The following is a 72,089-nucleotide window of genomic DNA, read 5'->3' as shown; positions in this document are numbered from 1 at the left end:
AGGATAAGCATTAAAATCCACACTCAAGTTTATATTACAGGATTTAGTCAATTTTTTCTGCAAATTATCACTGTCTCTTTCTAAAGGAGCCAACACCGCTGCTTGATTGCTTCCAAAATTATTGTTATAGAAATTGATAAGGATCCAGTATTGGTCCACATAGTACTCTAATAAAATAGTATGATAATATGGTGATGTATTTAAAAAAGACTTCACTTTTAAAGGGAATGTATTAGGAAGCAGGGTCAGTAAACCACCCTTAGCACGACCAGCTGATGAGGGTATAGCAGGAGTTTTAAATAGGTATGGGCGAATTTTGCAAATCAGCGGTTCGCGAATTCGCGCGAAATCGTTAAAAAATCTGTCAATTTGCGGATTTCCAGGCGAAATTGCAGATTTGTTTGTGATTTTGCACCGCCGCTAGTGTGTGTGGGGGGGGGAAATGGGGGGGTGGCTTCTATGTGAGTTCACATGCCTCTTGTGTGTATAAAAGGACAGGCACCGATCAGAGCAGCAGATGAGGAGAAAGAAGCTTGTGGTCACAGGAACTGCACGGGGATAGAGCTTGTGAAAGTCAAGGATGCGAAGGCCTCCATCAAGCATTATAGCTAATTTTCGACAGTAGATATGGAGAGAACACACACCTGCCCACCCTGGACTAAATGCGAATTTTCTTGGGGCTGATTAACTTTACCATCGCGCGGAAGGGTGCCGGGGTCCCTCGAGTGAGCTGTCCATCATAGTGGCTAAAGGGCTGGAAGACGGTGCACACCACTAGTGTGTGTGGGGGGGCAAACGGGCGGGCTTCTATGTGAGTTCACATGCCTCTTCTGTGTATAAAAGGACAGGCACCGATCAGAGCACCAAATGGGGAGAAAGAAGCTCGTGGTCACATGAACTGCACGTGGATAGAGCTCGTGAAAGTCAAGGATGCAAAGGCCTCCATCAAGCATCATAGCTAATTTGCAACAGTAGATATGGGGAAAACACACATCTGCCCAGCCTCGACAAAGCGTACATTTGTTTTGGGCTGATTAACTTTGCCATTACGCTGAAGGGCGCCAGGGTCCCTTGAGTGAGCTGTCCATCATAGTGGCTAAAGGGCGTGAAGACGGTGCACACCACTAGTGTGTGTGGAGGGGGGGCAAACGGGCGGGCTTCTATGCGAGTTCACATGCCTGTTCTGTGTATAAAAGGACAGGCACCGATCAGAGCAGCAGATCCGGGGAGAAAGAAGGTCGTTGTCAGAGGAACTGCACGGGGATAGAGCTCATGAAAGTCAAGGATGCAAAGGCCTCCATCAAGCATCATAGCTAATTTTCGACGGTAGATATGGAGAGAACACACATCTGCCCAGCCTGGACTAAATGCAAATTTTCTTGGGGCTGATTAACTTTACCATTGCGCCGAAGGGTGCCGGGGTCCCTCGAGTGAGCTGTCCATCATAGTGGCTAAAGGGCTGGAAGACGGTGCACACCACTAGTGTGTGTGGGGGGACAAACGGGCGGGCTTCTATGTGAGTTCGCATGCCTCTTGTGTGTATAAAAGGACAGGCACCGATCAGAGCAGCAGATGAGGAGAAAGAAGCTTGTGGTCACAGGAACTGCACGGGGATAGAGCTTGTGAAAGTCAAGTATGCAAAGGCCTCCATCAAGCATTATAGCTAATTTTCAACGGTAGATATGGAGAGAACACACACCTGCCCAGCCTGGACTTTCTTGGGGCTGATTAACTTTACCATCGCGCCGAGGGGGGCCGGGGTCCCTCGAGTGAGCTGTCCATCATAGTGGCTAAAGGGCGTGAAGACGGTGTACACCACTAGTGTGTGTGGAGGAGGGGCAAACGGGCGGGCTTCTATGCGAGTTCACATGCCTCTTCTGTGTATAAAAGGACAGGCACCGATCAGAGCAGCAGATCCGGGGAGAAAGAAGGTCGTTGTCAGAGGAACTGCATGGGGATAGAGCTTGTGAAAGTCAAGGATGCAAAGGCCTCCATCAAGCATCATAGCTAATTTCCGACTGTAGATATGGAGAGAACACACACCTGCCCAGCCTAGACTAAATGCAAATTTTCTTGGGGCTGATTAACTTTACCATCGCGCCGAAGGGTGCCGGGGTCCCTCGAGTGAGCTGTCCATCATAGTGGCTAAAGGGCTGGAAGACGGTGCACACCACTAGTGTGTGTGGGGGGGGCAAACGGGCGGGCTTCTATGTGAGTTCACATGCCTCTTGTGTGTATAAAAGGACAGGCACCGATCAGAGCAGCAGATGAGGAGAAAGAAGCTTGTGGTCACAGGAACTGCACGGGGATAGAGCTTGTGAAAGTCAAGGATGCAAAGGCCTCCATCAAGCATTATAGCTAATTTTCAACGGTAGATATGGAGAGAACACACACCTGCCCAGCCTGGACTAAATGCAAATTTTCTTGGGGCTGATTAACTTTACCATTGCACCGAGGGGGGCCGGGGTCCCTCGAGTGAGCTGTCCATCATAGTGGCTAAAGGGCTGGAAGACGGTGCACACCACTAGTGTGTGTGGAGGGGCAAACAGGCGGGCTTCTATGTGAGTTCACATGCCTCTTCTGTGTGTAAAAGGACAGGCACAGATCAGAGCACCAGATGGGGAGAAAGAAGCTCGTGGTCAAAGGAACTGCACGTGGATAGAGCTCGTGAAAGTCAGGGATGCAAAGGCCTATAGCTAATTTTCGCCGGTAGATATGGGGAAAACACACATCTGCCCTGCCTCGACCAAGCGCACATTTGTTTTGGGCTGATTAACTTTGCCATTACGCTGAAGGGCGTCGGGGTCCCTCGAGTGAGCTGTCCATCATAGTGGCTAAAGGGCGTGAAGACGGTGCACACCACTAGTGTGTGTGGAGGGGGGTCAAACGGGCGGACTTCTATGCGAGTTCACATGCCTCTTCTGTGTATAAAAGGACAGGCACCGATCAGAGCAGCAGATCCGGGGAGAAAGAAGGTCGTTGTCAGAGGAACTGCACTGGGATAGAGCTCGTGAATGTAAAGGATGAAAAGGCCTCTATCAAGCATCATAGCTAATTTTCGACGGTAGATATGGAGAGAACGCACACCTGCACAGCCTGGACTAAATGCAAATTTTCTTGGGGCTGATTAACTTTATCATCGCGCCGAAGGGCGGCGAGGTCCCTCGAGTGAGCTGTCCATCATAGTGGCTAAAGGGCTGGAAGACGGTGCACACCACTAGTGTGTGTGGGGGGGCAAACGGGCGGGTTTCTATGTGAGTTCACATGCCTCTTCTGTGTATAAAAGGACAGGCACCGATCAGAGCACCAGATGGGGAGAAAGAAGCTCGTGGTCACAGGAACTGCACGTGGATAGAGCTCGTGAAAGTCAAGGATGTAAAGGCCTCCATCAAGCATCATAGCTAATTTTCGGCCGTAGATATGGGGAAAACACACATCTGCCCAGCTTCGACAAAGCGCCCATTTGTTTTGGGCTGATTAACTTTGCCATTACGCTAAAGGGCGCCGGGGTCCCTCGAGTGAGCTGTCCATCATAGTGGCTAAAGGGCGTGAAGAAGGTGCACACCACTAGTGTGTGTGGAGGGGGGGCAAACGGGCGGGCTTCCATGCGAGTTCACATGCCTCTTCTGTGTATAAAAGGACAGGCACCGATCAGAGCAGCAGATCCGGGGAGAAAGAAGGTCGTTGTCAGAGGAACTGCACGGGGATAGAGCTCGTGAAAGTCAAGGATGCAAAGGCCTCCATCAAGCATCATAGCTAATTTTCGACGGTAGATATGGAGAGAACACACACCTGCCCAGCATGGACTAAATGCAAATTTTCTTGGGGCTGATTAACTTTACCATCGCGCCGAAGGGTGCCGGGGTCCCTCGAGTGAGCTGTCCATCATAGTGGCTAAAGGGCTGGAAGACGGTGCACACCACTAGTGTGTGTGGGGGGCAAACGGGCGGGCTTCTATGCGAGTTCACATGCCTCTTCTGTGTATAAAAGGACAGGCACCGATCAGAGCAGCAGACCAGGGGAGAAAGAAGGTCGTTGTCAGAGGAACTGGAGGGGGATAGAGCTCGTGAAAGTCAAGGATGCAAAGGCCTTCATCAAGCATCATAGCTAATTTTTGACAGTAGATATGGGGAGAACACACACCTGCCCAGCCTCGACAAAACGCACATTTGTTTTGGGATGATTAAGGAGGTACTGAATTTGACCTTCAACTCAGGCACCTGCTTTATCTATATCTGTAAGTGCTTCCTGCAGGAGCCTCATTGTCTACTTGTAACTATTCTCTGACCCTGCTTCGAGGGTCAGAGCAGGGTCAGAGAATAGTTGCAAGTAGGCAAGGATGCGCCGCTCAGGAAGCACTTACAGGGTTACAGCTATAACCCTGTAACTGCTTCCTGAGCAAAATTTGTCCCGCTCGCGAATTCGCAGATTCTGCTGCGATTTCGCGCGATTCGCAAAATCGTGGAAAATCCGCAAATTCGCGAGTGGAACTAATTTTTCGCCCATACTTAGTTTTAAATGAACTGTGCCCATTCAGGTGTATTGAGTCAATTTCCCAAGTCTCTTGTAAGCACACTATATCTTTGTATGTTAACAAAGATAACCCTTACATATTAAACTTTTTTTGTTTGTACCCAGCGATGTTCCAAAAAATTGCAGCAACAGACCCTAAAGTGTTCTCTAGATGTGTCGATGTCTGGGACAAATTCGGACTGTCTACCTGCGTAGTTAGTTGTGGTTGAGACATTTCCGAAGGAACAGTGAGCAGCTTGGGGGTCAATTATCAATGATCGTACATTGGATGCACTGATAGTGAGATAACCTCAAGGACTAGACTCATATCAAGAATGATGTCCATGTAGAGATACTATCCCACTACAAAGTCCTTTTAGTACACTCCCACCTGGTTTCTAGTAAAAGGTTTTAGTCATGGCCCAATCGCACATCTTTAGGATCTCAGTCATTTCCAGTTTTTTTTGTTTTATTTGCCCTCTTCTACTTTTTTGTTATGTTATCTCTCTGGTGCAGAAACTGTCTTGTGTCACCTTTTAGGTATTTGGGGCCCAGTCATTCAAACATCTGTTTCCACTTCCCTGTTACCTCTGAAGCTCTAGACTTTGCTGTTTCCTGCATCAAATACCACTGCTAACATTGCTTTTCTGGAATCGCATTACAATAAGTGACCTGGGGGGCGCAACAGGTGCTACAGGCATTTGCGCCCACTTTGCAAGTCCCCGGGGCACTTTGGTATTATAGGAGGGGGCGCAGACCCTTGTGCGTTTCCTTCTATAATACCGATAGCACTGGCACACCAGCGCTACCTTCAGAGGTTGTTACCTCATTTGCATGGGGCATGCCCTATGTAAATGAGGAAATTCCTCAGACCTTGCAACCGCGCCATATTACAGAGTCAAATTAGCCCTCAGAAGGCACACTTACTGTGCAAACTTTAAAAGGTGACTCACTGTCAGCGCGCCTCCTGACAGCGGCCCTCTGCCGGGGGTAAAGGGGTTCTCATGGAGCCCCCAGGCATCCCCTTCCAGGTGAGTGCAGTCGCTGGCTGAACCTGCCTGCAAGGGGATCCCTAAACCCTTTTGAACTGTGAAAACACGGAGTGGCTCCCTCCTGTTTTCACATGAATTCCCTGCCCTGGGGGCAGCACAAACACCATAATGGGACGCATTATCACAATTTGCGCCCGTTGCACCTTTTGAAAGGTGCCATGACTGTAAAGAATGATAATCTGTAACACGGTCTTTGATGTCTAATTGCTTGTCTGCAACTCCATCTCAATCTATTCACACTAAAGTTCCTGTTTAGAGTATGGGATACTCCATCACAATCATGGAGGATATCCTATCTACCATATCATAAGCAGCCTTGGCTGGTCCATTGGGGCTGAGGGGCCATGTCACCTCACCTTTTACCCCTGAGAACATTGTATTCCAGGCTGAGAAAAGGTCAACCTGACAGGCACTGTTCATTTTCAGGTCAAGCAGCCAGGAGCTAGACATGCGCTAAATGTGCAGGCTCTTGGCTGCCTGAGATTAACTTTTTTTGGCTGATTAAATCACAGCTCCTGTGGGTCCTCCCCCTCACTGACGAGCAGTAGCGTCACTCATCATTGCCTCGTACCTGGGTGGGGATAGCAGTTTTACTGACCCCCATCGCACTATGTGAAGATGTTAGGACTGCTGCCTTACCTCATGGATTACCTGAGGGAAGGCAGCAGTCACAAACCTCATGGGACCTCTGAGGCGGAGCTGCAGGTAAGTGTGTTTTTTTTATTAAAGGTTGGTGCGTTCGTGCATGTACGTATGAATATTTGGTAATGAGTGTTGTGAATGCATGGCTGTGAATGCGTGTGTGTCCCGTTGGCACCCTACCTCCTAAAATTACTGGCTGCCACTGATTACAAGTGCAATATAGTCTATGGCACTTGCAAAATGCCAGACAAGTATCCTGTTTGCAACCTCTAGATAAGGCTCTGAGGGCCAGATGTACTACCAGTTTTATCATACGCAAATGGGTTAGCGACCCGTTTGTGCATGCTAAAATTGGAAAGGCAATGTACCAAATATTTTTTAGAGTCACAAATGAATTGCTTAGAGTTGGAAAAAAGTGCTTAGAGACTCGCTATTTGGAAAGGGCGTTCCCTTCCAAATAGAGACTCCGTAACCCATGTACGAATGTTTTGCGACCACATTTGTGGTCGCAAAACACACACAAATTGCCACCCTCTTCAAGAGGGTGGTAATGAAGTCGCAAATGGGAAGAGGTCCCCAGGGGATACCTTCCCCTTTGTGACAGGCTCTGAAATTATTTTTTTAGGGCAGGCAGTGGTACTAGGGGACACTACCTGCCCTTAAAAAATAAAAAGAAAACATTTGCTTTCTTTTTTTTAAATGCACCCCTTTTTCCATTAAGGAAAGCGAGCTGAATTAAAAAACTGCTTTATTTAAAATCAGTCTCAGACATGGTGGTCTGTTGAGCCCAGCAGTTCATCGTATCTGAGAGGGTCTGCCATTCCCAATGGGCTAGCAAATATTCAGAGGCTCATTAATATTCATGACCTCACAATTTGCGACCCCAGTGGGACACCTGCACCAGCAGCCATGGGCATCTGAAACCGGCACCGGTCCTATCTGGCCATTCCCAATCCCGGGGGGGACTGAAAAAGAACGCACCGGCCCCCGCGCACACAGGGAACTACATCCCCCAGCGGCCGCAGCTGTCGCGGACCCCCGCGTCATCGCGGCAGCACCAGGAGGCGCCTTAAGCCACGCCAGGGCTCCCGCTGCGCGGGACACCTGCACCAGCAGCCTTGGGCATCTGAAACCGGCACCGGTCCTTTGTGGCCATTCCCAGTCCCGGAGGGGACTGCAACAAGCACGCCTGCCACCGCGCATACAGGGAACTACATCCCCCAGCGGCCAGAGTTGTCGCGGGCCCTCGGGTCATTGCGGCAGCGCCAGGAGGCACCTTAAGACCGCACCAGGGCTCCTGCAGCGCGGGACACCTGCACCAGCAGTCTTGTGCATCAGAAACCGGCACTGGTCCTATCTGGCCATTCTCAGAGGGGACTGCAACGAACGCGCCTGCCACCGCGCACACAAGGAACTACATCCCCCAGCGGCCGCAGCTGTTGCAGGCCCACGCGTCATCACGGCAGCACCAGGAGGCGCCTTAAGACCATGCCAGAGCTCCCGCGGCGCGGGACGTGCGCGGTCCAAGGGCGGGCCTGTCCCGCGCCCGTCCGTGACAGAAGGAGGCAGGGCAGGGCCTCCCCTTCAACATCTGGAACTCGGGAACACAATATATAAGGACAAAGGTACTGTGGGGATTCTGAAGGGGTTTGTGGCCTGTAAAATAATTAACATTGACCCCTTGTTTGAATCATTCTTATACGGGTGTGTGGCTTTGGGCCCTAAGCTGTGCAAGATTGGTTGAAACGATAAGTTTAGTGTAAAAATGGGAAAAAGGAAGTCCATGGAGGGGGAAGTACCAACCTTACTTGCCAAAAAAAGGAAAAAGGCAAACAAGGTATCACATGCCGCTACCAACTGCGTCCTCACAAGAATTGAAGCCATTGCCAATGAGTGTGAGGATGTTCTAGTTGGGAACACTAGTAGTAACATAATGGAAAATATTGATACCCTTACCGAGGTTCTAAAGCAGCCTAGGAAAAAAGTGATCCCCGATATTTTTTGTAAAAAAACATCATTCATTCCCCCCATCTGTGAAGTGCATATCCCTTTAGAAGGTTCCACGGAGATATTTGATTTGACGGAATCCCCTAATAAGCCACTAGAGCACCCCAATCAAAGGGTTTTACAGGAGGCACTGGTCGAGAAAGGTATTACTTGCTCAAACAGATTTGCTGTATTAGAAGGGGATCCAGGAGTTTTAATAGATGATATAGTGCATGAAAACAAGGAATTAGTGCACCTTAATGATGGCCCTTTAGCGTGCGCCAAATGCCTACATTTTAATAAGGCATTACTGCTGAAACTGGAAAATCTTGAAAGGGACTTGGCCTCCGTAAGAAAACGATGGAGGAGTTAATACGGAAAACGGTTGTGCCTAGGGCCACAGATCTCCAGCCCTTAACACCCACCCAAGTGGCTATAGTAACCAGGGGACCTTCACTCACTAAATCAATGGCAGGTGCGGGGTCATCCTTGAGAGGGTCTATAGCTCAAAGCCACTGGGAAAGACTATTCCTTCAGGGCATACTAGCTTTAGCTCATATGCAGAAATTATGAAATCACGTGAGGGGGAAAGAGTCAAGAGCACGGTTCCTCACCCTAGCAATATGGCAATAACAGCACACCCCTGTGAGAGAAAGACAGAGTGTGAGAGATGACCCGGGCATTTAATCGAATAGCACCCTCATTAGAATTTCAGCAACAATTGTCTACATGACCAAGGTCCCCAAGCTTAGTAGCAACATTGGCCATGAAAGTAACAAATCTATACATAATAAAGCAATCCACTGGCTGCGACATGTGAGGGCCTGTAGATCAATCATCAGGGAATATATGATCAGTGTAAAAAGGATATCCTTGCTTAGCTCCTATACAGACTGCATTGAATTGCAGTTAAGCAACCCAGTAATTGCAGAGAATCTAGTAGCCCTTGAGTATCGTGCCTCCCCCCCAAGCATTCGGATATCCAAATTAGAAGCTTGCCACTTTGGTCCATAGATAGGGATTGGGATGAATCTGACCTTAATAGAATAGATTGACTAACTAAGGACAGTCACTCGAATCACCCACCTGAAACACAAGATATGGGAGAGCATGGATGCAATCCCTTAGCATGGAAGGGAAGGGTCGGGCCACTCATGGTTTAGCAGGAAGAGAGGATGATAACCCAAGGGTGATTCAGCTCCTCTCCTGGAACATAGCAGGTCTACAAAAAAAACTGGCCATCCTGGAATGGAACAAAATCATTGATAAGCACGAAGTCTGCCTGTTCCAGGAGACCTGGAGTACGACTCCCCTACATAAGTCAGGTTATACCACCTTCTTTATCCCCGCCATAAGTACAGGGAAGGGTCGGCCATCGGTGGGTCTCCACATATGGGTCAATATTGCTCTGAACTGGGTCATGACCATGCATAACTTACCTTCGGAGGACATTTTACACCTGACAATTAAAGGTCCCCACAATGGTAATAATGTGGAGTTGTTTAATGTGTATGCAAGAGGATCTGCAGGGGCCCAAACCTCAACCACTATAGACAGAACTTGCTGGCATTTCCCCCCTTGCCAACATTATTGTGGGAGGAGATTTAAACTGCACATATGAACCCCTAAGCGGGGAAGACTTCCTGGGAATTAATGAAGAGGATGCTAAACAGTCTATTCCCACCCTGACTTTGGCTCCAATCAGGAATTGGCACCCAGGGCGACCCAAATTAATGCTTTAACGCTAGAATATAATCTATGAGCACTAAAGGGCAGGACACGTTCCAATCTAAAAGGGGCCAATACCTATAACAGACTTAGTTGTCCTTCGCGCATAGACTATATATTGCTCGATATTCACTTCTGGTGTGACCTAGTGGACATGGAGGTAAAGCAGTTCCAGGACAGCGATCACAACCCTCTATGTATGAAAATTAGATGGGGAATTACTGAAAAGCTGTCTAATGCCCCATTAGATGAGATAGTCCCATCCAATTGTAACCGTAGACTGAAATGCCATAATGTTGCATGTCAGGAGGATAAATTATCCAGTATTAGGAAACTCGTAGAACAGAAGAGCACAGAACTGGCATCCCTCAATACAGTCCAGGGCAAATTGCAGGATTTCTATTTGAATTAATTTTACAAAAATACAATAGTGAAGCTTGGATTTTTTTTTACTATCAAGGAGTCCATATTTATAAAAAATATAAATCATTTGTATTATTATTTTCTTCATATTTTTAAAGTACATATGAATATAATCACTTATTAGAACAATTCAAAATCACAAGATAAAAGACAAACACCCCATCAACCTTCCAGCATTCAAACAAAAACACATTCAAATATCACAAGCAGTCATTCTCATACAGGATTCATTCATTCATTCAGCTCAGATAAGATTTAAAAGAAGTTGCTCTGAGAACATCCTGAACAGTCCTCGCAGCCATGGGCCGGGGGTTGATGATTATAGGTTCAGGGCAGGTTGTTTCAACGCCGACGCGCGTTTCAGTGCCAGGCCTGTGGACTGGCCGCACCTTCGTCAGGGCAAGGGAAGGAGAGGGGGTGAGGGTTTGTACTTGACAATATGGAAAATGCTTCTGGTATCCAGGCACTCTGTAGAAAAAACACATCTGTTAGAATTGTGTTTAGCCCCCATTCCAAAAAAACATTGTAAGAAAAACACTCATTCGTTATCCTCATATTCTTTTCTCTTAAACAATTTTCCTTTAAGTCTAAATACAATTTTGCTGATCACATTGTACTTAATCATAGTGACTTAATCACATATTGGGGGTATTGGTGAGCTCAGAAAATGGGTGACATATTAGATGACGTTTAGAAACAGACAGTTAACACCAAAGGTACATTTAAGACCCATACATTGGACCCTCACATACATACTCATTCTCTTATCATTATACTCGTATGCATAGAGCATAGATCACTCCATTCGTCTTTTAGTGTATATAAATATACACACATTTAAATAATCCATCACGCAGGTCAAGTTTTTTTTAAAAAGAAAGATGCTTCAAATTCCCATGGTAGGTTATGTTCTGTGCGGGTATTACCATTTTTTATAAATATGTTTCTGTTTGAATCTAATCTGGCACTGATTCTTTGGTGAGCGCTTAAATGGGTGACTACTGAAAGAAATTGGACTCTATAAGAGCCTATCTTTGATCAGAAAAGGGGCAGATCTATCTCTTTCTCTATTTTGACTATTTCCCCTACAGATCTGCCTCTCATCCTTCTTGGGGGGCCCCTCACTTTGTGACTTATTGGATATCAAGGAGTCCAGAAGGCACAAAAGCAAATTAGCAAAATCTGGTAATCCATGGTATATGGCTTTGTGCAGAGAAAAGAAAAAGGCATTAACCATAGCCCTGCGCAACAAAGATGTTACATTAGTAAGAGTGGCTAGAAAGCAGTACACCAAAACTATAGAATTAGCAAAGCATGACTGGGAGGAACAACATTGGCAGGAGCTTAAAACCGCGGGCCCAGATAAAAGATTGAACTCTATTCTGGGAACTAATTAATAAATCCAACAGAAGGGGAGCTGACTCCATCCCAAACCACATTACAGAACATCAATGGTACAGTCATTTTTTCAATCTGTACTGTAGTGAGGCAGAACCAGAGATACCGCAAAGTGTCCCTGCAGGACCTTGTTTGGAGAACCCCGTTCTAGCAGAACCCTTTTCAATCCAAGAGGTACACCTGGGTATTATGAAAATAGCCCGGGAAAGGCCGCGGGCCGGATGGTTTGCCGGGGGATTTACTTTTATATGACCCTATGCTTTGGGCCAACTTCATCTCCCTATCATTGAACTTGATTGCACAGGGGAAATCTATTCCAGATTCGTTGACGGGAGCTGAGGTTGTAACAATATTTAAGAATGGTGCTAGTGAGGACCCTGCCAACTACAGGCCGATTAGTTTAATCGATGTAGCCCAGAAAGTAGTTGACAGGGTCATCGTCTCTAGAATAGGGTCATGGCTGGATGAAGGAAACATTCTTACACATTTTCAGGTGGGATTCAGGCAGAAGGTGGGCACGATGGACCAGGTTTTCAGATTCTTTGCGGTCTATTGGAAGACCGTGTCCATCGGGAAAGGTAGCCTATATTTGGCCTTTATAGACTTAAAGTCCCCCTTCGACCTGGTGCCCCGCGGTAAACTCTGGCAGGTGCTCCAAGACCTGGGCCTTCCCATCTATCTCCTTGAGCTCATCAAGAGACTCCACGAGGGTAATTAAGCTAAGATTAGATTGGGGAATCAGGGCCAGTTGACAGAGAGGGTGGCTGTGAACAGGGGGGTTCGCCAGGGCTGTGTGATGGCCCCGACTTTGTTCTCTCTCTTTGTTAATGGGGTGGTAGACCATTCGAGAGAGGACCCAGCCGACGCCCCAGTCCTGGTGGGGGAGAAAACACACACCCTGCTTTTCACCGATGACACCCTTCTGATGTCCAATACCCCCATGGGCCTCCAGAAACTGTTTGACAGGTTTAGCTTGTTCTGTGAAGAAAGGGGATTAACCATCAATACCTCCAAAACCAAGCTAATGCCTGGCAGATGCGTATAAAGCTGATAAAGAACAATACGTCCCAGACGACTGCAGGCTACGCAGGTTACTGTTCTTGATTACATCGCTGTAGCACTTTAGGTCTCTTGCTTTTTATTGTACATATGCCTTTTTATTGTATTTATTGCCGTGTAATTTGGCTTCATGTATTTTATGGATTGTTTTTAAGACCAGGAAATGTATACACTTTTATGATAATTTTTATCGAATAAAGTACATACTTGACTTGACCCCATTGGGAATTGCAAACAGTGTTAAACACACTGTTGTACATGCAATATAGCGCCTTGCAAATTGCGAAATGCAAAAAACTCGCAATTTGTGAGGCTCTATTTTGCGCATCGTACATCTGGCCCTAAATATTTTTCTACCTCCTACTGACCTGTGTACATCAATTTGTTATATTTATGTAGGTGTGCATGACTAGTGAATGAGTACATCATGAATGTACTTTGGAGCATGTCGCACTTGTCTGTTGAAATTCATGCATGGCTTGCCCAAGGCTTTCAAAGAAAAATAAAATACCAGAGCCTACATAGGCCAGCATGCTTCAAAACAGTTACATTATAAGGAGGCACATTTTTTTATGTGGGAAATGTTTTTTTTTAATATTACAACAATAACAAAGCCATTACGGGCGATGCCAGTAGTGTGCTTTCCGTTCATTTGAAAGATGGAAGACATGTGTATGGCGTGGATAAATGTACAGAAAGAGCAAACGGTTTAATGTTATTGTGGATCGTCATTTATTGCATGTCCTTCCTCATTATTCCCTGGTCATGCTAGCCTCAGTATGGTTTAGTATTATCTTCAGATACCTTCTAAGGTGGTAGTGAAACTGAAAGAGCTGGGGTGAAGGCCCATTAGGCCCAGTTCAAGAAGTGGTCAAACCTCATACTGCATCTTGCTGTATTTGCATGCCTAAAGGAGTATTAGATAATGAAGAAATGCATTTTTGTTATGATTGACAGGTTGTCCCTCTAATATTTGTCCATTAAGATCAGTATGGATTATACTATATATTATATTTTAAGCCTGTTTGCCAAGCTCTTGACATATAGCATCAATCTAGAATTAAGGAGTGGAATCAGGCCAGTAAACTCCATAATCTGGTTAGTTACTGTAAATGTTGTTTTCGCATTAGTAGTCAGTCCAGAATAGATTTGCAAAAGTGCAGTTTGTAGTAACCTAGCTCAAAGTGAAAGGTGCAGGGAACATGAGAACTCGATGTAGAGACATATGTAAATATGGTTTGCCAGAAACGTGACCCCAAAACATCTCCTTAAGGAAAGACTTCCGTCAATGATATCATAAATTAAAGCTATAGAGAAGATAGGTTCACTAAACTCTTGGAAGCATTCAATAATTGTCCCTATTTATAACAAGCATCAGCATAGCCAATAGGTCTCGCTTTCGGGACCTTATAAGTATTTAGTTATGCAGCACAATATCCTTGGTGCAACAACACCATGGCTAAACACTTATAAGGTCCCAAAAGCGAGACCTATTGGCCATGCCAAAGACTGTTTCCTTTAGAGGCTAATAACAGGACAACCACTGCGATGGATAAAGCCCAATGAGCACCCTCTATGAAATAGTGAAATGATTTCAGCCAATAGGAATGCTGGCACTGTTTGCATCCTAGGTTCAGTGGTAGGGACATGAATTTGTCTTAAACAAGTGCCTTTTTTTTGCTGTGTTATGCCAGATTAAGATGAGCAAGAGCCATCTGCTTTATGAAGCACTTACTACTGGGCATTAATAGCTGATAATTGTTCTTATTACGCTTCCTCTCCAGTCCCTGATTATTAGTCCACAATTAACAGTGGTTAATGTTCTCTGCAGATGGCAAAAGCATGTAATGTGTAAAGTGCTTTGAGACAATGCAATATGGGCTTTGTATGCTATATAAACCTTATATTGAGGATTATCATCATCATTTTTCACAGTCATAGCCACAGTATGGTGCAGTAATGCATTAACTCGGACAAGTAACGAATGACACAAAGTAACAGATGCATAAAAAAAACAACTCTGGTCTTCTGGAGCCGCCCATTAGAAGATCTTTTCACAATTTCATATTTTGGAGGAATTAATTCAGATGATGGCATACCTGCAGAGGCCCTAATTTCATCAGGATGACAATATGTGCAACAATAACACACTTTTGCCCTTATACAGATTTAACAAGGTATATAGAATCTGTGACAGTAAAATACTGTTAAAATCCCTGTTTTTCAGCGCAGAACGAGGAAAAATGTGTGGTATTTTCATGTTAGTCCCACTGTCATTTTTAGAATTTTTGGGGCTCTGGGCAATACTTCTGCTTATTTGCACAATGCATATTTTTGCACTAAGAATTGTATTTTTGCACATGTTTAAATTGTATGTGGATATGTGTTCGGATATGTGGGACAGAATCTGTGTTTTATATTACTGATGAATTTTATGTTGTACTTTTATGGATGTTTTTACAATCCGAATAAAGATCATTTGACTTTGACTTTGAAAATACCTTTTTGGGGGTTTCCTGTTCGCAACTACGGTATGTTAACATTTACAAAATGTGTCTGTCAATTCAAGGACTCAAGATGTCAAAAAATAATGAATCATACCATAAATATTCTTTAAAAGCTATCTAAAAACACACCTTGAAAGTTTCTAGACAGGGACCAGAACATCCTTAAAATGACACTGGGTCAAGAGAGAGAGTCTGAGGGAGGAGTCTGAGGGAGGAGGGAGAAATAAGCAGAGAGAGGAACAGCGTTTGAGATCGATGAATATAGGGGAGGTGGTAACGTAGAAAAAAATAATTCCCTTACCATGAGGACCCTAGAAATATGGGGTCCTTGACAATTACCCACTTTGCCAAGGTTTTAATACGTCTTAGGTTATTCCTCATTTGGAGGTCTGAAACTCAGAGGTGGAAGTAAAAAAACCCTCCTGGTGATTGTGGTATTTACCAGGTGTGGCATTACCTATGTAAAACTGAAAACTCATAATGAGGCTCTCAGGCTTTTCAACCGATGTTTAATGTTGATCCGACCATGAATACTTCTCGCCTACTCCGATCAGCCAATCAAAAATGGCATTCAGATTCTGACCCCTCCCCTGCCTTTACAATTATGAACACGGTTCCAAGCCACTCTATGTGTGAAACAAATCTGCTTCAGTGCAGAAGCTTCATACAGGCAGAATCGCTGGCCATTTTTCTAGCCAAGTAAAATCAAAATCTGCTGATAGGTGTGCACTTTAAGTCGAACAGCAGACAACAGCGAATGCCTCGTTTGCACAAATACTAAAATAGATATGTCATTTGCGACATATGACTCGTGACAATATGCAGCAGAAGATAAAGGGAAGCATCAAGCTTTGATGAATCAAACCCACAATGCAGCTTAAAGCCAAGAGAAACCACACAACTGTGAAACAGCAAAGCAACGAAGACACAGTCTGCAGGAAGTTACAGGCTAACTTAAACTAGCGCGTTCCTCGTGCTAAAAGGGGGCAGCAGGGGGAGGGGCAGGAGGAGGGGGCGAGTGCGTTTCACTTGCGAGAACAAGCAGCCCCAGGAGCGATAATTGCTTCCATATGGCTTCCGCAAGTAAATCGCCACACGTGCTCGCGTTACCATTGAAGGCAATGGAAAGCATGCACGTTTTAGGCTGAAAAGCCGTAGCAATAACAAATGGTCTTTTTGCCTAAGCAGCGCATGCACGCTGCGTAGGCGAGACTTAAAAAGGGGGAGAGACTAAACCCATAAAATGACAGACCCATATTGCTTATCAACAGTACGTCAAAATGGATGGGGCGAGTACTTTTAAATGGATTAGAAGAAGGGGCAGGAAAAATAAAGCTCTGACATGCTCAAGAAAGGGCAAGCGGACAATGGACCAGTGCCTTAATCTTACTGTGGTTATTGCCAAAATACACAATGGCTAAGAACGCGCCGGCTTTTCCTTGACTTTATGGATCTCAGCTCCGCTTTTGATTGTTTGGTCCATAGTAAACAATGGGCCACCATGGAGAGCAGGGTGGGGTCCAGCTAATATTGCATTTATTAAACAGATGTATTCTGGTGCAATTGCCTGTGTTTGCTATGGAACGGAAGGAGAGTGCCCGAAAACCCTTTAACATTGAAGGAGGTGTGAGACAGGGTGCGTACTTGCGTTGTTCCTGTTTTCCATATAAACGAAGGAGGTGAAGGCAGTCCTTGCAGGGAGGGTAAGGACGTGCCTCACATTGGAAAGGCGTCCCTCCCGATACTCATCTATACAGATGATGCAGTGCTCTTGCATAGAACTACTAGGGCACTGCAGAGACTCATAGAGGAGTACGCAAGATGTATGCCGAACCTGGGCACGCATGTGAATGAGTGCAAATCCTTCGTGCTAACTGCTGGGTCATGGGTAAAGAAAACCATAGGTTTCTGTTTAGATATAAAGAGGTTTGATCTTTTGGATTCATTCTCCTATCCGGGGGTTTAATTTGCTGGTAAACTATCATTGAAGGAGATGGTGTCTAATAGAGTCATACACGTGGAACAAAGTATTGAAGCTCTTTTTAACTTTGCAAAAAAACGGCGTTCCAAACTACTCCTGAAATTTTAATATGAAAGCCATTGCCACATATGGAGCAGCAGTTTGGGGGACGGCAGAGGTACAAGCATTTTAGCAGGCAGAGGGTACCTTCGGTAAAAGATTACTTTGTCTGCTTCATAGCTGCTCAAGTTATATCTGCCATAAGGAATTGGCCCTGCCATGTTTGAGTGATTCAATTAGAATGGCACCATTGATATTAAGGTATTCATTTGATTTGGAAACGGCGGAGTGGAAATTTTATCCAAGCAATATTATGGGAATGTCTTAAATTGGAACATGCCCACCGGATCCCATGGCTGAAATATGTAGAAACTATGGGGCATATTACCAAGCATAAGCGATAATTATCGCTATGCTTGGCCAGCGGCAATAATTTTATCGCCGTGCTTCGCCTATTTTTATCGCTTAGGAGCCTTGCTATTATCAAGGTCTATCTCCTAAGCAATAAAAATCGGCCAAAATGCATGAATATCGCTGAAAAGTCAGCGATATTCATGCATTACCGAGCTAATGCTCTTAGCCATGTTATCCACCTACCATTGGATAACATGGCTAAGAACTGCTCAGGGCAGGCGTTAGCTTTTGGAAAGCGAATATTTCCAAAAGTTGGTAATCGGAGATAGCGATGTTAGCGACTGTTTTCAGTCGCTAACATCTTGGCACGCCCACTTTGCATGTCATTAGCGATAATTATCGCTGACATGCAAAGTGGGCCCCTAAATGCCTGCTATCACCTACAAGCTGTCACTAACTGGTGTTAGTGACAGCTTGGTAATAGGGCGATGAAATTATCGCCTCATTAGCGGGAAAAAGTCCTGCTAATGCGGCGATAATGGCCCTTGGCAATATGCCCTATATTCACACCCCTAGGCCTCAAAGAATTATTTGCTTCCCTGCTGACATGTGTTACCTTTCCTAAAGCTAAGCTTAAAGAAATGTTTTTAATTAAAGCCTCAAACGAAAATAGGAGCAAAATTAAAATAAGAGCACTCTAGGTTTAGATCAGTGCTCACACTGTATATCATGGTGAGCAGGCCTTTCTGGCTATGATAAGAAATCCGCAGCATCAGTTTATTTTGATAAGATTTCGATTAACTTTATGTCCCACTCATTTTACATTTTCTTGCGAACACTCATACTTTAGGCAACAAATCGCCCTGTCCTTGCGACGGGCGAACGCTCTTTATATGGCTTTCAAAGGAAAAGGTTTATTGTCCCGTTGCTGCACAATTACAATTGTAGACATCGTTGTCCACCACTTCTGTTCTTACACCTGAAAGAATTGTTTGTATGCTATCATGGCTTGTTTCCTTTGGGCTGCACTGAAGCATAGACGCACACATTTAGACTAGTGAGGACGGTCCAGAGGAAGATACAGGGCCTCATTTATGAGATTTTGCCGTAGGGAAGCGCAGCAGGCCATCCTGTGGTGGTGTGGAGTGCAAAAAACGATGGATTTAGGCCCAGATCCTTGTACTGGGGTGAATGTAAGACATTGATCTACATTCTGTCCATTAAATTGTTTTTTGTGTTTTTTGTAATTTGCTTTCCTACGGCAAAAGAAAAGGGCAGGAATGCGCTGTATCTATAAGATGCATCCTATTCCTGTACTTTTCCCCTGCGCCGGCGTACAGTGGGTTGCTGAGCGCCAACGCAGGCACCTTTGCACACTAGTGCAAGGGTGCCTGCCTTGCAGTGATGATTATTTTTGTACAGGAAGGGAAACCTTTCTGTACAAAAATAATCACAAGAGGCTTTTCCTCTTTCTATGTGTGCTGCAGAATGCAGCACACATAGAAAAAGGGAAAACGAGGAGATAAAAAGATATTTTTCCCATTTGCGCCTCCCTTACGCCTCCCCTTGGAGGCGTACGCTTTTGGCACTGCCTCAGATTTATGATTTCTCATAAATCTGGGGCAGTGTCAAAAGGCCATGGGCCTCATTTATGAGAAATGACGCATCGCTGCGTAAAAGCAGCGATGCGCCACTTCTCAGTGCGCACTCCTTGCGTCATGATTGTTGCGCCATATTTATAATATGACGTATCATGTCGTAAGGAGTTACAGATACGTCAGTATTTCTGACGTATCTGTAGGCGCAAAAGTGACGCATTGCTGGAGTGTGTCACAAAAGTGACGCAACTCCAGCAATGTGTTCTTTCACATGGGCAAGTCCCATGTTGTTAGGGCCTGCGTCAGTCTTATCCTGCCATGAAGCAGGCATAAGATTTTGATGCATTAGGGCCAAGAAATGGCGCAGTGAAATCTTATAGATTTCACTGTGTCACTTCCATGACCCTTTCTTGCGTCAAAACGCCCCCCTTGCATACATTATACCTGGCGCAGGTATAATGTGGCATAGGGGTTTACAAAATGAGGCATCTACCTAGATGCATCACTTTGTAAATATGGGGCAACAAGGCGCATTTCTTACACCACTGGTGCGTCATAAAAAGTGATGCACCGGCTGCGTACAAGTGATGCACAGCCTCATAAATGAGGCCCATGGATGTTGCTGGGAACGCTGGGAACGCCCCCAGCAACACCCATTGCCGAACCCTTTGACGCAGAACATGCGTTAAAGGGACTGATATTTATCAGGCAGCATTAAGACAGAAAAAGTGGCTTAGTGCTGCCTGACAACTATCACACAGGCTTCTGCGCCACGGAACGTCACAAAAAGTGATGTTCCGATGGCGCAAGGGGCCTCATAAATGAGGCCCACAGTTTTTTGTACATGGAGGGTATATTTGAGAACAGGATTAAAAGGAAGGCTGATAGGTGGAGGATTTGGGATGTCCACGTTTGGTATAAATGAGTTGACAACTGTTTTTTATATGGTTTTGGGATCGTGGTTTTATACATGTTTTATGGGCATGTAATTAAATGGATTAATATTTTAACAGTTTAACAGATGAAATATTTTATGATATGTATTTTATTGTATTTATGTTTTGGTATGCTGTACTTTTGTGCATTAAATAGAATTCGAAAAAAAATGAATTTAGCTGTATTGAGATCATCATTTGCCTAGTTTGTTAGGACGGAAATTGCAATAGAGAAACCTGGCTAGCAGTCACTTGCGTGCAATTAAAAAGTACACCTTTTTGGCTGGATTGTTTCAGTAAATGTATAACCTGTCTGTGCTTTTTTATTGTTGCCATTAGAATTAAATGCAAAAAAATCAGCCAACATTAAAATCGGAAAATAGCCCAGGGAGCGTTATTAACATTACAATTTTTCTTCAGAACAGGATAAATAAAGCGTCAGTAATTTAATTCAGTTTGCCAATGATGTGACTGGCCTGCTCTAAGGTAAATAACAGGCTGTTCTCACTGTGAAAGGAAAGACATGAAAGAGCATTTGTGATATAATCGAGCTGTGGCAAGCTAAGCAGTTCTAGGGTCTAATTTATTGAAAACGATATTGCCTTGTATTGTTTTCAATGAGCACGCTTTCGTCCCTGTGGCTTGATTTTTTTTCCCGTCTTCTAATGCAATAATGGAATAAAATTAAGAAAACTCTGCTGGAAATTACTTTTGAAAAAGACAAGCATAAAGGCTATCCCCTTACTTTGAGTAGATTCTATGTGGCTTTGTCTTTCTGAACTGTTTGATTTTCATTGCCAAATGCAGAATCTGTATAAATTATTATCGCTCTCCTTTGCCGGGTATTTAACATATGCAAAAACACAATACAACTAGTCTTTTTCAACTACATCATGGTAGTAATAAACTGCCCAGTCAATGTCTCTAGCTATTGGTCTTCCGACTTTTTTTACTGAGTACTTGTAACACAATATTTTTAGTGCTTCTACAAATGTAAATTCTCTGGATCTTATATACATCTTCAAATATTGTGAGTGAACTCGGCAAACATATTTTGATCTCCCCTTACGCCCTTTTTGGTTGGGTCAGGGTTAATTATTGAGTCCTGAATGGTTGTTAACCACTGGAGTTCCAGGACCTCAGGTTAAATTTCCTAAGTGGATAGTCAAGTCTCACGGTTCATACACATATTGAAGCTACAACGACCTTACCAGACATCGGGCATTTCCCCGGGAGACTTGGAGGGTGGAAAGGCCTTTTTAAGTCTCGCATAGGCAGCACATGCGATACCTCTATCAGGTAATCAGTATGTTTGGGTGAAGCCCCACCTATTGCCTGTCATTTCTGTTGCTGCTTGCCATTACCTCTACGTCCCTCGTCCTCGAACCAGTCATAACACATGAGGTATTCCACCCGACAGGAAACAAAACAGGAAACGCTTTTTAGACTCCACCCACCCTCCTGTCAGGTGCTATATTACACCTCACCACCAGAAGCAAATCCTGTTTTGTTTCCTGTCGGTCGGAATGCTGATGGGTTACGCTGGGGTGAGTGCCGAGCACTTACCTGCATCTAGAGTCCTGTGGTGTCTTCCTTGGCGGGGCCTTGGGGGTGCTCATGGACCGACGTGGGACCTTTACAAAGCCGGGCTGCTGGGCTTCCTGTGCTTTCCTCCGAACGGGGACCCTGGGTTGCGGGGCTTCTCGGGTCCCCGTGGATTTCCGTTTCTTCATCTGCTATCCCGGAGGGGCGGACCGCTGCTGGGAGGGGCAGGTGGCTGCCCACACGTCCCGCACTTGCCGGTGTTTGTGGGCGGGGCGCGCTCTCTTCAGTTTCCTTCCTGTCGGCCCCTGATTGGCGGGCGCCAGGTCGGCGGTGTTTCCTACGGCCTGAGGGTCGGGAGTCCTCGGACGGGAGAGGAGTCCGAGTGTGGGAGCGGGACGCTTCCGGATGTCGCATCAATTGCGTTTGTCTCCATCTGGCATGGTCGGGCGCCCGGGTGGGCTCCGGGTTCCCTGACGTTCTCCTGAGTGCCGGGATGGCGCTTCCTGATGACGTCATCGGCTCGTGTTGGCGGGTGTGTCGTGACTGGATTTTCTCATTGGACCCTGCTAGGAGGCTGCTTTCTGCCCCTCCTTTTTGGATTCGAAGTGGCGGCAGCTGCGGGGGTGAGTGTTTTCATGCCTATATATTAGCCTGGAGTTCAGTTTGTACTGTGAAGCTTTGTTGGTACTGTGTCTCACGTGTGGCTGTTTTCCTGTGTTTGAAGACGTTGCTTGTAATGGGGAAACACCATAGGAAGAGAAAGCATGTCTCTCCTGTTCGGTCCTCTTTCTCCTCCTCTTCCTCCTCCGACAGTCGGGATTCTAAACCTGCTGGTCGGTGTGCTGGTCCGAGGGGCTCTAGGCGCCTGAAGCGCCTGCTGTTGGAGACTCTGTCCAGTCTCAAGGCTTCCAAGAAGGGTGCAGGAGGTCGCTCTGGGGAGGCTGCTCCCCTGTATTCGGATATTTCTTCCTCCGCATCCTCTGATGAGACTACTTTGGGTGCGATGGATCTGCAGGGCAAGTACATTTCGAGGGAGTTGATGCCTGATCTGCTTTGCCATGTGTGGGAGAATATGGGGTTCCCTGTGGAGCCTGTCCCCAGTACCTCCCAGGATACTGTTTTGCCGCAGTTTCGGAAGCCTGCGTCTTCTTCTATGCCCGTACACCCGTTTGTCATGGATGTCCTCCTTAAGGAATGGAAGGACCCGGACCATATTTCTGTGCCCAGATTCATGTCTAAACTGTATCCTTTGCAGGATTTGGAGGTTGCCCTGCCTGATTCGGTGCAGGTGGATTCTGTGGTGGCTTCCCTGGTTGGTCGACCCTCCATGGCTGATGATAATATCCTGCAGGATGGCGTGGATAAGAAGATTGACTCTGTTCTTAAGAAATCCTATGCTGGCTCTCACCTGGCCCTGCGGTCGGGGGTCTATGGGGCTTATGTGGCGCAGTCTTTGCTGGCTGACTTCAAGACTTTGTTCTCTGCTATGCAGGAGGGACTCTGTTGTCCAGAGTTGCTGGAGTCGATGGAACGTCAATCTGAGTTCCTGTCATGTGCTTATCTAGGTTCCTGATCGATACTGTGACCTTATGCCCCTATTCGGCTATAAATCCATTTATTCCCTATATTGGCATAACTGTTCAAGTGCGATTTTCTGTAAAGTCATCTCTGGCCTCACACGAGCAGAGCCACAGAGCCGCATTCCAGCATGACTCTCTGCTACTTCCTTTGCGACCAATTAGTGCAATGACAGAGCAGCAGTCACTATCTGATATTCCTAGATAACACTCCGAGTTCTTCAACAAGATAAAAACTTAGCAAACCTGGAAATCCCCGCTTGCTATGTTTTGATTAGTAATGGAACTCTAATGAGCAACTGATAGCTGCCACTTCCTAGTGACATCTTTAATTGACGTCTTATGTCCAGCAAACTTGCGTCAAACCCGGCACCTGTCAGGTATAAATATTACCAACGTTGCCTTAAGCAATGCGAAGCTGTGAGCGAACATGTTGCTGATGCCAGCTGCCTGCATGACCCCGTGTTGGTAAAAACTAGCACTCTGTCGCTGCAGCCTGCTATCCTGTGGTGGTGAAGCTACTGATTACCATTATCGCCGCTACAGCGCGACCTATGGTGCAGTACGCTTGAGGAGCCGTGCAGCCGTCCTCTGCGAAGACATCCAGCCCAGCTGCCCGCGGACGCTGTCACCCCTCCTTCCTCCAGACGCGCTGAGAGAAGCCGCTGCCTTTCTCGTGCAGAGAAATCCAGTCCCGGCGCTTCCGGTTTACCCTCGCGGGTGACTGGGATATCGAGAGAGACCCCTGAAGGAGATACCAATCCTCCATCATTCTATTCAGAGGTATGGTGTTGACTAAACCCTTAGAAGAGAATTCTTGAAACAAACCTTGGCAAAACCAACTTAACTTTAAGCTACTTACTTACTCCCCCTTCTCACGTGTTAGGCTTAGGTCAGGCACACCGGGGTAGGCTTAGTTAGAAGCACCAGTTGAGTATGTTAGCCTAATGTATATATGACTGTATATATGTTTTATTACTTTTAAACCATTGTATGGCTAAGAAACCATATCAATGCTTTTACAGTTCTATTTCGCTATTCTTATCTTACTGTACGTACTTTTCATAATAACAGTTATTGCAATTGTGGCAATACATTTCTCTTGTATGAGAAGAAAGACTGTTCAATAAATGTTAACCCTTTATTGATACACGCCCGTCTCTCTATTCTCTACATACTGTGAAAGTAAACTGCACTAGACTGACTGAGTGAAATCTATGTCTATTGTTTCACACGACCCTAGAGATCGACTCTTGATCTGAGGAGCAAAGTTGTCATGTTGCACGGTTGTTGGAAAGCTGAATCCCTTCTTGTCTGTGCCAAGGAAGCTGATCACTTCCTATGCAGAGAAGAAAGTTTCCAGTGACCTCTGAGCTAGTTGGTAACACAACCCAATTAAGTTTAGCATAGTCAGTGGAGGCCTGGAATATAAGCAGTTCCACGTCGATACTACTGTTTATGTTATTCCAATGCGCAGGGCCTAGTGGGAAACTAGGAACTACACTACATGGCGCCCTAACGTTTGGTAAGGCGATAAACTAACGTAAGACTTATAGAGTAACTCAGTCGTGCATATTTCACACCCCTTTCTCCCGTAAATACTCCAATAGACGTCTGGAGTGGGTGAAAGGTTAAAATCCGCCCGACCTTAGTAGGAAGAGATTCCTATGTAAAGCTCTGGTTTATTCAACGTTGAAGGATACAGTGTTCCAAAATATTGTGCATCTAATCTTTGTCTCCTTGGAGACCTACTCTGCAAACCTGCATTTTTTGAAATGTCAGTAGAAAACAACGGCACCACTGGGGCCGCAGCAGATGCGACTCAGCAAGGTCCCGAATACACAGACCCGGGTGCTATTATCATCCCGGTCCAGTTAAGAAGATCTATAACTTTAAAACTTATAGAAAACGGACTGCCACCTCAAGGTGGTACAGTAATTTTCGTGATAGAGGCTCACGAGTATCGGCAGACAGAGGTATTCTATTCATGGATAAACTTTCCAGCGGTAAACGCTATAACACAAGAGTTTCACTATTACAAAATAGAGGAACCTCCGGATGAGTACGCCCCTTTCGAGGAGGTTGAAATTCCACTTAAATTTCAAGAGCACCTGCTCTGGTTTAATGGCGCCCTAAAACACAATGATCACATAACCAGGCTCGGTCCACTAGGTAGACCAGGAGCCACGTGGCCGGTTCTAGCCAGCTACACACCACATCCTGACATTATAAAAATGTCTAGAGAAGAGCTGTTAGCACAGCTAAACACATTAATAAAAATACATAGGCAATTAGTCCAATATGTAATACGGACTGCAACAGTCCAGCCAGCTGTTAATTCACACCAGCTGACCCCTCATCAGGGGAACACAAATAAAATTACACCACAGAACATACAGTCATGTCTTGGTAAAACACCCGTAAAACGGGAACAAATTCCTTTCTGGTTAGCCCAGAAAATCACTCAAATAGAGGCAGTATTTCCTGATACTACCCCTATTGAGAAACACAGAATCTTGACCATCTGCCTTCCTATGGGAATCGCACCACACGTGGAGGACTGCGACACTTGGGGTACAGTCTTTGCTTCCATTTACACAAAAACACACGGTGTTCCGTCTATGGCGGTAATACCAGAAGTGCTAAAACAGATTCAAAATGAATTCGGTCCAGAACCAGCTTTAAATCTAGGTATGAAATTACTGAAAGACTTCAAGCAGGTCACGGCTATATTATTAGCCAATGTAAAGGGAGAAGCAGCATCCGTGGCGATTCGCCAGAAGTTGAGGGAAACAGATATAAAAGATCCTGTTGAGCTTGCAAAAATCATAGAAAAATGCTATGAAGAATTAGGTAGAGACAGCTTGGGTGGGAAACCGGTAAAGCCCCAACTGCTCGAAAATCCTGAAAAATTATTTATTAAAAATAATTTAAACACTCCTAAAAAGAGCTGGGATGGAAATAAACAATCCACTCCCAAGGAAAAAGTTTTCCAGTCCAGAGGAAGGTCTCCTCGACGGAGGGAAAGAACTCCGACTCGAGAACGCCAGTCTCCCCAACGGGAGCCCTCTGAGAAAAGATATAACCTTAGAAATAGGGATAATATAAAAAAACCTGATAGATATCAAAGTATTGATACACGTCCCTCTCGATCTCTTCCACAGAATTCGGAAAGAAGAGGACGGTCAGACCCAGGAGAGCACACCAAGTCCAAAGACAAGGAACCTGCTCAAAATAAGAAATCTCAATTTCCTAAAAAGAAGGTAGCCAGTATTAGAGTAATCAACCATGCCGAGAATACTGAGGACACAGTTGAAAAACGGGGAGTGGGCATTGACAATGTTGGACAGTGCAGCAGAAATCAGTATAGCGCGCAAGAACTTGATGAGTCATCTGGAGACAGTGGACACGAATGAATACATTCAGGTTGAAACTGCCGACGCCAGACTTAGCGAGCCCCATAAAATATACGAAATAACATTGCGTATAGAGGGTGATAAGACTAGGAAAATTAAGGGTCTATTTTGGGATAAGCTCTCAAAAGGCTATGATATTCTGTTAGCTGAAAAAGATTGGCCCCCGGAGTTTGTCAGGGAGTGCCCTCGTGGCGAAGAAGTGATTATGCCTGCCTTCTCGAATCACATACCGATTCACAAAAAATATACATATGCAAGGAAATGGGCAGTAGCCCAGGCACCTGCATTGTATAAAAATCATGTAGGATGGGATGAGGATTCACCTCCTCACAAAATCCAACTAAAAAGTGAACCAACTGCCCAACGGCAGTATCCCATAAAGCAAGAAGCTAAAAAACAGGTCAGGGAGATCTTAGATCAACTTGAGTACCAGGGGGTGATTGAAACATGCACCTCTCAAATGAACAATCCTTTGTTTCCTGTCTCCAAGCCAGACAATTCATATCGTCTAGTTTTGGACTACAGACATCTTAATACGTGTTGCAAAACTTTTGCAGTACAAAACTCGCATAGTGCAGCCCTAATGAATAACATAGTTAGGAAAAAATACAAAACGACATTAGACATTTCTAATGGTTTCTTTTGTCAAAACATTGCACCAGAAAGCAGATACTTGACCGCTTTCTCCGCATTTGGGTCACAGAAAAAATTCTGTCGACTCCCACAGGGGTTCAAGAACAGCCCAGGACTATTCTCAGCTAGGGTAACAGAGTTACTACAAATCTATGATGATGAAGCATTATCTTACGTAGATGATATTTATCTCACAGACGATGACTTGGATACTCACTTGAAAAGAGTGAACACCATTATACTTGGGTTCGCAGCAGAGGGTTACAAATTCAACTTTAAAAAGTCCCGAATTGCCCATCTGACAGTACTATTTTTAGGGTACGAATTATCAAGTGAAGGAAAAAGCCTAGCGGACAACTTCTTAGAGAAGTGCGCTGTACTCCAAGCTCCAAAAACGCTGAAGAATTTACAATCAATACTAGGTTTTCTGAATTTCGGAAGAACTTATATTCTAAATTACGCAGAGAGGGTTAAACCTCTCTACGAACTAATAAAACCTGATTTAAAACAAATCAATTGGACTCAAAAACACACAGAAATTTTGAGATCACTGCAAACAGACATGTTAGCAAAAACTAAATTAGATACACGTGACAACACGATCGATCTTGCAATCCGAGTCATCCCAGGAAGATGCGGATTCACGTACCTAACCTCTAATGAGGGAGAAAAGGTACCAATTTCAATTAAGTCTCACTTATACACACAAGCAGAAAAAACATTCAGTCGCACAGAAAGAACTGTGAACGCAGTGCAAATCGCATTAGCAAATGAAAGAGAACTAGCACACGGCAAACGGATTAATATCCTTACAGCGGAATCCGCCTTCGAGGCGCTATTCAGCCCAGTAAACCTGCCTACAGTGTCACTGGATCCGAAATGGATACAGTGTATAGATTCTCTAGGAGCGGAAGACGTGAAATACTATTTCGCCCCGCAATACGAAGAACTGAATGATTTAGAATATGAAGAAGAATATCCTCTGCCAATCGAAATCCTGCCTCTCCCACAATACGCATGTATAATCTATACAGATAGCTTTGTACAGCATTTTAATGTAGAGAGTAAATCCTACAATGCAGCATGTGCGATCATTAAAGGTCGTTGGCTGTGCGGTAAATTCAGACCGAAAGTAACAAAAACTGAATCTGTAAGAAACTGTTCGGTTCAAAGAACTGAAATCAGATCTTTAAAGATGGCGCTCGAAAATGCAGAACGCGAATTCCCCACACTTATAGTGTGCGATTCTCATTTTTGCGTCAACTCTTACAACAACAAACTGCAGAGTTGGATCGAAAACGACTACAAAGATGTCACAGGTGCCACAATAAAGCATAAATTGCTTTGGGAACAGGTAGCTCTTTTTCATAAAGAACTACAAAAGACTCACGTGATTCACGCACAGAGTCTTCAACGTGATGGCGTTCACGTTGCAGGGAATTCATTGGCTAATACAGCCACCGCGGAAGCAACTAACCCGGCTTCCGTAGCCACAAAAAAGCGTACAGATAAGTACATAGACGGGGACACTATGCTAGCAGTAAAAACGACCGTAAAAGGCGACTGTGCAGCACTACCCGTAAACTATCCACTCAATTATGCATACATAATCGATGCAAACTCCGTTCCTTTTGCTCGAATCCCTGGAGTGGGGGATAGAGTAATTCCAAACAGGAGCAGGAGGGGCTTCCTCCTACTGGAAGCACACATGGGGTTGGGTCTGAAACACCAAACAATCAAAGCCTCTCTGAAAGAATTGCAATCAGAGTACTGGTGGCCAGGAATGAGTATAGATATTCAATGTTTTGCTCAAAATTGTGAAGACTGCAATAGAGATCGCAGTAATGAACAGGCCAGAGTAGTTTCAGGATCCCTACTAGACAGCATAAGGCGGTCTATCTGCGCAATCAAAGAAGAGAAGCGCGTCCCAGTGTACACAGTTTAGACGAAATGCACTTAAAAAATGAGGCCACCAGCACTCGGCTGACGCCTAGAACTGTTATAAAAGATTAGCGAGTCCATATCGGCATATACGCAATTACCACGTTCCATTCTGACCAGGGTCCTGCTTTCAGCTCTCGAGCCTATAGGGAGGCCATGGCCAGCATGGGAATTGGGTTGCGGTATTCTTGTCAGTCATACCCCAGGAGGAAATAGTGTGATAGAAAGAAAAAACCGGGACGCAAAGCAATCTATAACAGCGAAGGTATTAGGTTCAGGCGCTGGGTGGGTCAAACATTTAATAAGTGTCCAGACTAGTCTTAACAACATGCCAAGAAATTCTCTAAAAGGTTTCAGCCCATACGCACTATTGTTCGGAATAAGAATGCGCGTTCAGGACCTCGATAGTCAGATGTCAGTGGTACAAGAAGAAACAAAGCAGTTTGAAGTAAAAGACCGTTTGGCTGTTTTACAGGAACTGAATGAAACAAGAAAATCATTAAGCAACATAAAGTTAAAGCAACAGCCAAATACCACTGACGAGGCACCACCCGCAACAGCCCCAGCAAGGCCTGTCTGGATTCCAAAGATTGGGGATCTAGTCAGAGAAAAGATCGCGGTGAAGAAGGAATTTGGGCCTTCTTACAGAAAAGCAGTACCTGTCTTAGCAGTCACCGGAACAAGATCAGTTGTGCTACCGCCCCTTGCTGGTAAAAAGGAGAACAGAGTCGTGTCTATCGATCTGGTAAAACCACAAGCATGTGGCCTATAATCAACAGTAGGCCCAGTGGACTCCCAAGAAACAACAGAATACCCAAACTTGCAACAATCCAAGAGGTTCAAACTGAAAGACTAATCACATTCGATCAGCCTGCAGTGCACAATGAAGGACTATGCAATACAGCCATGGAACTCGTGCCTCTTGAAACACAGATTGAAACAGTTCGTCAAGAAACAACACCAGTCTACAATGATGTGGCATCAGAAAGTGCTACCGAGAGACAGATTGAAAGAACAATCCCATCAATTGACAGAACTGCCTCTGGTTATTTCATCAACTTCGACAACTTCTCTGAAGATTTTTACGACCCCGAAGTGATGCCAGAAACAAAAAAGTCTTTTAAAGAAAAAGCAACGGAACTCTTTCATCAACTGAAGGAAATCTACCTTATTTCCCCTTGGTTAGAGTTCTGGTTCGGTCTAGGTGTATTTTTCCTCCTGCTTTGGCTCATCATGATACTGTGTTTGGGAAAATTCATTGAAGGAAAATATATTACAATGGACACAGCAAGTCAGAACATCAACCTAGTCCTGAAACCACACAGATCATCCCACGTGAAGAAAAGAGAACTGTCAACAGTAAATGTCACAGCAATTCCAATACCTGGTGGGGTAGTATGGGAGAAAACAGACTATGAGATCTATGGTCCGGTCGAAATCCTGAAGTATCCTCATCAACTAAAGGTTTCCTTAAGTGACTTTGTGACACCAAGTACATTCTCTGATGATTGGGACTTTAACAGTATTAATGACATGATGTCTGATTTAGTAATGTCAGCTAGATTCACAGATCATGATTATTTACAAGGTTCATCTAGTTATGAGCAGTTATTCTGTTACACCCACTATGGGGATCATTACTTGCATAAATCTGCACAGCCTAGAAATGTTTTTATGTATAATCAATGGGAACATTGTTCTACACCACCTAAAAGCAGTTCTAAAGCATTTTTTGAGAAATTCAAATATTTTTCAGGGTTTAACACCAGTGATGCAGAAACGTTTTATTATAAACTGTTAGATAAAACAGGCATGAAAACAATGCTGACAAATTCTAAATTGATATATTCAGAAGCATTTTATGACAAAATGATGACATTCGGTTTTGATTATTGGAAAAATAATATTGAAACGAAAACAATTTGGGGTACAAAAGATTGGCAGGTGCAAGGCATAGAAGCACTGTTTAGAACCTGCATGATACCAGAACAAATGTTATTTTTAAATGACACTGTACACCAAACATCTTGTCTTGGCCTAGCTAAGAACAAAGAAATGAAAACACCGTCTATACCAAAGCCAATAGCTGAGAATACAACTGCAGATAATGAGTTAGACGTGTCACACATTTTACATTTCAACAGAACACATCCTGATTGGAAAAAGTGGTTAATCTGGCCTACAGACACAAATAGCTGTCAAGATCGATTCCTGAATAAAACACAGGGTTTAAAAATGACCAGATTAGACCCTAGATATTCCCAGAGACAACATCCAGGAATTATAACCACATACAGTGTAGGTAAACTCTGCCTAGAATGGCTAACTTCATCCACACTGGCTGAAATTAAGCAACACTTGTCTTTATTAAAAGATGGTGCTGATTTGCGCGATTTCATTCTTGGACCACGCAAACAGCGTCAAAAGCGTTTCATAGCGACCAGCATCTATGCTGCTTACAACGAGGCTTGGAAAGTAAAGCAAATTGAAACTGCTGAAAAGATACGAGAAATTGATCGTATTAATTTGGAAAAATCACTTTCTGTAGTAGACAATGGGTTAATGACTCTGTCTTCCAGAATATATTCTTTGGACAATATTGTATCATCTGCCTTTGATGTGATAGACAGAGATTTGCTAATGTTACAACATGGCCAGTCTCAATTACGCTCTATTATAGAATTAGGCTGGACGCTGCAAAATCTTCGTTCAGGCTATGTGCCTTGGCGTCTGATAAACACAACGTCATTATTTTCCATTTTTAACCTTACTGATAAACAGATCAGTTTGGCACAGAAAGGAGCAGACTATACAATCTTGAGCATCGAGAAACTCGAGAGATTACCATTGACAATGTCAGAGAGTCCTGTCATTGAATGGATAATACACGGAATTATCACAATTCCGATAACAACTTTCCGCTTTAAGAAATGCCTTGAATACATACCTGCTGGCCAGTATGAACAATTGGGTAAGGGATATGTAAAATCCGAATGGAAATTACCATACACTCATTCTTGCTATAGTGACAGCGACAAAAATGTATTTCTTAGTGGTGACAACTGTAAACACTCACTAAGCGGTATACTTTTGTGTCAGGGTATTAATTTACACGGAGCATGTGATGGAAATTCAAACAACCTTTCATGCCACCAGCTAGTCACACCTGCAACTCAGATAGAGCCCTTCTTTATGCAACTCGCAAACGGGAGTTACATTCTAAGAACGGATCACAGGTGCTGTGGCCTCGCGCCCGGACTAAGTTATCTAGTAGAAGTTACGTCCATGGTCAAATGTTGCATGCAAGCATTGTTCCCGAGCGGGCCTCCAGACACAGTGACTCCCCTCTGGCCTCGTCTGAATCTCTATTCTATACGAATTGATACATTAAGCAAAATGAAATCTGTGCTTTTACAGACAACAGTGCCTATAACGTCATCTAAAGAGACGTATGATCTTCTAGTCGCAAGGACGGCTACTGAGGTTCATGACCTTTTATCAACAAATTGCCCCGTGCATTTCGTAGAAATGCTCGACCAACTCCTTAACATGTCTAGTGCTACAAGCATCCCAGGCATATTTAAGACAGTCTTTACGGGACTGCTAACACCCTTCCAGGCAATTTTGGGAATCTTTCCTAATTTTGTGCACTCCATCTTTGGTGGTATTCCACTATTTTTTGGACTCATCGCAGGGATTCTATTTTTGACCCTCCTGCTACGTTATGGCAAACCTCGGCTCAGACATAGCTCCCATGGGAATGGAAGAAACAATCCTAGCAATGCGCTACAGGGACAGGATAACTAACGTCCTCGGATTGGCCAGGCTGAGAGATCTAAACATGACCTGGTTCCTTTCATTCAGACCAATATGGCAAAATTGCATTTTACCTGTGCTACGGTGTATGCTTTGCGGCGATGAATGCGTGTTGGACATCTGTCTTTCACTTCCATCAGCAGTACCAATGGACGTCGATACTTTGCTAAGTCCAATAACGGCTCACGCATTGTGTTGTCCCCAACGGCTACCCATCCTGATGACGGCATTCGTGGAGACTCCTGTACTACAGCCAAGTGGTAACAGTGGAGCGAGTGACAAAAGCAACATCATCCAGGTACAACGTTCTGTGAGCATTGCTGATCCTGCGTTCGATGACAGCAATCATTCTCACACCTGCCAAGTTACAGCGCTATCTAATTTGGTTGAACTATCACCTGATTTTGTAGACCAATTCTTTGCGAGCCTGTCTGATACGATGTTCTCACCCACAGAGAAACAATAACTTTTGAGAAGCTTTCCGACACACAGCGTTCCCATGAACTCTGAATTCGGCCTTCAGTTTTGATCAACATAAAACTGCCAGGAGCTTTGGAAAACTGATTTTTTCTTTGAATTGGACAATTTTTGAAAAATATTGACCCTTTCCTTTTGGCACGAACAATTCTTTGCTTAACGTAAAAACTATTCTTAGAGAACAGAAGCTTCACACTTCTATTTCTAAAAACACATCTAGAGACATAACAACATAACACCAGCCTCTAGCACACATATTATTACAATGCATTTTTATGTGATGATTTATCTCGCATTTCTTCTGTCAGAGATACTTCATGTGTAATTCTTTATGCATAATCGTTCATTGATTTCATATGCAATAATTTTTGAATGATTACTATGCTTTTTAAAAAACGTACAGTACCTAAATTCCATGTATTACAAGTACGCCTATTTCGAATGCATTTATGTATTTTGGGGTGGGCTATGTTACACAATGTTACACATACATCTAATTGCTTAGTTTTAGTAATTTTGATGGACATGAATTCGTGGAGTGGGTGTCATGTGCTTATCTAGGTTCCTGATCGATACTGTGACCTTATGCCCCTATTCGGCTATAAATCCATTTATTCCCTATATTGGCATAACTGTTCAAGTGCGATTTTCTGTAAAGTCATCTCTGGCCTCACACGAGCAGAGCCACAGAGCCACATTCCAGCATGACTCTCTGCTACTTCCTTTGCGACCAATTAGTGCAATGACAGAGCAGCAGTCACTATCTGATATTCCTAGATAACACTCCGAGTTCTTCAACAAGATAAAAACTTAGCAAACCTGGAAATCCCCGCTTGCTATGTTTTGATTAGTAATGGAACTCTAATGAGCAACTGATAGCTGCCACTTCCTAGTGACATCTTTAATTGACGTCTTATGTCCAGCAAACTTGCGTCAAACCCGGCACCTGTCAGGTATAAATATTACCAACGTTGCCTTAAGCAATGCGAAGCTGTGAGCGAACATGTTGCTGATGCCAGCTGCCTGCATGACCCCGTGTTGGTAAAAACTAGCACTCTGTCGCTGCAGCCTGCTATCCTGTGGTGGTGAAGCTACTGATTGCCATTATCGCCGCTACAGCGCGACCTATGGTGCAGTACGCTTGAGGAGCCGTGCAGCCGTCCTCTGCGAAGACATCCAGCCCAGCTGCCCGCGGACGCTGTCACCCCTCCTTCCTCCAGACGCGCTGAGAGAAGCCGCTGCCTTTCTCGTGCAGAGAAATCCAGTCCCGGCGCTTCCGGTTTACCCTCGCGGGTGACTGGGATATCGAGAGAGACCCCTGAAGGAGATACCAATCCTCCATCATTCTATTCAGAGGTATGGTGTTGACTAAACCCTTAGAAGAGAATTCTTGAAACAAACCTTGGCAAAACCAACTTAACTTTAAGCTACTTACTTACTCCCCCTTCTCACGTGTTAGGCTTAGGTCAGGCACACCGGGGTAGGCTTAGTTAGAAGCACCAGTTGAGTATGTTAGCCTAATGTATATATGACTGTATATATGTTTTATTACTTTTAAACCATTGTATGGCTAAGAAACCATATCAATGCTTTTACAGTTCTATTTCGCTATTCTTATCTTACTGTACGTACTTTTCATAATAACAGTTATTGCAATTGTGGCAATACATTTCTCTTGTATGAGAAGAAAGACTGTTCAATAAATGTTAACCCTTTATTGATACACGCCCGTCTCTCTATTCTCTACATACTGTGAAAGTAAACTGCACTAGACTGACTGAGTGAAATCTATGTCTATTGTTTCACACGACCCTAGAGATCGACTCTTGATCTGAGGAGCAAAGTTGTCATGTTGCACGGTTGTTGGAAAGCTGAATCCCTTCTTGTCTGTGCCAAGGAAGCTGATCACTTCCTATGCAGAGAAGAAAGTTTCCAGTGACCTCTGAGCTAGTTGGTAACACAACCCAATTAAGTTTAGCATAGTCAGTGGAGGCCTGGAATATAAGCAGTTCCACGTCGATACTACTGTTTATGTTATTCCAATGCGCAGGGCCTAGTGGGAAACTAGGAACTACACTACATTCCTTTCGGACATCGCTTTTGACTCTGTCAGGGCTTCTGCATTGTCTTGTGGTTCCTCGTGGCTGCCCGTCGGAACTTGCTTCTGAGAGGCTGGAAGACGGATGCTGCCCAGCGTTCTATGGCTTTGAGGTTGCCATTCTCGGGTACCCATCTTTTTGGGGACGCCCTGGAGACCAAGCTACATAAAGTCTTCAAGGAGAGGAAGCATTCGTTGTCATTCCGTCATACTACTGCTCAGAAGGGGTCGTCCTTCTCGAATGCCAGGTCCTTTCGCCAGCCTTCCAGGTCCCAGCAGTCCTCGTTTAGGGGCCAGCGTGGGGCGCACAGGTCCTTTCCTCGGAGGTTCCAGAAGAAGCCCCAGCCGGATGGTGGGTCTGGGGCTCCTGGCTCCTGACTATTCCGTTCCAGTGCCCGTTCTCGCTGGTGGTCAGCCCGCGGTTGGTGGGAGACTGCGGCTGTTCCTCCAGGCTTGGCTGGTGACGACATCGGACCAGTGGGTGCTGGATGTTCTTTCACGGGGCTACCGGATGGAGTTCCTGTCCCCTCCTCCTCCCTCGGGGGTGGTGGTGACCCCTTTACCTGCAGACCCTGCTCGCCGTCGGGCGTTGCTGGAGGGGGTTGGGTCACTGTTCGACAAGCGGGCGATTGTCCCGGTTCCCTCCCTGGAACGGGGACTGGGGAATTATTCGATTATCTTTGTGGTTCCGAAGATCACGGGGGGGTTCCGTGTTGTCATCAATCTTCGGGCCTTGAACTTGTTTGTTCAGAAGATACCTTTCAAAATGGAGACGCTGCAGAAGGTGATTCCCCTGATCCAGGAAGGCTGGGTGTTTACGTCGCTGGATCTCCAGGATGCCTACCTGCATGTCCCGATGGCGTTGGAGGATCAGAAGTTCCTGCGCTTCTGCCTAGATGGTCGTCATTGGCAGTTCTGCGTCCTTCCTTTCGGTCTCCGGTCCGACCCCAGGGTGTTCACCAAATTGGCTGCTCCTTTGGTGGCCCATCTCCATCTCCTGGGGGTGTCCGTGTTTCCTTACTTGGACGATTGGCTGCTCCAGGCTCCGTCTTCGGAGGTCATGTCCATCCACCTTTCGTTGACCATGCGTACGCTCGAGGACCATGGCTTCCTTGTCAATCTGCCGAAAAGTCACCTGGACCCGTCTACTCGGAGGACCTTCATTGGGGCTGTGTTCGACTCTGTGCTGTGCAAGGTTTTTCTCCCGGAGTCCCGGCTTCTGCGTCTACAGTCTTTGCTGAGGACATTGCTTTCCAGGAAGTCGGCTCCTCTCCTGCAGTGGTTGGTAGTCCAGGGACACATGTCTGCCACTGTGTTCACGGTGCCCTGGGCCAGGGTTCATCTTCGGCCTCTGCTGTGGCATGTTCAGCGTTGGGTGCCCTTTCCTGTCCTGGACTTCTCGATTCCTGTTCCGGTGTCCCCAGGGTTGGTGTCTGCTCTCCAATGGTGGCTGGATTCTTCCAATCTATCGAAGGGCATGTGGTTCCATCCTCCGCCCCCATTGGTATTGACGACGGAAGCCAGCGCTTCCGGTTGGGGGGCGACTCTGGGTCCGTGGGCAATCCAGGCCCGTTGGCTTCCTTCGGAGTCGCACCGGTCTTCGAATTGGAGGGAACTGTCGGCGGTGGAGAGAGCTCTTCGCCTTTTCAAGGATCGTCTTCTGGGGTGCAACGTGTTGGTGAGGTCGGACAACACTGTGACAGTAGCCTACATCAACCACCAGGGCAGTACCCGCTGCCTTTCCCTGAACTTGGTGGCCTGTGCCATTGCGAGTTGGGCCGAGTGTCATCTGGTGGTCCTGTCTGCTCAACACATCAAGGGTGTGGACAACGTGGTTGCGGATTCCTTGAGTCGGAGGTTCCCGTCCTCTATCACCCTGTGTCTGTCACCTCGGATTTTCCGGTCACTGTGCCTGAGGTTCGGGACTCCGGTGCTGGATCTCTTTGCCTCGCTGAAGGACGCCCTGCTTCCCCTGTTCTGCTCCAGGACTCCGGAGGCGGGGGCTTGGGGTGTGGATGCTTTGACTGTCCTGTGGCCTCCTTGGTTACTCTATGCATTCCCCCCCTTTCCTCTGATCCCTGCCTTCTTGCTGAAGGTTCAGCGGGTGGGGGCTCAGGTAGTGGCTGTTCTGCCTTATTGGCCTCGCCGCTCTTGGTTCCCCCTTCTGCTGCGGCTGGCGGTGGGCCCTCCCTGGATCCTGCCCCGCTACCCGTCTCCTCTGAGTTGCCAGTCGTCCTCGCTGTTGGTGCCCCTCACCTTGGCGGTCTGGAGGTTGAACGGCTGTCTCTTGGGGTCCGGGGTTTGCCCGATCACCTCATCACTGTGATGCAGGCTTCCCGTCGGAAGTCCACGCTTTCCTCCTATTCTAAGCACTGGGTTTCCTTTTCTTCTTGGTGTGCTTCCGTGGGCCTGTCCCCTGCCTCTTGTGATGTTTCTTCTATTCTTCAGTTTTTTCTGGATGGGTTTCACAAACACTTTGCTTTGTCCACTTTGAAAGGTCAGTGGGCTGCTATCCGGGCCTTTCGGGATCCTGCTTCTCTTCTGCCTTCGGATGGGTTGTTGGTTTCCCGTTTGTTTCGTAGTTTTTCTCTTTCTACACCTACGGTCCGATCCCCGGTTCCCCCCTGGGATCTTTCTTTGGTTTTGGGTGCCTTACAGTCGCCTCCATTTGAGCCTCTGGAGTCCGTGGGCTTGAAGTTCCTGTCCTTCAAGGTGGCCTTTTTGGTCGCTGTTACATCTGCTCGGAGGTTGGGCGAGCTTATGGCGTTGCGCTGTTCTCCCCCCTTCTTGAGGTTTCTGGACGACGCGGTGGTCCTTGCTTTGGACCCCGGGTTTATACCTAAGATTCGTTCCAGGTTTCATTCCTCCCAGGAATTGATTCTTCCTTCTCTCTGTCCTTCTCCTTCCTCGCCCTCTGACGTCTTGCTCCATTCTTTGGATGTGAGACGGGCTTTGTCTATTTATGTTGATCGTTCTGCTGAGTTTCGGTCCTCTGACTCGCTCTTTGTTACCTTTGGTCTGGCAGGTAGGTGTAAAGCTGCCTCTAGACTTACTTTGGGTCGTTGGATCAAGGCGGTGCTTTCCTTGGCTTACCAGGGCTCTGGTTTGCCTTGCCCTTCTGGTGTTCAGGTGAGATCTACCAGGGGTGTGTCTGCTTCATGGGCGGCTTTCCATGGGGTTCCCCTTGATGAAATTTGTAGGGCGGGGACCTGGGCGTCCGAGTCCACTTTTGTGCGACATTATCGCCTGAATTGTGCTCTTTTGGGCCGCCAAAATTTTGGCTCTGGGGTGCTGCGTGCGGTGGGGGTTCCCCCACTTGTTTGATTTGGTTTCTTAATAAACTCTGTCTTGCTGCACGCCTCTGTGTCTGTTCTGTTTTCTGGTTGTGGTGTGCCAAAGGCCTTTTGGGGTTGCTTTGGTATGCCTGATGTGTTATGACTGGGTCGAGGACGAGGGACGTAGAGGTAATGCCTTGATTACTTGAGGTAATCCCCATTACTCTTAGTCCTACTCGTCCTCGACCCAGTCATACAACCCGCCCGCCCTCCCTTGCTGGGCCTTTGGTGCTTGGTACATCAGGATTTGCTTCTGGTGGTGAGGTGTAATATAGCACCTGACAGGAGGGTGGGTGGAGTCTAAAAAGCGTTTCCTGTTTTGTTTCCTGTCGGGTGGAATACCTCATGTGTTATGACTGGGTCGAGGATGAGTAGGACTAAGAGTAATGGGGATTACCTCAAGTAATCAAGGCGTTAGTTTAACTTTAAGTCATTGCTCTTGTTAGCTGTTTTTTAATTGGCTGTTGATGCAATACTCACTTCTGCTTAGACCGGAAGCAGCAGGGCCTAACTACTGTGTCTATATAATATATAGAAGATTTTCTGCCTACTAACCCTCGGATAATTGACCTCTCTGGTTTATTCTTAAACACTGGAATTATTTTCTTTTCTTAAACTTTCGTTTTTTTGCACATGGGTGTGTAATTATAATTGGATGCTTGTCCACTTCGAGTAGACTTGTAATTTCAAGATATAAATAACTGAAATTTGAATAGGCTGAAACGCGTTGACACCTTTTGTTTTAAAGGCACCACCAACATTTTTGGAATACTTGAAAGAAATTCATAGGGAGTACACATAATAAGAAATAGAGATCTATGATTATATCGCTTATACTCTCCTCTAAGATTGGTGACCTTTACGTATAAGGAATGCTTTTAGTTAATAATAGGGTTGTAAGCATCCTTTTGTGAAATTTATCAAGGGCAAAGACACTTGTAGGTTCAAAAAATACTAAAAAAAATATGTAGGTTATTTTTTTTTTGTTGGAATTGTATAAAATGTGTGTATGTATATATAGTTTTTTTGTGTGTATATTGTATATATATGTATATTTGTAATAATGATGTGTATATATATATACGTGTTTTTAAAGTAATGACTAAAACAATATATTTTACTGAAAAAGGCTGTGGAACTCTTTCCCTTTGTCCATCAAAACCAGCCCCACTCTCATCATCTCCCGTAAACTTCTGAAAACCTGGTTATTTATTCAATGATTCACTTGGCCATTTTCTGTCCCAGGAAGTCCGATATGCGCCGAGACACCCCTGGGTATTTGCGCGCAATAAAAATTCCAAAAACATAAACATAAACATCCGCGCTGCGGCCCCATTTATCTGCATGAATGCGGGGAGGGCAGGTCCACTAGAGCTCGTGACTCTACCAAGATAGCGCCTTCCCAGAATCTCCACCTCACCCGGCCGGACTCAGAAGGACGCAAGATTGCCCCAAATCCTTCCGAACTGGTAGGAGCAAATGAGTTGAAGGTGCCAATAAATTAAAACAATTTAAACCAGAACTCCTGTTAAAAAGTAAGACATACAGTTTTTAAAAACAATTTCAAATTCAATCACCGTACGTTAAGACAAAGTGCAGCAGATTACTAAAGGTGCAGTGTTCAAAAAAGCGAGAGTGGAACTAATTGCTTGTCTGAGCCCCCAAAGCCTTAGCGCAACCACGCTGTGGCCCCATGTATGTGCATGACTGCCGGGAGGGCAGGACCACTACAGCTCGTGACTCTTCCAAGATGGCGCCTCCCCAGAGTCTCCACTTCTCCTTACCAGAGCGGAAGGGAAGTGAGATCGCCCTGAATGCCTCGGAACTGGTAGGAGAAACTGAGTTTAAGGTGCCAATAGATTAAAACAATTTAAAACCATAATTCCGGTTAAAAAGTGAGAAACACAGTTTTTAAAAACAGATGCAAATTCAATTACAGTACATTAGGACAAAGTGCAGCAGATTACTAAAGGTGTAGTGTGCAACGAGCGAGAGCGGCGCTAATAGCTCGTCTGAGCCCCCAAAGCCTTTTGCACCAGAAAACATAGCTGTGTCCAACAATCCTTTCTGTAAGCATCTTGAAGTGATGTCTGGAAGTAATCAAAAGACATCTGTAGCTGAGGTAGTAAGTTGGTAAAATGAGAGGTAATCTAAAAAGGTGGACAAGATGCTGTTTTCTAAAAAGTAGAGCATTGATTGGCTGTTTCTGAACATTGTATACTCAAGAATAGAGTGCATGTTACTTTCTTTAAAAGAATGTTTCTTATTGGTTAATTAAAAAAAAATCAAAGGTACAGCAGATAGGAGAAGGTAATATTTTGCAAAATTCAACCACACATGCTGTTTGCATTTGTAACCTTGTGAGCTGAACTTGAAAATATGGTGAACTTTTGAGCTGACTGTGCAGTTGTATGTTGCAAAAACTGTTACTAGAGATGAAGAAAATCTTCTATAAGGTTTCTGATATTGCATATTCTACAAATATATTTGGAAGATGATGAACAAAGTCCTCTGCACACGAAAAATCAAGTTGTCTCCAGCTGGAAACCTCAATTGAGCAGTGTTGTTGAAATGATTCAAAAGATTTGTCTGGCAACAATATAGAATTTAATCGTGGAATGAATGCTCAGTACATCCGAGTAGCAAGTTGTAAAATTAAATGAAGGCGACACGTGTTTCGTCACAGCGTGTAGCGGCTGTGACTCATCAGGGCTGAATCGCAGGATTTGCGAAAAATTAGACAGTGGCGTGCGTGGTTGACGCAGGCCTCTCAAGGGTCAAAGTAGAGACGGGTATATCTCCACACTTAGAAGTGTAGACGGAAAGCACGGGTCCGTGCAGGCGTATCCATCGGTCTACTTTGTGACGAAACACGTGTTGGCTTCATTTAATTTTTGTTTACAACTTGCAACTTGGATGTACTGAGCATTCATTCCACGACTAAATTCTATATTGTTACCAGACAAATCTTTTGAATCATTTCAACAACACTGCTCAAGTGAAGTTTGCACCTGGAGACACCTCGATTTTTCGTGTGCACTGGTCTTTGTTCATCATCTTCCAAATATGTTTGTAGAATATGCAATATCAGAAACTCATAGAAGATTTTCTTATGCACACAATCAATGTATTCGGTACAGGAGAAGCATCTCCTTACTTTTGCAGGGGCTGGTTTTCCGTTGGGTTTGTTCCCCTGACCTGCATGCACCAGACTTTTCACTGTCATGGCAACTACCAAAACCTAAGGAACACGCAGAGTACCATCACTTCCTTGCACATATCCAAACCCATTTTCCCTTGCTCAAATATTTGGAAGATGATTTATATATTTGTGAGGTGTATTATACATTAGCCTTATTTTCAAACTTTAAAAATTATTCAAGAACTGTGATGTTTTTAATATTTTATTAAATGTAGAGAAGTGTATTGTAGTTTCTTTTATTGTAGTTTAATTTTGTTTGAAATACATTGTGTATAAGGAATATGTGTATATTGGAAGATGCATTAGTGATTATGGAAGTTTGTGTTCGTTTTTAGAAATCTAGAAATGAAGTATACCACATAATTTTAGGTATCACTTTCAAATTGGATATGCAGACTGTCAAGTTTTAAGGTGTGCATGGAGTTGTAATTGAAGTATGTCTGTACTTGTATATGTATGTTGATATGTTTTATTGATTTGAAGATGCATGATGTATAACAAAGAGGTGTTGTTGCTTATTATGTGGCTAAGCTCAAGAGTGTGAGTAGTAGTAGAATGGTAAAGTTGCAGCACAAAATTATGGTTTAAATCATGTTTACCAAAGCTATTAGTGATTAGGCTACTTTTGTATAAGTCTGTAGAGAGGTACATTTAAAATATGCCACATAATCGTTGATGTTTGTTTGAAATGGAAAGTGTGTGCTGTGAAGTTTGGAGGTGTAGATAGTGTTGTGATTGAAGAAAATGTTTAGTAGGAGATACCTATTGATGTGGGTTGTGTATCTAAGGATGGTAGATGTATAAAACACATGTACGTATCTATTTGTATGTTTCTTTTATATATGATGTTGTTATCAAAAGGTAGTCATATGCATGCATGCTTTCAGGATATATTGTGAGACATGTGAAGGTGTTCTGCTTTATGTGTAGCTAGGTGTACCAGTCTAAGTAGTTGTAGAATGGAAAAGCTGCAGCACAAATGTGAGGTTTAACACATCTTTGTAGAGAGATTAGTCATTAGACAAATTTGTGTGAGTCTGTGAAATGCTATTGTTCAAATATACCTCATATTTATCAGTCTCTGTTTATAATTTGAAGTGTAGTCTGTCTAGTTTTAAGATGTGGATGGTGTTGTGAGTGAGGTATGTGTGTACTTGCAAATGTATTATGGTATGTTATTCATCTGAGGATATTAGATTGATAAAATACAGGTATACAGCTATTTGTATGTTTCTTTTATATATGATGGCACTAGGAAAAGGTACAGACACAGGTATGCATGCTTTTAGAAATATGAGGAGACGTTCCACAGAGATATGTGAAGGGTTGCTGGTTTGCTCTTAGCTATGCTCTATACCCAATTAGTAGTAAAAAAAAGTGAAGCAGCAGTAGTAGATAATGATGTTTAAGATATGCTGGGTGAAGAATTAGTGATAATGGTACTTTATTAGAGTCAGTGTAAAACGACACTTGAAATGAGGAGGGAAAACATGGCGCCCGTGTGCTGAGCGGCAGTGCGCCCCTTCACCAGAAACCCTTTGCCTTCTCCCCCTCAATGCAGCTTTTTAGCGGATTAGTGCGTGGGAAGTAGCGCTTGAGTGATTAAAACCAAGTCATACCTTGTTTCGTGGTGGCCTGAGTGTAAAACCAGCCCGTGGATGTGCTGTGGAGTCTCGGCTCCTGCTCCCGGTCTCTCCCTTCCGCAGCGTTGGGAGTGTGCAGCCGTGGAGCTGAGGTGGGGCCGCAGAGTGGCAGCCCGTGGTCTCCTCCGGGGGAATACCGGCGCATTTAGCACAAGTGGAAGCAGCGGGAGCCGAGACAAGTTTGCCAGTGCGCCAGGTATAGGCGCTTTCTTTCCTAAGGTGGCCGCTTCTCCTTTTTTCTCGGCTGCGGCAGTGCGCTGTTGGAGGGGGAGTGTGACGCCTCAGGAGTTGAAGCCGGACGAGAAAGCAAGTACGGAGATGCCGGGGAGTCGGAGAGTAACAGCAAGTGAGGCACAGGTCTGGTCGGGTCAGGAGACGGGTGTGCTCCGTTTAAAGGATCTAAGCTGTATAGTGAGAAAAAAGCTGTTAAGAGCAAATCCAAACGAGGTAGGGGTGGAGGCTGCAAAAATAATCACTGTCCCCAATCTTTACCGGCAGAAGGAGGAGATGAAACCTGCAAGGGGGACACTGCAAGGGGAGCAGTAGCTGTAAGTGGAGTTGAGGGAGCTGAGAAAGGCAGTTCAAGGCAGACACCCCAAGAGAGGGGGGGTGTTAAAGAGGGCAGAACTAATGAGTTGACAAGGTCTTAGAAAGTAGGTGCTAAAAAAGGTCAAGGGGATAATAATTCGTCCCGCATTACCCCCTCCCTACGCTCCTTTTTCAAAGTACTGCCCCAGGTTTTGAATATCCAACAATTTCATCAAGTAAATTCTTCTGGCCATCTAGACCTAGACAGTCAGTCCCCTGCTAATAAGGCTTTCCATATGTCAGATATATCTTCGGTCAGTACAGGCTCCCCCGCAAATAGAACAGATCTTATAGTTCAGATGGGAGAGTCAGTTGAGCCAACCATCCCCTGCCATGTTCAAGATAACCGGGCTCCTGATACCACATTACCCCCGAATCTAGCCGAGACCCAGACACCTGTTCTGTTTGAGGCATGTGAGGATCCAACCCCAGCAATCCCCGTGTCTCCAGAAGTGAGTGGGTCTGGGGATGGGGGCGCAGCGGGTTCAGTCTGTCCCTCGATTGAGGCTCTGCTCACTTCACTGAAGGTGGACATAAGAAATGGTTTTATGGTTTCAGCAGAAAACCAAACCGAGATTAGGGCGGCATGTGATGTCCTGGAAAAAAGGTAGATCTATTGAATGAAAGGACAGAGCCCCTGGAAGGCTCCATGGAGGAGCTCAAGGCGAATCTGGGATCCTCAGAATTAAAAATCCAATCTCTGCAAAGAGAGGGGGATGTGATTCGTGAGAGGGTGGAGTCTTTGGAAAACTATTCAAGGAGAAATAACCTCCGGCTCTTGAAGGTCCCAGAGGGGAAAGAGGGGAGTGACATCAAGTCTTTCGTGGTGGCTCTATTAAAGGACACACTAAACCTCGAGGAGACATTGGATACCCTGGAGAAGGACATCCAAAGGATTCATAGGGACCCCTTTCGCCTAAAGCCTGGCAGGGCTAAGCCCAGAAAATCCTTTCTTACTTATGCACTCAAGGAAAAAATCTTAAATCTGGTCCTAAAAGCTAAAACACTGAAAGGCTCGGATTGCCCGTTTGAAATTCGCTCAGACCTGTCCAAGACCACGCTGGATCAGCAGTGGGAACTTGGTCAAAGGTTGGAAAAATTCAGAGCCCTGGATGCTACAGTGCAGATAAGATTTCCCGCCTTCTTACGAGTTATGCATAATAACAAGATGCATAATCTTAGAACACCTTTCGAGGCAGATGAGATGCTGGAATCATTAAGGGACCTCGCACGCGGGGCAGGAAATTTGATGGGGGTATAAGCTGGGCCAGAGCAAGGTTAGAGGCTATCGGTTTTTCTTTTGCTAGTTGGTCGGGAAACTAGAAGGAATGATAAATAGATCAACAGTATAGTCCCCTGTGATTGGAAAATATGGAGAAAAAAAATAAATAAAAGGGGAAAAAAAGAGAAAAAAGAGAATAAAAAAGAATAATACACTATTATTACACACAAGGATAAAACGAAATAATATAATAATATATAATGTAAAAATAAGCGTCAAAGCTGGAGAAAAAAAAGGGGGGAATGGCAAAAGGGGCACTGATGGTGTTTTTAAAATAAATGGGGGAATTAATAACACAGATAAAGTGGAAATAAAGTGGAAACTTCAAAGCACTACTTGTGATATAGCCTTGCAGTAGAGGTGGTAGAGGAGGAGGGGAGTGGCTAGAGGGCCTAAAACTGGCAATACATCAGTCCAGTGTAAGTAGGGAGGGGTTTTCCAGGGGGGGGAGGGTGTCACGCAGGGTGGTGGGGGTGAAAATGTAAAATTTCCTCAGTGGTCAGAATCCTCGTATTCTTTTAAAGAATGTAGGTTTGTGCACCAACAGTATTTGAGCTATCAAGCCCAGATTACTTCAGCTATTTACCTTAAAAAGGATAAAGGAATTTGCGATAAAGGAGTCTCAGGGAAATTGGACGGGTTAGCGAAGTGGGTTGCGACCGAATGACGCAGATACAGTTTTTATCCTGGAATGTCAATGGCCTGCGCACGAGGGGTAGAAGAGCCAAAATCTTTCAATATTTGAGAGACTGCCCGGCACAGGTCATTGTCATACAGGAGTCAAACCTCATTAAAACTGAAACAGCAGAGATATTAAGGAAAGAAAAATGGATAGACACCTTTTTAGGTACTGATCAATCGGCAAATATTAGGGGGGTTCTTTTTATTTTCAAGTAGCAGGCCAAGGAACAAATCGTAGAGTACAGGGAAGAAAACAGTGGCAGATGGCTGTTAGTAAGGGTTGTGCTGGATGGCCTTCCATATACCCTAGTTGGATACTACGGTCCAACCAGGATGATCCCTCCTATTTGAACCTTATTCGAGACCATCTATTAGCCTTTCATGATCCTGTAATTTGGGCCGGCAATTTTAATATTATTTTAAACCCAAAACTTGATAAAACAGCCAACGCTAGAGCATGTGTCTTTTCTAAATCCAGGCAACCCTCTTAATAATAATGACACAGTTAGGGCTCACAGATATTTGGAAGGAAAGGGCAGGGGCTAAGTTGGGGGTCTCTTTCCGCAACTTCAAATATAAACATCTGTCAAGGATTGATTATGCTCTATTTAGTTATAGTCTAAAAGATTTATTGATATTCATTACCTACCTCCCCTCACATCTTTCCGATCATTCAGCTACTTCATTTAGTCTAAAATTAGGCCAGCAACATATTCATCCTTTTTGGTCCTTTGATCGTACCATCCTATTAGAAGAGGATGAAGTCACCTTCTTTCGATCGGAGACCCAGCATTTTTTGGTGGCCAACCTACACTCAGCTAATGTTTCGACTGTGTGGGACGCTTTGAAAGCCTTCTGGAGGGGATGTATTACGAGAAGAGCCTCCTATAGAAGAAAGGAGTACAGGGAGAGTATTATGAATTTGGAGGCGGAAATGAAGCGGATTGAGAATAATTTAGGCGCTCACATAGGCTCATGTGAGGACCAGGAAAGATTAGCTACAATAAAATCTCAATTGGAAAATCTATTACAGGCAAGGGTCGGCAGGAGGTGGAAGGCGAGCAAAATTTCTCATTTTGAGTTTGGGGAGGCGGCTGGTAAGATTCTCGCATGGAAAATAAAAGACGACCAAGCACGGAATTACATCAGGGAGATAAGGGTGGAAGGGGAAGCAGTTTCTCGGTTCTCAAATTTGGATATAGGATTTGTGTTCCAGGACTTCTTTCAGGCCATTTATAAAGAAGACATCTGTGAAGATCAGGTAGCGAGAGACGCCTTGCTAGAAAAAATTCCTATCCCAAAGCTTTCATCTAAGCAAAGTAGGGCTCTGGAGGCAGAGATTTCTGCTGAAGAGATTAGTAAGGCAATGGGGCAAGTGAGGCGTGGGAAGGCAGCTGGCCCGACAGTCTACCAGGGGAACTTTATCGGGCCCTTAGCAAGGAGATCACTCCAGTCTTAGCTACTGTTTTTAATAGCATTATCTTGGAGGGAGTGGACACTCCAGAGTCTTGGAATGATGCGACGGTAGTCTTAGTCCCTAAGCCGGGGAAAGATCTAACAGAGTGTGGGTCATACCGCTCAATACCGCTCCTCAACAGCGATTATAAAATCTTCGCTACTAATATGGCTACTAGGTTGGGGGGCGTTGTAAGCTCGATTATCCATGAAGACCAAAAAGGTTTCACAAAAGGCAGACATTTAGCAGACCTCACGCAAGAACTAGTTGGGGCCATCGATATTGCTTCTATCTTTTCTCTTCCTCTGGCCACCCTTACTCGGGACGCGACTAAGGTCTTTGATAGGGTCAATTGGGCCTATCTGGCTGCGGTCATGTGGAAATTGAACCTGCCTGATAGCTTCTGTTGTATGATAGCACCTTTATACAAAGACCCAATTGCTAGGCTATCAGTAAACAACTCCTTGACAGAGTCCTTTAAAATTACAAGGGGTACAAGGCTGGGCTGCCCGCTTTCTCCCCTCCTTTTTAATCTCTACATCAAGCCCTTCACTCGGATTCTCAGAGAGGAGGCTAATATACCATCTTTCAGTTTTGGAGGGTGGGTAAAGCGGGTTGCTCTATATGCAGATGATATTCCTATTATGAAATCTGACTTAGACCTTGCTTTCCCAATAGTTATTAAGAGGGCGGAGGAGTTTGGTAAGATTTCCGGGTATGAAATAAATGCCAACACAATGGAAATTATGGCCTGGAACATCAATACTGCTCACTTGGATGTCGCCCCTTCCATGCGATACCTTAGAATTAGAATCATTCAAGATGTCAGCAAAATTGCTGTTCACAATCTATAACGTGTACATAAAGAGTGTCTGAAACAGCTAAAGTCATGGACTCACCTCCCCTTATGAATCTTGGGGAGGACAAATTTAGTAAAGATGTCTATCCTGCCCAAATATACTTTCCTTTTTAATTCCATCCCCTTGGCGTTTGACACGAAACAAATAGACAAGTGTCAACGAGAGATAAACTCCTTTATCTGGAAATATAGAGCCACCAGACTGGCCTGGAAGAAGCTGAGGAGAAAGAGGGAAAAAGGGGGGCTAACATTACCAGACCTGCAATACTATGCATGGGCGTTCCAGCTTTCTTACTCTAGAATGCTTTTAAAAACACCATCAGTCACCTCGAGGAGAAAAATGTTTCGAGCTATGCTAGAAGGCGCTGATCTACCACCTGACGGTTTTCTCTTTATGTTTGGGGCTCAGAATGATTTTTTTAAAAGGTTAAATTAAAAATCCTCCAATCACTGGACAAAAGTTGGTTTATAATTAGAAAACATATGTGGCTTAGTTATTTTTCAAATCTAGCGCCTATGTGGGTCTCGCCAGGTACTCCACCGTGTCTTAAAGTCAGACTGGCGAGTCCGGTAAGGGAGGCTGAAATTTTGATTTGGGGAGACTTGCTGGCAGGCAGCTCAATGGTGTCGTAGAAGGAGCTGCGGGAGAGAGTTGTGCCGGGTCTCTCAAGATTCAAGTATATGCAGCTGACTAGCTGGGCTAAGGCACTGAGTAGGAAGAAGGTCCCCCTGGGGAAAATTAGCAACCTGGAAAATCTACTGGTGACAAGGCCAGGGGGAGCAAGGAGGTCTCTTGTTGGTACTGGACGATTCTGGAAGAGATAGATGGGGACTTCAAACTTGCCGAGGAGTTATGGGGAGGTGAGGTGGGCTTCCAATGCAAGAATTTGTGGTTGGACTCCTTCAGCCTCCTCCACAAAATTGTGAAACTAGCATGGCTGAGGCGTAACCACCTTTTCACGTTACATCGAGCATATCTTTCTCCCCTAAAGCTAGCAAAGTTCCAGCCAGGGAAAAAATGCAATAAATGTGACCTTTTAGAAGCATCAGATGTGCACATGTTCAAAGATTGCCCAGCCATTTGTCGTTTCTGGGAGGAACTGAAGGATGCCTGAGCTCTATACTTAATGCCACACTGAGTATCACTCTTCCCTTAATTATTTTCGGCATCGACGAAAACATCTCCGGCCATGCTAGATCCTTTCTTTTCTACGCAATTCTCGTGGCAAGGAGACAGATTTGGGTTGATACGACACCTCCAACATACTCAGGATGGCTGGCATCCCTATATGAAGTCTCTAGGGAGGACTTAGCTAGATCTTGCAGCAGGAAAAAGCTAGCTTTTTGCGACCTTTTGGTACATTGGAGATAGGATGTCCGTCTTTTTTTTCCCCTGGGTCCTATGATTATGCATTCTTTCTGCTCCATGGACCTAAGGCAAGGGCTCCCCTCGTTTATACTGAGGTCCAATATGTTGTAATACATCTTGATGGAGGATAGCAGGACGCCCTGTTTGTGTTGGTTTTTCCCTCTTCTGCCAATAATAAATTTGTGTCCTTGTCTGAGCTCCATTCTAGATCTTTGGGCTCGGATAGAAAGACACACAGTGGTGGTCGGTTGTTTCTTACACAGGGTAACGGCAAATGAGGACAAAAAAAGAAGAAAAAAACCGTCACTTGAAATATGCTGCATAATTTTGGGTGTGTGTTTGAAATTTTAAGTGTAGTCTGTCAAGTTTTAAAGCCTTTATGGTCTTGTGAGTGAGGTATGTCTCTACTAAAACATGCTTTCTTATTGTTTTGGCAATAGGTACCAATACAAGCATGCATGCTTTTAGGAATATGGTGAGACACATGGCAGAGATATCCGATAGGTTGCTGTTTTATATTGGGCTAGGTACAACATTCTGAGTATGTGTAGAATAATGAAGCTGCAGCACAGAAGTGATTTTTAAAATATGTTGGGAGAGGAATTAGTGATTAGGCTACTTTCTATGAGTCTGGGGATATGTATTCTTGAAGTAAAGCACAGAAATGTAGGTCTATCTTTGAAATGTAAAGCACAGTCTGTCAAGTTTTTAATGTAAGTCTGCATGGTCTTGTGATTGCTGTATGTCTGTACTTGCACATGTATTCTCATGTCTACTATGCATGTAAATATACTAGAAATAAAAATACAGGTATACATTTATTTGTATATTTCTTTTAGATATGATGATAATTTGAAAAGGTAGAGACATATGCTGGTTTATATTTGGCTAGGCCTAACACTGATGCAGTCATAAAATCATCCAAACATCCAGGCACTACCTAAGCATTGCTGCAACAACCCAGGCGCTACCCTTGTTCTTACACAATCACCCAGACACTACTACTGCACTCATGCAATCACGCAGGCACTACCTTTGCACTCCTTCAAAAATCCAGCTACTACTCATGCACTTATATAATCAGTCAGGCACTACCCTTGCACTCTTCCAATCACACAGGCATTACCTATGTACTTCTCTAATCCCCCAGATATTACAATTGTACTCATGCAATCACCAATGCATTGACTATACACTGGTTCAATCACCCATGCACTACCCCTGCACTCCTCCAATCACCCTGTCAGTATCTATGCACTGCTCCAATCACTCAGCCAGTACCCATGCACTTATCAAATCACTCATTCACCAGTGTTATCACTGTCCCTGCAATTATGTAATCACTCAGCCAGTAGCCATGCACTTATAAGATTACTCAGGCACTACCTTTACACTCATCTAATCACTCAGGCACTACCACAGTACTACTCCAATCATCCAGGCCGTATCCGTGGACTTAATAAATCACCCAGGCACTTCCTCTGTACCTCTGCAATCACCCAACTATTACCCCTGCACTCATGCAATCACCAATGCGTTAGTTACACACTGCTTCAATCACCCAGGCACTAAACATGCACTCCCCTAATCACCCTGTCAGTATCTATCCACTCCTCCAATCACTTACCTAGCACCCATGCACTGATAAAGTCACTCAGGCACTTCCTTTGTACCTATGTAATCACCCAGGCACTGCCCTGGTACTCCTCCAACCACCCAGGCACTATTTTTGTTCTCAGGCAATCATCCAGGCACTACAACTGTACTCCTCCAATCACCCAGGCAGTACCCATGCACTTATAAAATCACCCAGGCACTTCATATGTACTCCTGCAATGCCCTAGATATTACCCTTGTACTCATCCAATCACCCAGGCATTACCTATGTACTTCTCTAATCCCCCAGATATTACAATTGTACTCATGCAATCACCAATGCATTGACTATACACTGGTTCAATCACCCATGCACTACCCCTGCACTCCTCCAATCACCCTGTCAGTATCTATGCACTGCTCCAATCACTCAGCCAGTACCCATGCACTTATCAAATCACTCATTCACCTGTGTTATCACACAGGCACTATCATACTACTCCTCCAATCACACAGGCACTGCCCTTGTTCATATGAAATCACCCAGGCACAACCCCTACATTCCTTCAATCACCCAGCCTCTACCCCTGCAGTCTTTCAATCACCCAGACACTACCTAATTACTTATATAATCAGTCAGGCACTACCCCTACACTATCCCAATCATGCAGGCACTATCCCTGTAATTATTTAACCTCTCAGCCAGTGCCAATACACTTATAAAATCGCCCAGGCAACACCTATGCACTTATGCAATCATGAAGGCACTACCCTAGTACTCCTTCTGAAGTACCATAAAAATAACATAAAGGGCTATACCAACCAATAGCCTCAATCCCATTACCCTATAATCAGTCAGTAGGTAGTGAAGAAAGTTCAATCATTTATTAAACAACAAATGCTCTATGGAGGAGCCTCTCCAACCCTCACCCATCAGGTGCACGGAGAAGACTGTTGGCTTGCATTCAAACATGAGGTTATATACTTTTCAGTCCAACACATGTAATCACTGTAAAAGGAGAAACACCAGTTGGCCCTCGAGCTCAAGGAAAAGACCATTTGTGGCACACATGATTAGCTCAAAGCTTATCTATTTATTACTGAAAAGGTCAGGAGGGGTGACTCCCTTTCATCTTGGTGACCGGGAGTGTAGGCACGGAGCCTCCAGGAATGCGCTAATTGCACCCAAAGCCAGATGCGACCTTGAGTCTCAGGACAGTCGAGTAAACAGCCTATGTTCAGCTGCTCCCAGTAATTCAGATGAACTGGGGCTTGAAAACTGCCGTAGACTAACAAGTGATCACAGCCCATGTTCAAGCATAGGCTCGGAAAATGGCGTCTGTATGGTTGTCGGCCTACTCTGCTAGCAATATATACGCAAGGAGCGAATAAATGTTTTCCCCCTTGCAAGCGCATAAAGATAAATATATATATATATTTGCAAGTGAAAGAGGGTACTTATAGATGCATTATGCTAACATAATATAGGTCAGATAATCCTAATGCATGGGAAATCTATTTTTTATCCCTCAGAACGGCCCTTTTAGCATGATGTAGCAAATTAAAACAGCTCAATCCTCAAATATTCCTTCATCAATCTGCATTAAATCTTTGAGCCCCTGCAGAACTAACTGAACCTTTACTGCTGCTGGGGATGGACCGGCCATGGAGGAGGTCAGTTTAGTTGCGCAATAAGAGCAACATGCAGGTCCACATTGTACACAAAGGCAACACATGAATATGATACCGGCTATACATGCCAGCACTATCAGAATTTTCCATCCCCTAGAAAGCAACAGACCCCAGAACCAACCAGAGAGGGACCACGTACCAGTCTCTACATCTATTTCGGAAGCCAAACAATGTAGCTTCTGGATAGCCAAACGAACGGAGGGGGCGAAGTCAGGGATATAAACACAGCAAGAACTGTCGATCACACAGCATGCTCCTCCTCATTCTGCCAAGATAACGTCTAAAACCATACGATTTTGAAGCAAAACGAGTCTGGACGCTTGTAGATCTACAGTCAGTTTAGTCAATAATCCTGAAGTGGAGTTAATTACCCCTTCAACTACTCTGGACAAACGGCATACTTCCTTGCTGGTGATTATAGGCCCCCAGATGGGAAACACTCCTTTTACAATGTGGGTAAAATGATGTTCAGGAGTATCTGTCTGATCTATATCTGTAGTATCTATCATTCTTTTATTTCTCTTAACAGGCATACTTTGTTTATCCAAGCGGTGATCCTTGTGATAATTAGAAGGTGCAATATAGACTGGTGGTTAAAGGAATGACAGGTAGCAACGTCCAGCCAACCTTGTGGAAGCCAAGTATAGGCATTTTCTCCACAAGCAAAATATACATTAGGAGGAGTTAACAATGGAGGGGTGCTAAAAGTACGTAACTGGTAAGTGTAATTACATTGGCTTTCTCCTACTATTATATACCCTACTCCCTGAAAACAGAACGCAGAGGTACTATTTAGTATAGGCCCTGGAATAGCCCTATCTTCAGTAACATTAGGGTCTTGAAAATGTCGAAAAAACTGAGTGAAATTAAACTCAACGAAATCCAAAATCTCATTTTTCAACCAAGTGGTATTTTCATGTGTTGTATACATATTCATACATGCATTCGGATCTAAAGTTCCCTCTCCATTATTCCCCTCGGGGACGAATCCCTGATGAACCTCAAATTCCGCTAAAATAATTTCATAATCCTTTTCCGAAAATCTTTGAGTGTCCACAGTATAATGCATATACATCATTGAAAGCAATTTAAACCATGCCTCACAACCCCCCAGATGAGACAAAGGTAGGGATATTAATAAGTTGTACTTGTGCATAACAGATGGTAAAAGACCACAAACCCAACAATTTGTAGCATTGGTGGCGCTGTGTGTTTGATGAAGCATTTCAACAAATACATATTTCACATAAGTCTGACAATGCCTTTCCTTATGTGGGGCTAAAGTATGAAACACATGTTCCGGAGGTGGGGTAGTTGTTCCTAAAATAGTATGCATAGGGTGGCGAAATTCTAAATAGATGAATACTCCCATCATTGTGATTAATAATATTGCTATACTAACTATAAATGCAATTTTGGGGTCCAACTAGAAAAGACAGGTATATATGCAGGGAAATAACGTGGTACAAAAGGGCGTTCCTCTTCAGGAACGAAACAAGCAAAGGGATACATACTAACTAAAAGTCCAAAGATAAACTCGGGCGATGCAGTTCAACCTGCCAGAGGGTGCTGCTTTCCTGTGTCCATTTAGATCCTCACAGGCAGGCTCCTATTGTTCATCACAAATAATAATACCATAGCAAACCTCTCTCATGTTGGAGTTATGTTCCCACACAACCCTTGAAAAAAACACAACCTGGGCGTCTTCGAACAAGAAATTCAGTCTTTGTTTCTGAACAGAGCAAGCAAATGTTCAAGGCTCTCAGCACGTTCAGTCCAGTGTCTTGCTCAGTACCCCAGAAGCGCATCTAACAGACATTCGTGGAACAGGTCTGTACCCTATCACTCAAGTCGGTGGAGATTATGTTACGGAACATTGATCAGTCTAAAAAGTCAGTGGCGATGCCATGGCGGTTTTCTTGATGTTAAGACAGCGATACACTTGTTGAACAAATTTGGCAAATTTTATGTTTAAAACAGTATTGTTCGTGCACAGAGCAGCAATGATGGCATGCCTGCAGGTCCGAACCCCCAACCTGTTCCATTCTGACCTAAGCATGCACCTGCGTTGGGAATTAAAGGTAGGGCAGATGCAGACCACGTGCATAATTGATTCTGTCGCTAACCCACATCCTCTACAGGTTGTGTCCTCCTCTGTACGGCGCCAGATGGGTAAATTTTGATGAAAGCGCCAGTCCCCCATTCTTAGGGTGATGAAGCAGCGTTTTAAATGGAGTGAAAAAGTGGTGGATAAATACGTGGCTGCGGATACTTGTTTGTAGGGGTACCGCATTGTTTTCTGGGCCGCAGGTTGTATCCAGCATGGCAGGGCACTTCCTGATCAGAGAACAAAACAGAGGATGATGAATCTGGTACAACAGGGGAACTGCGAGCCTCTCGTTAGCTTGTAGGGGCAACAGAATCTGGGGCAATCACATGTGCTGATGACAGAGCCCCTTCCGAGCCCGAGAAACCTTCTCCTTGCCCTTCTCCAATTACCTGGGTGTCAGAAAAAGGGACAAAATGAGGAACTCTCTCACTTTCCGTGGTCAGAACCCCTTCCCGGATTTGCTGATCATATGGAAGCGGGAGGGGTAGTTTTTTCAGATGTGACACATGGATCCAGTGGCTCTTGCTGTTCACCTTTACCGCCGTCCGCATGGCCAGCAAGATTTGAAATGGTTCAGACCACCTGGGATACAAGCTGGATTTTCGCTGGTAATTACGTACCAGAACCCACTGTCCTGGCTCCAAGCGATGTCCGGGACCGTCCAGCAGGGGCTGCAAAACTGCTGAGACCTGTTGATGAATGGAACGAAGATCTTTAGTCAAAGCATACAGATAGTCTGTCAACATAGGATACTCATTATCATGAAACGTTCTGGGTCTCGGGACGCCCCAAACATTAGCAGGGTGCACAAAATGACCTCATAGGGAGATAAGCCAGGACGAGAATGTGGGGTAACCCGTATTGACATTAATGCCAGTGGCAGAGCATCTGGCCGCTTCAATCCAGTACTTTCTTGAATTTTTGCTAATTTGAGCTTCAATATTCCATTATACTTCTCAACCAACCCAGCGGACTGGGGGTGTCGAGCCGCATGGAATTTCTGTTTAATCTGTAGTCCGTTACAAATGTGAGTGATAAGATCAGCATTAAAGTGCACCCCGTTATGACTCCAGATCACCCGAGGCAATCCATAGCGTGGGAAGTATTTCTTTACCAAACGCTTTTGCCACAGCAAGAGCAGTATTTTCTTTGGTCGGGTAGGCCTCCACCCATTTACTGAAAGCGCACACCACAACCAGAACATACTTCGAATTAGTTATGCGCTCCAGCTGGATATAATCCATTTAGAGCACCTCAAAAGGCAAAGATGGTGGTGCAAAGTTTCCACTATGAACAGGCTCCCTGCCCCCAGGAATATGTTGTAAGCAAACCATGCAATATTGCACCAAATGAGCAGCGGTCTTTGGAATGTTGGGATTGTACCATACAGGATCTAATAATGCACAAATACCTTTCGCCCCAATATGAGCTGAACTATGTGCCATTGTTACCACCGCATTCACTAATGCATTGGACAACAACCACTGTTGTTTTTCTGTCAAATCAATCCAACAATCATCTGCATCTAATTTCCCCACCTTCTCTTTCAAGTGAGCCAGCTCAATAGGGGTAGCTTCTTTCTGTATTTCTCGAACACTCTCCATTGTGTTAATAAACATCTCTGTTTCAGCCACCCACCTAGCAGAGCTAGTCACAAACATTGGGGTCATTTTGGATTTCGCAGTTTCCTTAGCTACTTGATCAGCAAAGGCATTACCTTCACCCACTGCATCAACCACTGCCTTGTGTGCACTGCATTTAACTAAAGCCACCATCTCTAGTAACGTCAATGCTGCAAGCAATCGCAAAATCAAGGGGCCATGCTGTATTCGCTGACCATGGTAAGTGAGAAAACCTCTTTCGGCCCAAAGTGGGCCAAAACTATGAGCCACACCGAAGGCGTATTGGCTGTCGGTGTAAATATTTACTCTCAATCCTTCACTTAGCTCAAAGGTCCGAAGCAATGCCACTAACTCAGCTGCCTGAGCTGATTGATAGGGTACTCGAGAAGCCTCAACTACAGCGTGAAGAGTAGTTATCGCATATGCAGCAGTTGTCGTGCCATCTGGTAACTTGAAACAAGAGCCATCAACATACAACTCCCCTTGAGGGTCAGATAGAGGATTGTCTGTCAGGTCCACCCGTCCCTTCGTCTCTTCCTCTGTCCGAAATATACAATCATGAACAGGATTGTTCTTTTCGTTCGAAGGGAGGGGTAGTAACGTGGCAGGGTTCAGAGTGGCACATTGTTTAATTGTAATGTGGGGAGCAAGCAAAGTCAATTCGTAACCTGTAAGACGCGCACTCGTAAGGTGCTGGGTCTTTGTTTTGTTCAATAATGTATCCACAGCATGCGATACCATCACTGTGAGATCAGTGTTCAGAACAAGCCCTTCCGACTGTCGAATAGCCAATGCGACCGCAGCAGTAGCCCTTAAACAGCTAGGGAGTGCTCTGGCGACGTTATCCAACACCGCTGAGAAATAGACACAAGGTCTCTGCTTACCACCAAATCCTTGTGTTAACACAGAAAGCGAGCAACCGTCCACCTCATGTACATAAAGCACAAAATGTTTTTGGTAGTCAGGGGTACCAAGAACCGGTGCAGAGCAAAGCGCAGATTTCAAAGAATCAAAAGCATTTTGGCAATCATCAGTCCAGGGTGAAGGTCATGCACATCTTTAGTGGTTAAATACAAGAGAGGTTTAGTGAGAAGGGCAAAATTAGGGATCCATTGGTGACAGTAAGAAGTTATGCAGAGAAATGCACGGACATCATGCTGAGTATGAGGTATAGACATATTAAAATGGTAGTCACATGGTCAGGGGTCAGTCTCCCCCCTCTTTTGACAGTAGATGACCTAGATAGGTCACCTCCTGTCGACAATATTGTAATTTAGAAAGAGATGCTTTATTGCCATTAGCCGCCAAATGAGACAATAATTGTACAGTGGCTTCCTTACAACCTTCCTCAGTATCAGAGGCCACTGATAGATCATTGACAAATTGCAAGAGCACATTATCAGGGGGTAGGACCAAATCAGCCAACAATGTCTTCAAAGCTTGACTATAAATACTAGGACTCTCCTTGTACCCCTGAGGAGCGCGACAAAACTGGAAGCTGCGACCAGATAATGAGAAGCCGAAAATATGGCGGCTATCAGGATGTATCGAAATGCTAAAGAAAGCATTCTATAAATCAATCACAGAGAAATATTTTGCAGTGGGAGGAATCATAGGAAGAATAGTAGGGATGTCAGAAACTACAGGGTATTGGGGCGCCACTATTTTATTAATTTAATGTAAATCAATCACAAAACGATAAGTATAAACATAGTCAGGATCACTTCCAACAGGGGCCTTTATTAAGATCGGTAAAATGGGGCTGTTGCATACATTAGCAGCCGTCTCCTCCACCACACCCCTTTTGATCATATCTTGTATGATGGAGAGCAATCAATCACTATAATTGTAAAGCGCGCTATATACCCGCGAGGGTCTCAAGGCGCTGAGTGTGAGGGGCGGCTACTACTGCTCGAAAAGTCAGGTCTTGAGGAGTCTTCTGAAGGTGAGGAGGTCAGGGTCTGCCATAGGTGAGTGGGGAGGGTGTTCCAGGTCTTGGCGGTGAGGAAGGAGAATGGTCTGCCGCCGGAGGTCGCCCAGTGAATGCGGGGGACTGGGGCGAGGACGAGGTTGGCTGAGCGAGATAGCGGGTAGGGGTGTAGAAGCTGAGTCGGTCATTGAGGTAGGCTGGTCCGGTGTTGTGGAGGGCTTGGTGTGCGTGGGTGAGTAGTTTGAAGGTGATCCTCTTTTCGACAGGGAGCCAGTGAAGATCTCTCAGGTGGGGGGTGATGTGGGTGTGGCGAGGGATGTTGAGGATCAGTCGGGTGGAGGCGTTCTAGATGCGTTGCAGTCGTCACAGTTATTTGGCCGGGATGCTTGCGTAGAGTGCTTTGCCGTAGTCTAGCTTGCTGCTGACGAGGGCCTGGGTCACAGTCCTTCTTGTTCCGGTGGGGATCCACTTGTAGATTCTGCTGAGCATGCAGAGTGTGTTGAAGCAGGAGGAGGAGACGGCATTGACCTGCTTTGACATGGTGAGGGAGGAGTTGAGGATGATTCCCATGTTGCGTGCGAGGTCGGTGGGAATAGGTGCTGTTACTAGGTATTGTCCCAGGCTCAGGGTGTGGGCCCAAGGATGAGGACCTCCATCTTGTCCTAGTTCAGCTTCAGTCGGCTGTTCCTCATCCATTCAGCGACTGCTTTCAATCCCTCATGGAGGTTGGTTTTGGAGGTGGTCGAGTCCTTGGTGAGGGAAAGGATCAGTTGGGTGTCATCTGCATAGGAGATAATGTTGAGGTCGTGTTGGCAGATGACTTGTGCGAGGGGGCCCATGTAGATGTTGAACAGCGTCGAGCTGAAGGAAGATCCCTGGGGCACGCCGCAGATGATGGCGGTTGCTTCGGAGCGGAGCGAGGAGCAAAGCTTTCTCACCCGCCAGAGAAATTTTGTACTGAGGTATACGTGGAAGCCGAGCATTTTGTTTCAGAGTAATAGAAACGGGTGGAATCCTTAATAAACCTACATCTGTGTCTCCAGGGCCCACAGCATCTCTGGGATAGCAGCAAACTCAGTAGGGAGGGGTTCATTTTTGGTGAAACACTGCAAGGTATGCCTGCCCAGAGGATTGATAGTCATATAAACACCATCAGGTGACCAATGAATTTTTGCATGTAATATCTTCAACAAATCCAAGCCCAATTAATTTTTGCCACAATGGGAAGTCAAAAGAAACAGGGAGTCTACTGTAACTGGACCAATTGTGAATGGAATAGGTTTGGAATTAGGGCTTACCACCGGAATTCCTGAGAATCCCACTGAAACATTATTGTGACCGGACAGAGCAGCCCCTGGGACCAGAGAACAAGAAATAGAACTGTTCATCGCACCCGTATCAACTAAAAACTTTTCAGATGTCCCCATCAAATGCGCTTTTACATAAGGACCCTGCTGATCAATGGGTACTGACACCTGGCCCCCACTCTGTCCTTGGCTGTCCTATGTATGGGCATACCCTTCAGTTGCATCCAACGCACAGTCCTCATTATAGTACTGCCTACCTCTCGGATTATCGAAATAATTATTTTCTGATCCGACGTGAGTCGCCTCCTCACGTTGCATATCACTGTGATGTACACCCCCTCGACCTCTTCCTCCTCCTCCTCTCATAGACCCATTCTGAGCCAGCAACAATGGACACTGAAACCACCAGTGCCCTTCCTCCTTACAGTAAGCCCACTGGTTTGGTCCCAAAACAACAGCTGGCCCTCCGCCTCGTCCGGATCCCGCCCCCCTTGGGACGAACTCTCTACCGCCTCTCTCTATGCCTCGTCCCCGCACAACTTGTTGTAAAAACACCTGTGTTTTAAGATCTTTTGTTTTCTTTTCTGTCTTATCCTTACTCTAATTTTCTCTATGTTTGTAATATTAAGCCATACCCAATATTACCGAGAGCGTAGACGTAGTCCAAGTACTTTCAGCGGCTTGAAGCAGCACAGAAACTTCCGGTAACAAATTGGTCACAAAACGATTATCAAATAATCGTACACCACCTTCCAATGATAAATCCTGTTCACTAAAATCGATGAATACACCTTCAAATCTAGTGAAGAAATCAGAAACACTTTCGTCTTTCTTCTGCTTACATGCTGTCAATTTATCCCAATCCACCTTACGAGTCGGAATTAAGGAATGCATGTAGGTAATAATACGTCCAGGTAACGCCAATAGTTCAGGGTTTGGTTTATCACCAGGCTTACATTCCTTATCCCAATATTTTATCTGTTCCCATGTTCTGCCCAACTCCTGAACATGGTCCCGATCATGCACCTGACGCCATACATCTACAGGGACTAGTAATGCAAAAAATAGCTCTATGTCAGCTAGGGTCAAAACGGCTGAGGAAGCCGCTTCTGTGAGTTCTTTGTAATAAACCGTGGGATTCTTACGGGGGTCAGGTAGTTGTGATTTTAATGAGAGGAAATCACTCCTCTTCCAGGGGGTGTGAACCCATTGTTACTGCACTCGTGCCTCTACACGAGGTCTAGTCACTACATCCTGATCATTTTTTAATTCCGGTATTTCAGGGTGAAAGATAGGATGGACTTATCGCATAGGGTGCTGAGAGTCCCATGAGGAAAATTTTTGGTGCATCCGCCCTTGATAACTTAATAAAACCTTAACATTTTTGTGCACTTCCCCTGGTCTAAGTTCAGACTCATGAGCCCTGTCCCGAACATCATACATCACTTGAAGGGCCATCCCTCCTGAAAAATTCTGTCCCCATACAGTAATAAGACAAGTGGTCAAGTGTTTCAGGGCATGTTGCTGCATAACAGGCTCAAAGTCTCGGAGCGTGCTCCATATATCAATTATAGTATAAATCGGATGAAGCAGCCACTGGGATGACTGATTTTCAACCATCTGTTTCTCATTTAGTCCTACAGTAGAACGAGTAAAAAACTTCTGTGTGTCCAAATCCCCCGGAGCACGAGCTAGAGTTTAAACAGCTAGGGATGTTGTCGTGCTCGCCGACTGGGAAGCTCACGCAAGGGAAGGGGGAGACAAAACAGCTGTGGACATGACAGAAGATGGCAATGTAACAGACCATAAGGTAGCCGTCTCAGACACAGAGGGAGATAAAACAGAGGACATTCCCGGAGAGACAGAGAAAGAGGAAACAACAGGGGCAGAAGCTAAAGTGACCTGTACTGGAGTTGTGGGAACAACAGGATATATACGTTGTGGGGCATAAGTTGGAAGGGGACGAGTATCCAATAAATCCTCCATCTCATTCTCCGTTCCGTCCTAGCCACATAGGTCTTATCCAATTGCAATCTGAATTGCCTATCTGCACAATCAATTCCCTGTTTGGTTTTAGCTTTATCATGAGCAATGGCTTTCTGCGTCTGACCTCCCTTCATTCGGCATACTTTTTCCTCCCTTATTCGTTAACGCTTTGCCTCCTTCTGCCATAGGTTTAGGAATCAAACATTGACTGTCGACTACGTTTAGAAAACAATCGATCCTGTAGGAAATTTATCTTTTTCTCATCAAAAGACCCGGTTAAAGGCCATTGCAACTCTACATTATCCTTAGTTTATTTATGCCATAGTGTGTTAAACAAGATAGGTGTAATACCATGCTTAACATACATATCATAACTTGGGTTGCCCTCAGGCGGGGCAGGTTGACTTTCAGCCAATTGCATATCATTAGGGTGGCAACAACATCCAAAACAAATCAATTTGCTAACACGCTGCATAATGATTGTTGTCACGTATTCCTCATGCAATCATAAAAATCGTGCTTTCAAACATGGCCATGTTCAAACATTCACAACACATTCAACCTTGCTCCTATTTGAACACACAGAGAACAATTATATGTGTACATACAAAGATAATCAAAACTACATGTTTCTTTTCTGTCTTTCCAAACAAAGAACAGAGCCCGTCGACTCCTGTTCATGGAGAATCAATCAATCCAGATTCCAGACCAACAGATACCAAAATGAAGAAGTCCTAAAGACTACCAAGAGACCGCCGGACAGCTATAACCACAGACTGTCCTACAGACCATCCTGCAGTCTTCCTGGTTCACCCTTGGGACTATTCTGACTAAGCTCGCTTCCTTAGCACCGCTTCAGATACGTCCCCAAGGCTACCCAGGTACAACCACAGGCCTTTCTGAGACCAGTCCGGCCGGGTGTGCATCACACAAGCCACACCAGGGTGTCCGATCGGCATTTCTATTGTTCACAAAACAACTCCATGGAGCATCTACCCATGCAGCCACAATGCTGCCCCGTCAGAACCCCAAGATTCTCTGGGGTACACCCACCACCACATCCTACACAGTTAACTGCTTCAAAAGCTCTGCTCAACAGCTTGTTCCAAAAGACACTGAAAAATAATCCACTCACCTGGTGCAACAGGTACAATTGCGTATTCTCCACTGCCAACTCCTGAAGACCAACACGGTCAGCTCCTGGGTTACGCCAGTAGGATTCCGGCGAAGGGTCACTAGCAGCTGGGGCACTCTGATCACGAGAGCGGAGTAAGTCAAAAATTTTCGGTCCGTCCATCCTCTCAACCAGAGCTCCCCTTTCTTTGTCCTTTGTACCCGGTTACGGGGAGGACGACCCTATCACTGAGTCCCACCAGAGTCGGCAACTGAAGTACCATAAAAATAACATATAGGGCTATACCTACCAATAGCCTCAATCCCATTACCCAATAATCAGTCAGTTGGCAGTGAAGAAAGTTCAATAATTTATTAGGCAACAAATACTCTATAGAGGAGCTTCTCCAACCCTCACCTATCAGGTGCACGGAGAAGACTGTTGGCTTGCATTCAAACATGAGGTTTTATATTTTTCAGTGCAACACATATAATCACTGTAAAAGGAAAAACACCATTTGGCCCTCAAGCTCCAGGAAAAGACCATATATGGCACACATGATTAGTTCAAAGCTTAACTATTTATTACTGAGAAGGTCAGGAGGGGTGACTCCCTTTCGTCTTGGTGCTCGGGAGTGTAGGCACAGAGCCTCCAGGAATGCGCTTATCGTACCCAAATCCAGATGCGACCTTGAGTCTCAGGACAGTCGAGTAAACAGCCTACGTTCAGCTGCTCCCAGTAATTCAGATGAACTGGGGCTTGACACCTGCCGGAGACTCGTGATCACAGCCCGTGTTCGAGCATATGCTTGGAAAATGGCGTCTGTATGGTTCTCGGCCTACTCTGCTAGCAATATATACGCCAGGAGCAAATAAACGTTTTCCCCTTGAAAGCACATAAAGATAAATGTATATATATTTGCAAGTGAAAGAGGGTACGTATAGATGCATCATGCTAACATAATATAGGTCAGATACTCCTAATGCATGGGAAATCTCTTTGTTATACCTCACTTCAATCACCTAGGCACTAGCCTTGTTCTCATACAATCACCCAGGTACTACCCCTGCACTCATGCAATCACCAAGGCACTACCTTTGCACTCCTTCAATCATCCAGCTACTACCCATGCACTTATATAATCACTCAGGAACTACACTTGCACTATCCAATCACGTAGGCACTATCCCTGTAATTAAGTAATTACTCAGGCAGTAACCATGCACTTATAAAATTATCCAGGCTTTATGTTTGCACTCCTTCAATCACTCATGCACTGCAACAGTAGTCCTGCAATCACCCAGGCAGTACTCATGCACTTATAAAGTCACCCACACACTTCCTATGTACTCCCGTAATCCCCCACACATTACCACAGCACTCATGCAATCAGCCAGGCATGACCTATGTGCACTGGTTCAATTACCCAAGCACTACCCTTGCACTACTCCAATTACCCTGTCAGTGTCTATGCACTCCTCCAATCACTCAGCCAGTACCCATGCACTTATATAATAATAATAATAATAATAATAATACTGATTCTTGTATAGCGCGAACAGCTACCTCGCGAGGAGGTGTCACTCGGGCACTATGTTTGCACTTATGCAACCACCCAGGCACTATCCTAGTACTCCTCCTATCACCCAGGCACTACTCTTGTTCTCATAGAATCACACAGACACTACCCCTGTACTCATGCATTCACCCAGATATTACGCCTGCACTCATGCAATCACCCAGTCATTATCTTTACACTCATGCAATCACCTGGGCATTATCCCTGCACTCATGCAAACAGACAAACAGGTATTACCAAAGCACTCCTTTAATCATCCAGCCACTACTCATGTTCCTATGTAATGACCCAGGCATGACCCCTGCCCTCTTCAAATCACCTAGGCACTATGCCATTCTTCCAATCTCCCAACTAGTACCCATGCAATTATAAAATTACCTATGCACTACGTACGCACTCCTCTAACCAACGAGGCCCTACCACTATACTCATACAACCACCTAGACACTACCCTCGAAATCATGCAATCATCCACACATTTCTCATGCACTCCTCTAATCTCCCACACATTACCCCTGCACTCATGCAATCACCTAGTTAGATGTATACCTGTGTTTTATGTGTCTATCAAATTCACATGCATGATATGTATCAACATGTCTAGGGAATCACCTCAGTCACTACAGTATGAAGGTTTTAAAAGTTGACAGATTGCACTTTACATTTCAATAACACACATATTTATGTAGCATACTTCAAGTGAACTTTTCTACAGACTCATACAAAGTAGCGTAATTACTAATTTCACAGCAAACTTATTTTGAACATCACTTTTCTCCTGCTGCTGCTTCACTATTGTACTACTATTCAAGTATTGAGCATAGTAATGGCAATGGAGCGACATTTCATATGTGTCTGCTGTGTTACCATCTTCCTGAAACTGTGCTTGCATGTATATGTGAAACAAAGAAGAGTATGCAGTTCCTAGGTGAAATATTATTCACCAACAGGGGGGCAAGACTAAAATGTCCGGCAAGGTATTTAAAACAGGGGTCAATAAGGAGGAGGGGAATTCCTCCTCTCGGAACTAGGGCTCTCACACACCCAGCAAGCTAGGTGTCATGCTTCATCATATGAGCCTGCTCCTCGTTAGGCCGGCGCTACATTGCCCCACGGGCACCCTTAAAGGGGCTCTTTGTCGGAGATCTTTTGTTCCTTGCCCTAAGGGTGCACTGGGGGTGAGGAGCCTAGTCAAATGTAGATGTGTGTGGTGTGATTTAAAATAGGTAAAGGATTCCTCTTGAAGACTTTATTCTGTCGAGTACCTTACCTAAATAAAATACTATGGGAGAAGTAGTGGGTTTTGTTATCTATGTGACAAAATACCTATTCTACTCCCAGATGGTCGACATGTTTCTCGCCTTGGAATGGTCAATAATTGACAGTGGTGATTCTTCAGGACCGTGAATCAAACAAATTGTGAAAAATAACCTATCTACATAAAAGTGTGGTAAGGATGCTATGCTACCTACCACTGACATTCGCCTCGGGAAGGTCCTCCGAGGGAACAGAGATTACCTGTAATAAAAACAAACAGTGAAAAAAGCACAGCAGTCCTGAATTTGTGTATTACAGGTCATGAGATGTTGTGCGCATTTAGTACATAAGAAAGTTAAAAAGCACTGTGTATCAGAGGGGTAACCCATAAATCATCGACCACCTGATATTCACAAAGCTGCTACAAGAAAAACAGGGATGCAAATACAACACCAAAGATAAATGTACTGCACCAAAATATGTGAGTGTGGGTAAGCCTCACCTAAATTAGTGTGAAGTCTGGCCTCATCTGATGCAGCGGATAAAAAGACACCCAACCAGTGGTGTCACTGTGAAAATAGGAAAGTCGAAATTCATTGAGTCAACAAGGCAGGCAGCAACGAATGTGTAAAGTCTGCAATGGTTGAAGTACACATGCGTCTGGAGGAGACACTGTCTCCCACACAAAGGTGCAAAAAGTGTCACGAAATGTCGGTTTGAAAACGAGTGGGAATGTTTGCAATATCAACCTCATGGTGCCTCACTTGTAGCTCTTCCCAATCCGAGAACCGTAGGGAACGGGAGGCGTCAATGGTGCCTGTGGCTAACAAAATGTGAAGTCTCAAGGCAGAAACAAAGCAAACCCACCGCTACCCGAGCGGACTCGTTAGGGCAGTGGAGCGGGGACAACAGTGACGTGAGCTACACGGGGGAGAATATACAGTGAGGCTCACTTGTTACCATGTTCATTAACCATTTGTGGGTAGTGCGGGAAAACAAGCAGTCACTAAACCATGCAGCACGAGCGCCCCAGTGAACGAAGACAACACAATCACACGCACTGGGGCTTACTTGTTCCCAATGTGGAACCAGTCTCTCGACCTATCCGTACCACTGCTCCTCAGGAAGGTGAAGTCACCTACGATCGCGGAGTAGAAGTACTGTGGATGCTTGTCGGAATGACTAGGGTGGAGGAGTGGCCCCGAAATTCAACAGCAAAGAAGGCTGAGAGGCATGTGTGAAATGCTTAAAACAAGGTGGCCATTTTGGAGTGTAGAACAAGACCCAGCTAAGGGGTAGTAGACTCTACAAAACTATGTACGTTGGGTTTATCTTAGCCCCGTGAGTTGTCTAAGTGCTTATATAATTCATTATCATGGAAGGTATGTGCGATTAGCCCTGGTTAAGGCGAAATCAGTGTCATGTATCGGCACAGTAATAGTGCAACGTATGCCAACCTCCCTTATATTAGACTGATGGGGCAAGCATTTAGCTAGATCCATGCGTAGTTGAAAAGAGTGTGCGTGGGTCGATGCAAGGTTTCAGAAGCACCCAATAGGATGTCATGGGCATTTAATTAGTTATTAATATCCGAAGTGTCGGTGTGGTGTTTTCTATGGCCAGACCAGTATGGCAGGTAGGCCCAATGTGTCCGTCCGAGTGCCCTAAAATTGACTATGTAGAGTCAAAACGTAGGTCAAGACCAGCTTGATATTACTATTGTGTTGTATAACACAAATGTATAATACCTCGTAGTTGCTCCAGTTATTTGTCTCATAATATTTATTTTGGCTGAATGGGATGCAATTAAAAATAATGTTGCAATCTGTAGGTGCTTCAGGGGTTCAACAAGACCCAGGGAATATCGTTTTTGAGACCAGTATTTGCTGCATTGAGACGAAGTACCCACCTCTGTGTCAGAGTACGCACTGGCTTACCAACTGCCGTCTTCAATTACTCGCACGGGAACAGAAGATGCTAGCTACCAACTCCCTCTCTAGGATTCCTCAGAGCCAGAATTAAATCATGACTCTATTTAAACCCAAAGGGGGAAGGAGGAAATGATAATATAATAAAGAACAATAGAAGAGACTGGTTCTGGACCTTCGGGTTTTCTGTCTGGCTCTTCTGTCAATCAACGGGTGACCAACTTGCTGAAGATACCTAAGGAAACCCTAATCCTCTTGCAACCTGCCCCTCTTCTCTTTTCTGATGTAATTCTCAGTTTTTGTCCTGAACTGGAATTCTACATCAGTTTTTAGCTTAATTGAAGTCTTCTATTTATTCCACTAAGAGTTTACTTTTTCATTTTTTCAGAATTTTAACTGATTATGTGTTTCTTCTTTTAATCCATTTAGTTTACTTAGTAATTAGCGTAACAACCTATTTCTTTTCTTTCTTCAAATTAGGTCTGAAGCGAGTGCCAACAATGTCACTGGTGAATTAATCCAATAAGCAAGGTAAGTATTATAAGCAAATATAACTCAGTTCTGTTTTCATTCACAGTCTTTCTTAAAAGAAACTTATCACTAGTAATTTAGCTTTACATGTTTTCTTTCTTTCTCAAATGGTCTCTTTTCTTCCAGAATTGCCGCCGCAGCTGAGGTGAGGACTCTATGACTGGTGAGACTCGGCTCGACAAAATGAAGCAGCTGAAGTCTTCCTCCTTGTGTATTCGCCGGCGCTGCATACCCGCAATAGTCGAGCGCTGACTCTAAGGTATTCTTCAAATATTAGGGCTTAAATGCGCAAGAATCTTCTTTAAACTACGAGCTCAAGAAAACAGGACCTTTCACGGTTGGGGCTTTAGTGAAGTGCGCACTCGCTAAGGAGTGCACGCGTCACCTCAATCTCTCCCCGGTATTTTGTCAAACACTAGACTGCTACTTGCCAGCTCCGTGGCGGCCATCTTAGAATTCTGCGCTCGCCACAGATGGGTCCAGGTAGGGTTCCCCTCTGGGTTCCTCCTTCTTTTAGGCCAACAGGAGCTCTGGAGGGAACAAACTGATCTGGCCTCAGGTTCCAAGTGACCAGCGATCCTGACACTCTGTTCAAGCCAGAACAGAGTTGTTTGTGTAATAGTAGGGTGTGCTTCCAGGATGAGCCACTTGCTACTTTCTGGTGTATGTTTCTTCTCGCAGTAGTGTGTGTAAAGCTTTGTTGTAGTTCTGCCACACCTGATGTTACTCTTATGCTCAGTTATCCTAGTTTTAACTGATCTCATGGTCATTCCCACATAGTGTTTTTCACATGGACATGTCAGTAGATAAATGCAGTGACAAGCATTGCAATTGATGTGCCTTGTCATAACCCATGTGAAGGTGTCTGATAGTTTTATTTTCTTCATTGGTTTTGTTTGAGGGCAGGCTGTACATGATCAGCAGGGGTAGTGTCTGGTTACTGGTGGGAGACCCCACGGACATTTTTGTGTGGTTGTGGTTTTGGTGTTGGGTCTGGTGTGTATGAGTAGATCTTTGAGGTTATTGGACCTCTTGAAAGCAAATCGTGGTTGCGCAATTGACAGGTCTCCTGTCCTCAGAATGCCCCAATGTTTATTTATGACTTTCTTAATTAGGTTCGACTTGGGTGAAAAAGTAGTTACGCAAGTGATGGTGTTATCAGGGGCTTTGTCTTTAGTTTCTAGAAGCCCATCCCGATTATTGTTGCGAGCTCGCTTCATGCATTTCATGACTGTCTTTTCAGGGTAATATCTTTTTTTTTGATTTGTGGCCAGCAAATTGGTTTCTTTTTTATAGTCCTGCACTGAGGTGCAATTTCTTCTCAGGCAAAGGAATTGGCTGAGCGGTAGATTCTCTCTCAAAGTCTTGGGGTGATAGCTACTGCATAATAGCAGACTGTTGGTTCAGTTGGTTTTTGTAAAGTGTGGTGTCTAATCTCCCCTCCTGGAGTCTGATTGTTAAATCCAGGAAGGGAATTTGTGAGTTCACAGAATTGGATACAAGTGGGTAAGTGACCTCTCCAAAAGATGAGAATATTGTCGATGTACCTCTTCCATAGTCTCAGGTTGTTGCCATAGGGGTTACTGGTATGTAGTATCACCTCTTGCTCGAAGATAGCGATGTAGAGGCATGCCACGCTGGGTGCAAATGTACTCCCATAGACGTACCCTGAGTCTGATGGAAGAGGTGATTGTCAAATTTAAAAAAATCCTGTTAGTTCCAGAGTAGCACATTGCATGACAAAAGAGATAGGTGTAAGGGATGTTCACTCACTGTTTCTCAATGCAGTCTTTACAACTATGAGTGTTTCACCTTGGGGAATGTAGGAATTCCCCTCCTCCTAATTGACCCCTGTTTTAAATACCTTGCCAGACATTTTAGTTTTGGCCCCCTGTTGGTGAATAATATTTCACCTAGGAACTGCGTACTCTTCTTTGTTTCACTGCGGCTAGGGCATGTACGCTTGAAAAAGACCAATAACCATCCCCTCCTTTTCATAACTTGCATGTATATGTACCATTTTGTGTGATTTCATCTATAAAAGAAGTATAACTGTGTTTTACACATATAGCATCTTCAAATGCATAACACATATCACAATAGATGTGTAAACAGACATATACTTCAGTTAGATTACCATTGAGCCCCTATAACTTGAGAAACTGCTCTTCACATTTTCAACACACTTCTACATATATGCAGTGTAGTGTAAGAGTACATTTCCACACACTCATACAAATTAGCATAATCACTAATCCATTTCCTAAGATGTGTTAAACCTCACTTTGTGCTGGAGGTTCATCATTCTGTGATTCATTATGGTATTGGGCCTACCCACATATAAAGTAGAAATGTATCATATATGTCATCTATGAGTCTCACCATATTCCTGAAAGTATGCATGCATATGTCTGTACCTTTTCCTAGGAGCATCATAGACCAAAGAAACATCCAATTAGATGTATACTTGTGTTTTATATGTGTAGCATGTTCATAGGCATAATAGGTATGAGAATACATGTTGAAGTAGAGACTTGCCTTAGTCACAACCGCACATAGATCTTAAAAGTTAACATACTATACTTCATATTTCAAGCAGATAGTAAAAATGATGTGGTATATTTGAAGTGTTCCTTTTCACAGACTTATACAAAGTAGTGTAATAAGTAAACCATCTCCTAATATGCCTTAAACGTCACTTTTGTCCTGCTGCTTCACCATTCTAGTAATGCTCAGGGTGTTGGGCCTAGCCAAATATAAAGAAAAACCTAGAACATGTCTCAGGTGTAAGTCTCTACATAATCCGAAAACTATATATACATATGTCTATATCTTTTAAATTGAAGGTTGTTCTTTAGTAATAGATGAGAATATATGTATTTATTATTTTAATAATATTAAATAATTTGTAGAAAGTTTTTTAACTTTTCTTTTTTTCAGATATTTTCCATTAATATTAAGAAAGATTCAATATGACAAGAAAAAATGAAAAGAAAGGACAACAAAAAAAATAGTACCATTAAAGGAGAGAGAAAAGGGGAAATTAGATTAAGTATAACACGTGATAATGCAGAAAAAAACTTCTGGTAAGATAACTAAAGAATTAGTTAAAAGACTTTTGAAGACTGTAATGAATTTTCATAATGGGAAAAAGAGAAAGAAAAGTTGTACAACCAATCGGAAGGACATAAAAAAAGGACAAATTAATTTAAAATCAGGTTATGGGAAAACAATCTATATTGAAAGAACGGTGAAAGAATATGAAGACATTGGAAAGAGAATGTATAAAAGTGGAGCACTACAAT

This window comes from Lissotriton vulgaris, chromosome 1_1, assembly GCF_964263255.1.
Source record: "Lissotriton vulgaris chromosome 1_1, aLisVul1.2, whole genome shotgun sequence".
In the NCBI taxonomy this organism is placed as follows: domain Eukaryota; kingdom Metazoa; phylum Chordata; class Amphibia; order Caudata; family Salamandridae; genus Lissotriton; species Lissotriton vulgaris.
Note: the sequence above shows the minus strand (reverse complement) of the source record.